General features: G+C 44.4%; 5 protein-coding genes, 1 non-coding gene and 1 pseudogene across 9 annotated transcripts; 3 read left to right on the top strand and 4 right to left on the bottom strand.

The window, feature by feature from the left end:
- Positions 1–15247: 15247 nt before the first annotated feature.
- LOC146619590 (uncharacterized) lies at positions 15248–18260 on the bottom strand. Of its 2 annotated transcripts, none has more exons than XM_085370612.1 (5): positions 18195–18260; positions 16790–17376; positions 16559–16635; positions 15863–16114; positions 15248–15740 (listed from the first exon to the last, which is right to left on the bottom strand). In XM_085370612.1, the coding sequence occupies exons 2-5, from the start codon at positions 17334–17336 to the stop codon at positions 15483–15485; spliced, it is 1134 nt and encodes a 377-aa protein (XP_085226738.1). In that variant the 5' UTR covers positions 17337–17376; positions 18195–18260; the 3' UTR covers positions 15248–15482. The 2 variants fall into 2 exon arrangements, with proteins under 2 accessions (XP_085226738.1, XP_085226739.1); XM_085370613.1 differs by lacking the exon at positions 18195–18260 and adding an exon at positions 17685–17796.
- Positions 17848–20301, top strand: LOC146619589 (dual specificity protein phosphatase 14). Its single transcript, XM_085370614.1, has 3 exons — positions 17848–18165; positions 19522–19838; positions 19914–20301. The coding sequence occupies exons 2-3, from the start codon at positions 19528–19530 to the stop codon at positions 20125–20127; spliced, it is 525 nt and encodes a 174-aa protein (XP_085226740.1). The 5' UTR covers positions 17848–18165; positions 19522–19527; the 3' UTR covers positions 20128–20301.
- A 97-nt stretch (positions 20302–20398) lies between these two features.
- On the bottom strand, positions 20399–27660 carry polr2d (RNA polymerase II subunit D). 2 transcript variants are annotated; one of them, XM_085370795.1, is made up of 4 exons: positions 27415–27660; positions 27061–27241; positions 26891–26986; positions 20399–20704 (listed from the first exon to the last, which is right to left on the bottom strand). In XM_085370795.1, exons 1-4 carry the CDS (start codon positions 27503–27505, stop codon positions 20626–20628), a joined length of 447 nt encoding a protein of 148 aa, XP_085226921.1. In that variant the 5' UTR covers positions 27506–27660; the 3' UTR covers positions 20399–20625. The 2 variants fall into 2 exon arrangements, with proteins under 2 accessions (XP_085226921.1, XP_085226922.1); XM_085370796.1 differs by lacking the exon at positions 20399–20704 and adding an exon at positions 24309–24357.
- Positions 27661–28017: 357 nt separating this feature from the next.
- Positions 28018–28089, bottom strand: trnag-ucc (transfer RNA glycine (anticodon UCC)). Its single transcript has one exon. It is a non-coding gene; the product is annotated as a tRNA-Gly (tRNA).
- A 7307-nt stretch (positions 28090–35396) lies between these two features.
- On the top strand, positions 35397–36217 carry LOC146619586 (histone H1 pseudogene; annotated as a pseudogene).
- A 6555-nt stretch (positions 36218–42772) lies between these two features.
- On the bottom strand, positions 42773–48442 carry LOC146619585 (uncharacterized). Of its 2 annotated transcripts, XM_085371218.1 has the most exons (3): positions 48385–48442; positions 43630–44445; positions 42773–43593 (listed from the first exon to the last, which is right to left on the bottom strand). In XM_085371218.1, exons 2-3 carry the CDS (start codon positions 44090–44092, stop codon positions 43115–43117), a joined length of 942 nt encoding a protein of 313 aa, XP_085227344.1. In that variant the 5' UTR covers positions 44093–44445; positions 48385–48442; the 3' UTR covers positions 42773–43114. The 2 variants fall into 2 exon arrangements, with proteins under 2 accessions (XP_085227344.1, XP_085227342.1); XM_085371216.1 differs by having other exon boundaries at positions 42773–44445.
- A 7230-nt stretch (positions 48443–55672) lies between these two features.
- Positions 55673–56662, top strand: LOC146619584 (olfactory receptor 11A1-like). The gene is made up of 2 exons (XM_085370247.1): positions 55673–56332; positions 56435–56662. The coding sequence occupies exons 1-2, from the start codon at positions 55673–55675 to the stop codon at positions 56660–56662; spliced, it is 888 nt and encodes a 295-aa protein (XP_085226373.1).
- The last annotated feature ends 1548 nt before the right edge of the window (positions 56663–58210 follow it).

Genomic DNA, 58210 nt, shown 5'->3' with positions numbered 1-58210 from the left:
CACCTGCCCAAAAGCCTGTAAAAGCTGCTAGAGGCCCAGCCCCTGACCCAGGCACAGTGTTCCACAACGGAGGCCAAGATGTGATGTGTGTCCAGATAGTAATACAGGGACGGGAAATACGGGCCTTGCTGGATTCTGGTGCACGGCGGAATGTGCTGCCCCTCCACTATTTTAACACCATAGGTAAGGTAAGGTAAGGTAACTTTATTTATACCTAAAGGCAAGGTAAATTTGCTTTACAGAAAAATGACAGCATTTGACATCCCTTTAAAAACACATACCTAGTAAATATATAAAACTCACTGTGACACATACTTTAATATTTCGAATCAAAAACAGTTCTTATTTAATTCAGTGACAGCAACGGGGACAAAGCTATTTTTATAACGCTTTGTCCCCGCAGAGTCAAGACCCCAGGTGCAGGCATCCATTGCTCAGACTCTACAAGGCATTGGTCCAGAGGGATTGGCCGTTCTGGGCGAGGTCATCCTGCCTGTACATGTGGGGAGCGGTGTTAAAAATGTAGACTTTCTTTTGGCCGACATGGCTGAAGGCACTGAAGTTATCCTGGAGCACCCTTTCCTGCAACAATCGTGCGCTTGCTTAGACTACGGCCGCCAAGAGATAACCCTGTTTAATGAAAAGATACCATGTTTTGGTGTGGGCCCTCAACCTCAGGTGCTTGTTGTTAGGGTGGCACGCACTACGGTTTTGGAACCAGGCTGCGAGTATGTGGTCCCCGGGTTTTCCAGCTCCCACTGTGCCGCTCATAGAGACATGATGCTAAGCCCCACAAAGGGCTTTGTGGAGAAGCACCAAGTACTGGTAGCTCACGCAGTTGTGCAACCTAGTAAACCCTCTAGCATCCCAATCAGAGTCTTTAACTCTGGGGCCGCAGCTGTCACCTTAAAGCGGGGTGCCGTGGCAGGGGTTCTTCAGCCCGTGCAGGTCCTGGAGGGGTCGGGGGGTCACCCACCAAGGGTCTTGGCTGCCCTCGAGCTTAATGGTACTCCCCCTGCTTCTGTACCAAGCCATTTGCAGGCCCTTTACGCCGAGAGCAGCCCCGGTTTGACTCACGTTGCCCGCTACGATCTGGCAGGCCTGCTGAGGTCCTACGGTGATGTCTTCTCCACTGGCCCAAATGACCTTGGTCGCACTGGTGTTGTCCAGCATGACATCCTGACCACGCCAGGGCCACCAGTTAAGCACCTGCCGTGCAGGATGGCAGGGGACAAACAAATAGCGGCCGACCAGCAAGTACAGCAGAGCCTGGAGGCTGGGCTAGCTCAACCTAGCAATAGCGGCTGGGCTGCTCCAATTGTGATGGTGAAGAAGAAAGACCAGAGTCCCAGACTATGCGTGGACTATAGACCACTAAATGAGCGAACCCTTAAAGACGCTTATCCCCTGCCACGCATCCAGGACACCCTTGACACGCTTTCTACTGCCAAGTACTTCAGTACACTAGACCTGACTTCAGGGTACTGGCAGGTAGAGATGACCCCCAGAGCCCGAAAAGCAGCTGCATTTTGTACTCGTAAGGGATTGTTCGAGTGGAATGTGATGCCGTTTGGACTGTGCAATGCACCGGCCACATTCCAAAGGCTTATGGACAGAGTCCTGGCTGGGCTGCAGTGGGAGACATGCTTAGTATACCTAGATGACATCATTGTCCTGGGTCAGGATAGCACCCAGATGCTGGAGCGGCTCGAGCAAGTGTTCATCAGATTGCGTGGAGCCAACCTAAAACTGAAGCCATCTAAATGCTGCCTGTTTTGGGAGCAGGTGGCCTATCTGGGCCATATCATCTCTGCTGGAGGTATTTCCACAGATCCCCAGAAAGTCCAGCAGGTGACGGACTGGCCTGCACCGCGGACCGTCACAGAAGTGCGTCAGTTTGTTGGCTTAGCCTCATACTACCGCCGGTTCGTGGAGGACTTTGCCACAGTAGCCAAACCCCTCCACGAACTCACTAAGTATGCCCGTTTTAACTGGACTGCTGAGTGCCAGGGAGCATTCCAGGAATTAAAAAGACGGCTTACAGCAGCCCCTGTCCTGGGTTACCCACTGGACCAGGGTGACTTCTTCCTCGACACTGATGCCAGCAATTGTGGGATCGGAGCGATTCTCTCCCAAGTGCAAGGGGGCGAAGAGCGGGTCTTGGCCTATGGGAGCAGGTGGCTGTCAGCTACCGAACAAAACTATTGTACGACCAGGCGAGAGCTTCTGGCGGTTGTGGCGTTCACTTCCCACTTCAGACAGTACCTGCTGGGTAGGCCGTTCACTGTCCGGACTGACCATAGCAGCCTCCGCTGGCTGACCAGGCTGAGGGAGCCCGAGGGCCAGCTGGCCCGCTGGTTGGAGAAGCTGGCAGAGTATAACTTCCAGGTGCTGCACCGACCTGGGAAAAACCACCAGAATGCGGATGCACTTTCCAGGAGACCCTGCCGCGCTTCATGCCCGTGCACACTCCCAGAGCCCACCATCAACAGCGGCCGGTTCGAGCATAAAGGTGTGCAGTGTAACTTAGAGGACTGTTGTACCAGCATAACCCCCCCAGGGCAGCCCCCAGTGGGGGTAGTGGGGCCTGATGGTACCGATGGGAAAAGCCGGGTAGCAGAACCAGAGTGTGCACCCGTAGCAGCAGTGGACTGTTGTTCCGGTAGTAGCCACGACACCCGCCCAAATATCCACCGGGTGGATGAGTCCCATCACACTAGCTTGTTCAGTGGCTGGACCCCAGAACAGCTCTTGGCTAGCCAGAAGAACGATGTGGATATAGGCCCAGTTTGGGAATGGAAGGAAAAAGGGGGAGGTCGGCCCGTCTGGGCCGATGTAGCGGCATGCAGCCCCGCAACCAAAGCCTACTGGGCGCAGTGGAAAAGACTGTACCTAAAAGATGGAGTGCTGGTGAGGAAATTCCACTGTACAGAAAGTAATGTGTTTTTCCCCCAAATCCTTCTGCTTCACGCCTATCGTTACTCCGTAATGCAGCAGATGCACGATGGCCCAGTGGGCGGCCACTTTGGGGCAGAAAGGACCCTGGCACGCTTGAAGAATAGGTACTACTGGTACAACATGAAAGATGATGTGACCCTGTGGTGCCGCACTTGCACCAGTTGTGCTGAAAGGGCGCGGCCCCTAAAAACCCCCCAGGCAGCGATGGGCACGGTATTTAGTATTTAGTATTTATTTATTGTCATTGTCAAGAACAATGAAATTGCGTTTGGGGCTTCCATACAACCCAAAAAAAGAAGAAAATAATAAATACCCCTTAAAACCCAAGTGTACATATTTAACCCAGTGTGACTCCAATGCAATAAGACAATCCTTAGCAATAATGTTCGTAGAAATTCAGACAAAGACCTGAGAAACATGACAAAATACAACAATGCAACCCATTCAATATTATTGTACTGTGAGATATGATATCAGATATGATAGTTATCTATTTAAGAATGAGGGGGGGGGGGGGGGGGGGGGGCAGGAGGGGGAAGAGAATAAAGATATGATGCACCAATGCAGACCAGTTCATTGCTATTAAGAAGTTGGATATGGTTATTGTCCGTGAGAGGGGGGCAGAGAGTTCAGGAGCCTCACAGCCTGTGGATACAGGCTGTTGGCCAGTCTGGATGTTCTGGCCTGTATAGACCTGTACCTTCTCCCTGAGGGCAGCAGATGGAAAAGGTGGCGCGCAGGGTGATGTTGGTCCCGCAGGATACTGTGCACCCTCCTCAGACAGCGAGTGGGGAAGATATTACTGATCTCTGGCAGACTTGTTCCAATAATTCTGCCAGCTTCTTTCACCACCCGCTGGAGTGCTTGCTGATCGGCCTTGGTGCAGCTGGGGAACCACACTAGAAATCCATACGTCAGAACGCTGCTGATGGCACAGTTGTAGAAGTTCAACATCAGAGATCTGGGAATGTGTGCGCTCCGCAGTCTCCTCAGGTAGTAGAGGCGCTGTTGGGCCTTCCGTGCAACTGAGGTGATATGGTTGCCCCAGGACAGGTCCTCGGTCACAGTTACCCCCAAGAATTTAAAACTGCTCACCCTCTCCACCGCCTCACTGCCAATGAAGAGAGGCAGATGGTTGTTATGACCCCTCTTCCGGAAATCTACAATGATCTGGAGCCCACCAAAACAACTCCCTGATAACGACTGTGTGATGACTATTCTTCCCGTCCCATGAAGGCCACCTGGGTTGGCTGGCAGACTGTTTACTTAGCCTGATAGTGCGAAGGACACTGTCTCCGCTGAACTCTGGACACACACACACACACACTTACACTGACAAGCACTCACTCATCCCCCTCCCTTTCCAACGCCTTCGATGCTTGTGCCCTACCGGGGATGATAGCAGTCAACTGGACCAGCGCAGATGCTGCAGGACCGGATGCGCTGTCTACGCCGGCTCTCTCTTACCCTTTACCCGCCCCTGTTGCTTGTCTCGTGTTTCTATGGTGTGTTGATAGTCATGTGCTTTTGTGCTGAGGTGTTTTTTCTGTTATCAAACTGTTCTCCCACCAGGAGCTCAGTCTGAGTGGAGTTTTTTTTCTCCTCCTCTTACCTCATGTAGTGTATTTTCGTTGTTTTTCCTATCAGCCTACCTTTCTGACATGTCTCCCCAATGTGATGTTTGTGTAAAGTTGGTCAGAAGGTTCCTTTGTGAGTGCGCATGCGCCATTAGCGTGCTGCCTGCTGTAACCCCTAATTTCCCTCGGGATGAATAAAGTATTCTGATTCTGATTCTGATCTCCTTGGTCTTTTTGGTGTTTAAGACCAAGTTATTGTCGTGGCACCATGACTCTAGTTGTTGCACCTCTGTCCTATAGTTTGTCTCATCATTGTTGGATATAAGTCCGAGCACTGTAGTGTCATCTGCAAACTTAACAATGAGATTGGACGCGCAGGAGGAAATACAGTCATGGGTGAAGAGAGTGTATAGCAGAGGGCTCAGAACACACCCCTGAGGGGCACCGGTGTTGACCACAAGGGTGGAAGAGGTGTTCTTACCCACTCTGACACTCTGTCTACGGTTAGTGAGGAAGTCCACAATCCAGTTGCACAGAGAGGAGTTAAGTCCCAGTTGGTGGAGTTTGGGACGGAGTTTGTATGGCCGGATGGTATTAAAAGCCGAGCTGTAGTCTACAAAGAGGAGCCGTGCATAGGTGTTCCTGTGTTCCAAGTGCTTCAGTAATGTGTGCAGCACTGTGGCGATCGCATCCTCGGTTGACCGGTTCTCCCTGTATGCAAACTGGTGCGAGTCCAGGGATGGTGGAAAAGCAGCTCTGATGTGTTTAATGACCAGTCTCTCCAGGCATTTGGCGGGAATGGGGGTTAGTGCCACAGGTCTGAAATCGTTCAGACATGTGACATTTGACTGTTTTGGGATGGGAACGATGGTTGCTGCTTTGAAACAGGATGGTACCAGTGAACAGGACAACGAGGTGTTATATATAGAGGTGAAGACGTCCGCCAGGTCCACAGCACAGTCTTTTAGCACCCGGCCCAGCACTCCATCCGGCCCGGCCGCCTTCCTGGTGTTAATGCTCCGGAACACACGCCTCAGCTCATGAGTGCTCAGGACTGGAGCAGGATCGGTTGAGGGGAGAGGGGACAGGACAGGGTCGGTGTTCTCCCTATCAAAACGGGCATAAAAGAGATTTAGATCCTCAGCCAGAGTAGAACTGTCGGCTGAGTGTGATGGTGTTCTTCTTTTGTAGTCCGTGATAGCCCTGATGCCCTCCCAGACCTGCCTTGGGTTTGTGTTGTTCTCAAACCTGGCCTCGATACGCCTCCTGTGCTGCTGCTTGGCAGTCTTGATGCCTCTTCTCAGGTTGGCCCTGGCAGCACTGTATGCCTCCTGGTCCCCGGATTTGAAAGCGTTGTTCCTTGTTCGAATAAGTTGTTGAACTCCGTGTGTCATCCAGGGTGGATTATTAGGGAACACACGGAATCGTTTCCAAGTTGTTACATTGTCCACACAGAAACAGATGTAGTCCAAGACAGTGGAGGTGTAACTGTCCAATGCGACACGATTGTCAGTGTCCTGCACCTTGAATACATCCCAGTCTGTGCAGTGGAAACAGTCCTGAAGCATCGGAATAGCATCAGGTACGTGTTGGCGCCCCCATGGAGAGGATTGCAGTCGATCTGATGGGACCGTTGAACGAAACAGAAAGGCATAAGCGGTTCATATTGGTGGTACAAGACTACTTCAGCAAGTGGGTGGAGGCTTATCCAGTCCCCGATGGACAAGCACCCACAGTGGCATCAAAGGTTGTTGCGGAGTGGGTATGTAGATATGGAGCCCCACAGTCTCTGCATAGCGACCAGGGCACCAACTTTGAGTCAGATGTGTTCCAGGGGATGTGTGAACTGTTCGGAATCAAAAAGACACGCACCACGCCCTTTCATCCACATTCCGATGGCCAGGTAGAGCGTTTTAATGCTACCCTGCAGAAGGCCTTAGCCACCACCGCGGAGCGCTGCCACTGGGATTGGGATATAATGATCCTCTATGCTGTCATGGCTTATCGGGCAACTAAGCACAGTTCCACAGGATTGACCCCAAACATGATGCTTCTGGGCCGAGAGATAACCGAGCCTATTGACCTGGTCGCGGGTCTGCCGGCCGATGACACCCCCAACTGCACTGTACCACAGTATGTGGTGCAACTCAGGGAAAGGCTGGAGCTTTCCCACCAACTGGCACGGGAGGCTCTCGGGAAATCTGTTGAGCGCACTAAGAAACAGTACGATAAGAATATCTGCCAAGTTCAGTATCCAGTCGGCGCTGCAGTGTGGCATCTGATCAAAGGGACCAAGAGAGTGCGGCACAAGGTTCGCAAGTGTCTGCCTTCCTATGAGGGCCCCTACTTCGCACGTGTTTGGAGACCACAGACTGGGACACATTGAAGGCTGCTTCTAACAGCTTGGACGAGTTTACGGACACTGTCACCTCCTATATCCACTTCTGTGAGGACAGCATTGTGCCATCACGCACCAGGGTGAGTTATAACAATGACAAACCCTGGTTTACTCCTAAACTCAAAAAGCTGTGGCTGGAAAAGAGAAAGGCGTTCAGAAGCGGAGACAGGGACTGCTACAGAGAGGCCAAGTACAGGTTCACTAAAGAAGTGGACATTGCCAAACATCAGCACTCTGAGAAGATGCAGCAGCAGATCTCAGAGAATGACTCGGCCTCTGTGTGGAAAGGTTTTAGGAATATCACAAACTACAAGCCTAAAACCCCCCACTCCACTGACGACTTGCTCTTAGCCAACACCCTTAACGACTTCTACTGCCGTTTTGACGAGCCAACAGGCAGCCTTCACACCTCCAACGGCCCCAACAATAGAGACACTTTGGACACTCATTCCCCCACCTCTCCCCCCTCCATAGAGCCATCACCACCTTCAAACCGTTCACCTACAACACCCCCCTCCTCACCCCACACAAAAGAGGATTTCACACCACCTCCTCCCACCACAACTCTTCATATTCATGAAGCAGATGTGAGGAAGCAGTTTAAGAGTCTGAATGCTCGAAAAGCTCCCGGCCCAGACGGTGTGTCTCCTGCCACCCTCAGACACTGTGCAAACGAGCTGGCCCCAGTGTTTTCTGGCATTTTCAACTCCTCACTGCAGGCATGTCATGTGCCTGCCTGCTTCAAGTCCTCCACCATAATCCCTGTCCCCAAGAAACCTAGGATCACTGGACTAAATGACTACAGACCCGTGGCTCTGACATCTGTGGTCATGAAGTCTTTTGAGCGCCTAGTTCTCTCCCATCTCAGGACCCTCACGGCCCCCCTCCTGGACCCCCTGCAGTTTGCATATAGAGCCAACAGGTCTGCAGACGACGCCATCAACATGGCCCTACACTTCATCCTGCAGCATCTGGACTCCCCAGGAACCTATGCCAGGATCCTGTTTGTGGACTTCAGCTCTGCCTTCAACACCATCCTTCCAGACCATCTCCGAGGCAAGCTTTCCCAGATGAATGTGCCTGATCCCATCTGCCGGTGGATCACTGACTTCCTGACGGACAGGAAGCAGCATGTGAGGCTGGGAAAGAATGTCTCGGACTCCCGGACCATCAGCACCGGCTCCCCTCAGGGCTGTGTTCTTTCTCCTCTGCTCTTCTCCCTGTACACCAACTGCTGCACCTCCACCCACCAGTCTGTCAAGCTAATCAAGTTTGCAGATGACACCACCGTTATTGGGCTCATCTCTGACGGGGATGAGTCTGCCTACAGGAGGGAGGTTGAACGTCTGGTGTCCTGGTGCAGCCACAACAACCTGGTGCTGAATGCCCAGAAGACAGTGGAGATTATTGTGGACTTCAGGAAGCACACAGCCCCACTCCCCCCCCATCATCCTGACTGACACCCCCATCACCTCTGTGGACTCATTCCGCTTCCTGGGTACCACCATCACCCAGGACCTGAAGTGGGAGCCCACCATCACCTCCGTCATCAAGAAAGCCCAGCAGAGGATGTACTTCCTGAGGCAGCTGAAGAAATTCAACCTGCCAACACGGACGATGATGCAGTTCTACACTGCAATCATCGAGTCCATCCTCACCTCCTCCATCACCGTGTGGTACGCTGGAGCCACTATCAGGGACAAACAGAGACTGCAGCGTGTTGTGCGCTCTGCTGAGAAGGTGATTGGCTGCAGACTCCCATCTCTGCAGGACCTGTACACCTCCAGGACACTGCGGCGTGCAGCTCGGATCTCAGCTGACCCTTCTCACCCTGGACACAGTCTGTTTGACCTGCTCCCCTCAGGCAGGAGGCTCCGGTCCATTCGCACCAGAACCTCTCGCCATAAGAACAGTTTCTTCCCCTCTGCTGTCGGACACATGAACAATAACCATATGACTGTTCCCGCCACTAACACATGACCCTACGCTGTGTCACTGCATCATTCCATGTTTGGCACTGATCACCACCTGCACTCATGTATATATCTTTCTACGTAGCACTCATAATTCTTATTCTCATGTATATATCTCATGTATAGCTCATGCACATATCTTTCTACGTAGCACTTTTAATTCTTATCCCTACTTTTATTTTTTCATGTCTATTTAAGTGCTATTTATGACACTATGTTTGCACTGAAGCACCGCAGCAATTTCCTAATGTTGTAAACCTGCTCAACATTTGGCAATAAACCCTTTCTGATTCTGATCTGATTCTCTGATTCTGAACTGTTTATACTAATGAAGTAAAGCTGGATATAGGGGCAAACGTTCAGCTGTAGTGCCTTAATGTCGTGCCGCATCTTGGATAATATGGGCATCACCTCTGAACACTCATGGATCGATGTAAATGCTGTTGTGTGTGTGTTTTTTTGTCTTTCTTTATGAATACTGTATATGTGAAGGACGGGATATGGACATTGACTTGCACCCTCCCCAAAGTGAACTCTGTACATCCTATGTTTTTTTTGGTGCACAAGATATGGACAGTTGTCTACTTCAAGATTGTTCCATTCTAAGGATCGCCATTTATGGACTGGGGGCATGACTGCTGTCCCGCATAGAATGCTGTATGTTTCCTTGTTAATGGGGGGTTCATGTGCTGGAATGATGTTAAGGGTTTAATTATCATCCAGAGTGGGGGTAGTGTTACAGGCGTGGCCCTTTAAGGATGAGCCTGATGGGAAATGTGTGCGGGGGGTAGAGCAAGAAAAGGAAAAGGAAGAGTAACGGTTAGCTACAGAAGAGACGAAGAGAAAATAAATAAAAGGAATATAATAACTCCCTCGACAGCCAGAGTTGTATCGGCGATGCCCGCTGTGAGTAAACTGTTTCAGCCCACTGTACGCGGTGTTCGTGCCTTGGAGGAGAAATAAAGGTTCGGTAAAGCAGTTTCCTACGCCTCCCTCGATCTTCTTGCTAGCGGAGTTGACCTGTATAGTAAGCTGTTGCCGGCTGCGAGTCAGTTACAGAACCTTCAAGTAACTGCCAGAGGTTTCCTTACTACGGTTCGGGGCCGCGGATCTGGCGCGGTAACACTGGTGTGCAGGAGCTGCAGCGCCCCCTGGTGGACGGCAGCATTACAACACAACACAGAAATCGGTTTAAAAACAGTGATGTGGTTTTCTCACATCATTTTAGTCTTGAGTGTTTGAGTGAAAAACATCCTGATGGTGGAAATGTTTTTGTTTACATAAAGAGAAACAAATCATCAAACATGCTGAATCAGAGCCGAGTAAAACTGGGAGAACAGCGAGTGTCCACGCTGCATCACTGCACCCCGGCTGTGGTGAACCGTCAGTGATTCTACCTGGATGGTGATTGTAACCAAAGGACCCGACACGACTCAGAAACTCACATTTTTTCTTTTTCTTTTATATTTATTATAAATATAAATAAATAAATAAATGAAGGTTAGAAGGCTGTCCAGTTTCACAGCCCCTCACTTGTGTCCAAACTGGCCGTCAAAGGATCCTACGCAGCATCCTTCCCCTGAAGGATTGTATTGTGCATACTGGGTTGCGTCTTTCCTGTTTTATTTTGAAGGTCTTGTGCTCCATGTTCATTGCGTTACTTTTGTTTCCTCCCTGGCGTCATGTTCATTTGTGTCAGCTGTGTTTTCCGAGTGTTTCCACTTCCCTCAATACCCTTCTGTGCATTTAAGTCCTCTGTCTCTTGCTGTTCAGTGTCGGGTCGTCTGCTTATCTCCTGTCACTGTAAGTCTCAGGATTGTTTTCATGCTCCTCTTCAAGTTTCTGGTCACAGTTTTTGCATACACCTGTTCAGATTACGTCCCATGTCATAGTTTCATGTTTATTTTTAGTTTGCCACAGTTTAGGCTTTAGTTTAGTTTTTTTCCCTCAACTCACCTTGTCTTGTTTTTGTTTTGGATATCAGCCTCAAAGAGCTGGCTTTGTGACAAACCTTTATTACAAGATGACCAACCAATCACAACAGATGCTGTGCCGAGGGTTTTCAGCAGAGGGCGCTGTCTCATTCAGCCAAGGGGTGCAGCAGTCTCCAGCCACACGTTGGCCTTTCCAACACTGATCGTGAAGCCTCGGACAAACACCAGACATCAGGTTTCTCCCCACCTGCTCCTTAAACATCGCAGTCTCTTCCACAGTTTCATGTCTTGCCTATAAGTGTCCCCTCCACCCCAGCTCACGGTAACGTGACCACATGTGCACAGCAGAGCTGCTGCAGACATATTTGGACCTGTTTTCTCCAAGGAACTGACACCAGTGACCTTAGTCTTCGGGGACACAATGTCTGCACCTCGTCCTGATGCCCAGGTCCAGATGTGGGAGGAGATCCCTCAGGACAGCTGCTGAGTTGCTGCAGGGAAATTTCAGCTCAGTGGACTCACTTTGATGTTGATCTTTGGGGTATCGTTGAACTCTGTGTGAGTCAAACGATGTGGCACCGTTTCCTCCCGATCACGTCACCCAGCTTCGTTTCTCCCAGTGAGATCTGATGTTTGGTTTCTTTACTTTCTCTGATGGGTTTATTTTATACAGGAGTGTTTTTAATGGCTTTATTTCACCTATACTGTTTCTTTTCTGTGACAAATGATGTCATTAAATATGATAATTAATAATCACAGAAATAATAGTATTAATTTGGCGCAGTATGGCTGAGGTTTAGCCTCATGGCTTTTGCAGATGGTTCACTACATTCCAGAACCTTCCGTCATCCTGCCACAACAATGGGTCAAATTCTTTGAAGCACAGAAGAATTTATAGAAGTAAATTAATAAAACATTTTTATGATTAAACATATCCTAGAATCCAACAGTGACAGCTTGACTGCCCTAAACCACCACCCGGACCCCGCCCAGCATGTGTGCGTGTCAGTGGCGGTCCTAGCCCGTTTGGCGCCCTGGCGAACACTCCCCCCCCCCCCACACACACACGCAACATATTAAGGATTGTACGTTAACATTGTTGTCAGAACCACACTGAATTTCACCAGAGAAACACGCACACATATGAAGAGAGAGTATATACAAACAGCTACCAAACACGTCACACAATGAGAACAGGACAAATCAACAACTGACACTGACTCATTAATATTAAAATCTGTAACATAATGTATTGTTTGGAGTTTAGTCTGTTACTGTTGCTGTTTTTACCATTTCTTCTTGTAGCAACTGTAACCCACATCATTTCCTTAGAGATTAATAAAGTATTCTGACTCTGATTGGTTCAGGATGAGCTGCCATTATCCAATCACACATCTTCTTACCTGCATCTTTTGCTCGTTTCTCCTCCTCTTCTTTTCTCTTTTTTCTAAACTGAGCACCTGATGGCTTTGAACGTTTCTTGTCCATCTTACATTGGTTTTAATTTTGCACTCCAGTATGAACACCCATCCCCCAACCTGAGGATCACCACAACATAACCTAACAGACCTACACCTTAGTTCACAGATTCACTTTGTCTAAGGTGCATTTCACACGACCCAGGATTCAAATCATGAATCCATGATGGGCTTGGATTTACAGCATTATAAATGAAATGTGCTCTATTTGGAAGCAGCTGGCCCCGCCCCTTTCGACGGGTTGTGTGTGAGACTTTAAATCATCAAACTGTAAATTTTAAATTGTTATTGATCCTTTACCCCGAGTCCTAAAGTGTAGATTTATTTTCTTACTCTTCTTATATTTGTTTGTTTCCTTGCACCTCTGTAACTGCAGCCTCGTCGTCTCGTCTGTCTCTATGCTGGACTGTCTGTAGCGGAGATGACAAAGTTTACTTTGACTTCAGCACCGCGCAGGCGCACCGAGGGCTCTCGCTCACTTCTCGTGTACAGAATTTCAAAAAAACATCGGTGCAAATTATAAGTCTGCATCATGATGTCTGGTGTTTTCGTGTTTGTTGTTTTGTTTTTATTTTTAAGTTGATTATTAGACGCTGCTCCAGCCAGCCAGAGAATCCCCCGCCGCCCCGCCCTCTCCTCCCTGTGCTGCAAGCAGCAGGCGCACCTTGCAAACGGAGGGCGCCCTTACTCCCAGCAAATGGGCGACAGAAAACCGATCGGTGCCTCTGACATTCCCAGTATTCGCTGGCTGATGTCGGGGCAGCAGGAGTACGAGCAACTTTTTTTTTTTTTTTGCCGATGCCTGTGATGCCGCCCCGGGCAACCGCCCGTGTCGCCCGTATCTAAGACCGCTACTGGTGCGTGTGGACCGAGGGGTTCGTCGTGCTGCTCCAACAGGAGTCCGGGAGGTGCGGCGTAGCAACAACGAGCGTGGAGACAAAGCTGGCTTTCAAAAAAAGATTTTTTATTAACAGGAAACTAAAACCGCCGTCCGCTCACCAGTAAAACACACAGTTCCACAGTGGGCCAGGAGCCGGCACCTGTGGGGTCATTACACTTCAACTCAATGAAAAACAGGCCTGCAGAGGGCGCTGTTGCACAGCTGCTCTATCAGCAGATCTTTTGTGGTTTCATACCATCAGTCATTTTCTTTTTGCTACGAGGTCACAACTTTAACAACCTGCAGGGTGGAGGTCATGTGACTCCAGTTTATCAAAATGAAGAGCGGGTGGAGCTCACTCAGGTTCCACATGATGACTCATCGCGGTCAAACAGGAAGGTTGCCGGGCGAGACATCTTTCTCCCAGCATGCTTTGATGATGACGGCATGAACCAAATATGTGGCGATCACATGATTAAAGACAGCGTCTGTCAGCAGAACGCCACCTGCCGTGACTGCGGGTAAACCCCACACGCTTCGGGCCACAAAGCTCTTCCCGCAGGTAGCGACCTCAGGGCTCGCAAAATTTTAAAATCCCCGGTAGCCCTTCGGGCAGGGACTCTTCAGTTTTTGGTAGCCCAAAATAAATTTAAGTAGCCCGAATAAAAAAAGAGCAATTTTTTGATTGATGCTTTGTTTCCTTTACAATATTATACATTAAAGTATAATATTGTAAAGGAAACAAAACATTAATCAAAAAATAGTTAAAACACAAATTACAACATTGTATAAAAATTACAATCATCAACTCAAATACTTGGTTCTAATTGAACAGAAATTTCTATGAACTTGTAAGAACTGTGTAGGACATGAATCTGTGTCAGATCCTGACTTTGAAATTTCCACTGAAGTCACGGTAAGAGGCGAGTGGAACCAAGATCGAGGCCGTTTGCTTTGTGAAGTTTGCACAGACGGCTACATTGTGCCAGTGGTAGTTCACTCTTTGCAACATAGTAGCTGCTCTAAACTGATTTTCAGGTTTATTTTTAGTTTGCAATTGGTGTTTGTTCTGGGAAAGATATTGCAGACTGAGCAATAATGCGTTTCTAATGGGGGCCTTTCTTAAAATGACTGGTCCCAGTAACAAAGGCGCTTGTCGACTCAGAAATCGAGGGAAAACCAACAACACACCCGGCAGAACATTATGTTATTTACACGGGTGCACATAAGTGGTCCGCATGTGCGCATTCGCTGTCAAAATAAAAGACGCGCAGCAGATAAGAAGTTGCAGCGCGCGTTTGCGTCCATATAAAGGCAGTGTTTTTGTCCTAGAGTGGGATTTTCACGGCACATTCTGCACCACATCTCTGTGCGTTCATCATTTGTTTGAAGCCAGCTCACCTCCTGCAACCACTTGTCCGAGAATACGCGCTTCTTTTGTGGTTCGAACTCCTTCTGACATTTCTTTGGAGGTGGAGGAACATCACAGTAATTGCTTAAAGGAGCTTCTTCGACATCTTTAAGAGTTCTAAACTTTAAGAGTCTGTCCTCCTCCAGAAAATCGTATGTACCCAAACACGCGTTGCAACTTCTTATCTTGTGCGTGTTTTTTATTTTGACAGCGAATGCGCACCTGCGGACCACTTATGTGCAGCCCTGGTTATTTAGCTCGTCATATTGCAGCCACAGAAATTCTTTTGTCCATGAAACCATAAAGCTGCACTTTCTTTTTGCCTTATAGTCTGATTTGTCATAACTTCTCCGTTTTGTGGTAAGCTTTTCTTTGGCTGTCACTTCTTCACCCTGACCTGTCTTATTTGGCTCAGCAGAACTAAAATATATATCCTGCTGCTTTTACACACTCACTCACATAAGCTCAGCGATTCTCTGCGCGATCAACCTCTCACATGTTTAAGCTGCGGGAGATTTCACTTGTCATGTTTGCATAGTAAGCTAACGATTAATAAGACGATGTCAGAGGAATTGGTGCACAAATTATCATCACTCACAGATCAGTGCTGTCGCTCTCTATACACAGTTCGCACGATTGCAAAGTGAAAGCAAAAAAACAAGCGCAAATTCAAACGCGATTTCAATATGTCACATATTGACAGTGGCTCACCGATGCCAATGACATAATTACCCAGCTACATTTCTGAAAGAATGCAAAAGCATTGACATATATTTTTCGTACAATAGCCCGACGGGCAGGGCAGAGATAGATTTTGGTAGCCCGACTGGAAAAAAAGACTGGCAAAAAAAAGATTTTGCGAGCCCTGGACCTCTACAGCTCCGGCGTCCCAGCGGCTGCTGCACGCTGCTGCATCTTCTGCCTGACGTGAGGCAGCACAGCGTCCCTGTAAAACACCTCCAGTTTGGACACTGTCTTCTCCCACAGCTCGGGGTCAAAGGTCACCAGGACCACAGCCGTTTCCTTCAGGGTGAAGACCACGAGGTCGGCCTCCCGCAGCCCCGTCACCGCCAGCTGACACTGGATCTGAGTGTAGTAGCTGTGGGAGGTCTTCAGGCGGTACACTGGAATCTGGAGGAGGAGGACACGAAATCAGAGAGGAAGAGGTGGAGGAATTGGAGGAGGAGGAAGAATCAGAGAGGAGGAGGAAGAGGAGGAAGAGGAAGAGGAGCAGACTGATGTGTGTTTGCTACCCCGCCGCGCTCCCGTGTGGCCTCCTCATGCAGCTGCAGACAGAAGGCGGGGTCCTCCCTGCAGGCGTCCTCCACCCGCCTGTGTCTGTGCTTGTAGGGACACTTCACCTCCAGACAGAGCAGCCACTGGCCGCTTCGTCTGTCCGTCACGATGCCGTCAGGACTGGCAGCCAACCAGGGCCTCCGGGGGTCGACGAACAAGCCACAGTCCCGAACGCAGACCTGCTGGCCCAACGCCGAGGACTTCAGCCTCTGTGGGGTGATGTAATCAGTGACATCATCAGCAAATGTTCAATAAAGTTTAGTGTGTAGAAAACAGCAGTGAAGGACCTCCTCCTCGTCCCCAGTTTGTAACGTTCTTGTGATCATTGCGATTTTCTCACATATTTTGTGCGTTTTCTGATATTTTTCACTGATTCTGGTTTTCTTATTATTTTATACACATCTTTCTTTCACGTCACTGGTTTAAAACCATTATTTTCTCTGTTCACTGTTGACCATTACCATAATAATTAGTAATTAGTCATTTATTTGTATTTTACCTGTCAGGCGTCGCACTTTTTAGTCTTTTCCTCGTGATACTGAGCTTCTTTGACTTGTTAAATTAAACTTTAACTCAGAGCGCTCATAATGCCCATATATCCTGCTGGCCGTGTTTGTGAGATGGCGGAGTGTTACAAAGACGCTGAAACACACCTGGTACCTGCGGATGACCTCAGCCTCCATGTGGACCCCCCAGCTCATGGCTCTGGTCTGGACTCTGGGCCCCTCACCTGTCGAGACAGTCAGGTAACCAGTTACTGGCTGACCTCTCGGGATCCTGCACGTGTTACAATAAAAACTCACACCAGCAGACGTCCTGGTGAAGCTGCTAAAAGATACATTTATATGGAGTCAGGGTACCAGGTGGTAGAAGGTGTGGCCTACCTGTGACAGCAGCCAGGTAGGAGGTGGGCGGAGTTTTGCTCTTGCCGTTAACAAAGCCGGAGCGAGCGATGCTGTGTGCCACCGAGGCCGTGATCCGGTTCTTCCTCCAAGCGAACCAGTCTGGGTTGTTTCTCTGTCCGCGGGTCAAGACTTCCACCTCCTCCACCACACACCGGTCCAGACGGACACCCACATCCAGGGGCACCTGCTCGGGTTTGGGAGGGGCTGCTGGGGAAGGTTTCTGGGGAGGATCTGGATCAGCAGCAACCGCCTCCTTCACAGGTTTCTGTGCCCGTTTCTGTCCTCCTTCAGGAGGAGGTCTCGCAGCCGAGGCAGCTTTTTGGGCGCCGCTGTTTCCTGGATCTGCCCGGGAGTCAGTCCCAGTCTGAAGGGGGCGCGCAGCACCGGGTCTGGTTTTACTGGAGGTTCTGGTTCCAGTGATGCCTTCTGGAGTCTGGATGGAGGGGTGGTATCTGACCTGAGGGAGGACTGGTTTCTGAGCCGTGCCAGTACCTGTGGAAGTCTGCTTGGTGTGGTGGTTCCGCATTCTTGTTGGGTCTTGATCCGAAAGGGGACCAGAAGAGAAACTGCAGGAAAGGAATGAAAAGCAGAAGAGTCTGAATCCAGGAAGCAATAAACGTGATCAGATGAAATAAAATCACGAAACGAAATGAATATCGAATCAAACGGGTAATAACAGATTTTTAACTTGACAGAGTCGACCGAGGCTTTTATTTTGAAGAGTCAGATGTTTCGCCACACATCCGGTTCAAACAGCCGAAACAAACCACGTGATCGCCCGACCCGTCCCCAAGCACATACACTCCTGCCACCAGACTCCGTTCAGATTTGTGTAGAAACACGGAGCTCGGCGCTCCGGTGGACGCAGGCTCACCGGGAGGCGTTTGAGACTCACGGGGAGGAGCCGCTCTGGTTTTCGGCCCGGACCTCACGAAGGCAGCGTTCATCGTTTTTCAGGGAGATCCTTCCAAATAATCAGGCCAACTTTAACGTTTCCTCGTCTGTCTTTCAAGAAACAACTAAAAGCTCGTATTTTTTAGTTTTTATGCGCTGTTATTTTGTTGTGAAGCACTCTGTGGTCCTTGTCTTAATACAATTTTACTTACTTTTATAATGTGTTCTTAGGGTCCTCGTCTTATGGGAAATAGCTTGATCTCTTGAAACAGAAAAACAGGGAAACACAGAAACGGAAGGAGGCCCTAAAGTGAATGAATTTTGAATAGAGTCTGGTTGAAGCCGCTCCGGCTCCTCTGAGAGCACACGGCGAGGTTAGTTCGTGTTTCCAGACCTCGGCCTGTCTGTTCTACGTTCATTAAGCTGTAAACCAGCGGGCTGGCTCCTTATCTAACTGCCAGGTGAGTGAAAGTGTCAGAATGTACCTTACCTGTCTCTGCTGTCGGTCTGAGAGCAGAAACGAAACCGAGTCTATTTAAAGCTTCGCTGACTCATTATCCCGTGACACCAGACACGTCCCGGCATGTTTCAGCTCAGCCTGCTCCCAATAATCTGGGGGATCATCGATGAATCGTATCAATAACAACCGGAAGACTCGGGTTTGGAGTTTGTTAATACAGCCACAGTAGACGCTGAACACTCTTCATCATCACTATCACTGTGTACGAAGGACGAGCTGCCGTCAGCCCACCTGTGTGCAGGTCGCAGTCTCACCTGGAGGCGTGGCTTCGAATCCACTTCTGACAAAACGCTTTGCTCTTGTTTGTTTACAATAGTGAAAAACAGTGATGCATAAAAATACCAACTATGCATTTTAATATGCTGATTCAATTCAACTTTATTTATACAGCGCCAAATCACAACAACAGTCGCCTCAAGAGAGATAAGATAAGACTTTGATCCCACAACGGGGAAATTTTTGCGTCACCTCAGCTCAGGTACAGATATATGAAGGAAATACAAAAATACAATTTAAGTACAATCAATGAAAAAAGTAAGATAATACACTATATACAATGGTAGCATACACAGTATGTGATTATGGATATAGTTGGAAATACGGAAGACATAAACTATATAGCTTGGAAGGTCATGGAAGGTCCATTATGCATGAAGTGGTTACCGTGGATGTTCACAGTGTCCAGTGACTTATGACATCGTGATTGAGGAGTTATAGTCTAACTGCTGTTAGACTTGCTTTACATTGTAAGGTAGACCCTACAACAATAGATCCAGAGAAAAACTCAACAATCATTTGACCCCCATGAGCAGCACTTTGGTGACAGTGGGAAGGAAAAACTCCCTTTTAACAGGAAGAAAGTGCTCTAATAGGGTGATATGGTACTACAAGGTCATTAAGATAAGATGGGGCCTGATTATTTAAGACCTTGTATGTGAGGAGCAGGATTTTGAATTCTGGATTTAACAGGAAGCCAAAACAGGAGAAACCTGCTCTCTTTCTAGTCCCTGTCAGGACTCTTGCTGCAGCATTTTGGATCAGCTGAAGGCTTTTCAGGGAGTTTTTTGAACATCCTGATAATAATGAATTACAGTCGTCCAGCCTGGAAGTAATAATACTGGTACTGTCTCCAGTCTGGTCAGAGCCCGCTAACTGTCTTTGGTTCTGTGTGGTTGGCTGAACCGCTGCTCGCCTCACTGAAGAGAATTTGACAGGAAGTGGCGAGCTCCTGCTCTTTGAGTCCTTGTTCTGTTAGACCTCAGTTTGTGTTGAACCGCTGTGATGTGTCCTCCTGCAGCGGATCATGCGGGTCTCTCGGGTCTCTGCCGGCCTCTTCCTCACTGATCTGGACTCGGCTCTGAACACCAGCGTGTTGACCAGCAGAAATGTCACTCTCATCATCAACGCCAGTGGGCTCGAGGACATTTCCTACCCGCAACTGGATGGTCTGCAGGTGCTCCACATCCCCGTCCAGGACCAGCCTCATGCCCCCCTCAGAGAGTACTTCGACCTGGTAACTGAACGGATCAACCAGAACCAAACGGGGGCGACTCTGGTCCACTGCACCGCCGGCAGAAGCCGGTCCTCTGCGCTGATCATGGCCTACCTCATGAGGTAGCCACAGTGCTTTAGTCTCACTTTGACAGTCAGGTTCTGGTCTCTGATGTGGTTCTGGTCTCTGTGCTTCAGGTCTCAGGGTCTCAGCCTCCGTCGAGCTCACCAACTTGTTCTGGAGCAGCGACCATTTATTCGACCCAACGCTGGTTTCTGGAGGCAGCTGATAGACTTGGAGAGGACCCTGTTTGGTAGGAACACGGTGAGGATGGCGAGGACACCAGGCGGCGTCCTTCCTGAAGCTCTGGAGGACTCGGACGCTGCAGCGGTGCACTGCCTGAATGTCTGATGCTGGCTGGCTCTGCAGCGTTTTCGGTCTGAAGCGCTCTGAGGAACTGCTTCCACGTGCTCTTCCTGTTGTTGGGAGGAGCTTATAAACCTGTGCATATTTCTCCTGTTCTCTGGGCCTCAGAGTGCTGCTCTGCGATTGGTCGTGGTTTAAATGCCGCTGAAATCATCTGTTTTCTGCAGTGTGTGTGTGTGTGTGTGTGTGTGTTATGGTGCCAGACGGTTATTTACTTGTAATTTTATGGTACAAATGAAAAAGTCACATGACTGAGCAACTGGTTCAATCAAACCTTTATTTAAAAAAAACCCCCAAAACAAAAAAAAAAAAAAAAGCATCAGCAACAGTTCAGGTCAGACGCTGCACACAACCCTGCAATCAAGCTGAACTGAGCATGTGCAAGAAACGCGTGAAAACAACAAGTAAGAAAAAGTTTTATCAAGACAGCAGATTGACCACATTAGTCCGGGGGCGGGGCTGTGTGTGTGGGGGGCTGAGGTCTCAGTACTGGAAGCTTCTCTTGGTCTGGATGTCATCGAGGATCTGCTGCAGCTCCTCGTCCTCGAAGCGACCCTCCAAGCTGAAAACACAGAAAACTTTATTGACACAGCAACCGAACAACCACACACACACACACACACACAGGTGTCGTCATGGAAACAGCATCGTCACAGATCACTGACGCCACCTGCTGCTCTGCCGCCTCCTGCTGCCGGTTCTGCTCTGAAGTATCTGCAGAACTGAACCAGGACCAGCTCTGGACAGGAAACTGAATCTCTCTGCAGCTGTGTACCTGACTCCGCGGTATAATTCTCAAACACGTAGCCTAAAGCAGACGACTCGTAAGCTGGAGAGTCACAGATTTAGAGGATCATCATTTAGCCTGGAGAAATAGTTTGCTGCTTTATAAGAAAGCCCTCCGCAAAGCCAGAACATCTTACTATTCATCACTGATTGAAGAAAATAAGAACAACCCCAGGTTTCTCTTCAGCTCTGTAGCCAGGCTGACAAACAGTCAGAGCTCTTTTGAGCCAACCATCCCTTTAACGTTAACTAGTAATGACTTCATGAACTTCTTCACAAATAACATTTTTATCATTAGAGAAAAAATTACCAGTAATCATCCCACAGATGTAATATTATCTACAGCTACTCTTAGTACCATTGATGTTAAGTTAGACTCTTTTTCTCTAATTGATCTTTCTGAGTTAACTTCAATAATTACTTCCTCCAAACCATCAACGTGTCTTTTAGACCCCATTCCTACAAAACTGCTCAAAGAAGTCCTGCCATTAATTAATGCTTCGATCTTAAATATGATCAACCTATCTCTAATGATCGGCTATGTACCACAGGCCTTCAAGCTGGCTGTAGTCGGTCTTGTGTCAGTGAAGTAAAAGACGGATTTAATGCGACAGGACCATTCAAACAGCAGTCGCTTTCTAAAACACCGGATACAGTGGATGCTAAAGTATTCGGCCCCCTTGAACTTTCCCACATTTTGTCACATTACAGCCACAAACATGAATCAGTTTTATTGGACTTCCAGGTGAAAGACCAACACAAAGTGGTGCACACGTGAGAAGTGGAACGAAAATCATACATGACTCCAAACATTTTTTTACTAATAAACAACTGCAAAGTGGGGTGTGCGTAATTATTCAGCCCCCTTTGGTCTGAGTGCAGTCAGTTGCACATAGACGTTGCCTGATGAGTGCTAATGACTAAATAGATGCACCTGTGTGTAATCTAATGTCAGTACAGATACAGCTGCTCTGTGACGGCCTCAGAGGTTGTCTAAGAGAATATTGGGAGCAACAACACCATGAAGTCCAAAGAACACACCAGACAGGTCAGGGATAAAGTTACTGAGACATTTAAAGCAGGCTTAGGCTACACAAAGATTTCCCAAGCCTTGAACATCCCACGGAGCACTGTTCAAGCCATCATTCAGAAATGGAAGGAGTATGGCACAACTGTAAACCTGCCAATACAAGGCCGTCCTCCTAAACTCACAGGCCGAACAAGGAGAGCGGTGATCAGAAATGCAGCCAAGAGGCCCATGGTGACTCTGGACGAGCTGCAGAGATCTACAGCTCAGGTGGGGGAATCTGTCCATAGGACAACTATTAGTCGTGCACTGCACAAAGTTGGCCTTTATGGAAGAGTGGCAAGAAGAAAGCCATTGTTAACAGAAAACCATAAGAAGTCCCGTTTGCAGTTTGCCACAAGCCATGTGGGGGACACAGCAAACATGTGGAAGAAGCTGCTCTGGTCAGATGAGACCAAAATGCAAAACGCTATGTGTGGAAAACTAACACTGCACATCACTCTGAACCATCCCCACTGTCAGATATGGTGGTGGCAGCATCATGCTCTGGGGGGGCTTCTCTTCAGCAGGGACAGGGAAGCTGGTCAGAGTTGATGGGAAGATGGATGGAGCCAAATACAGGGCAATCTTGGAAGAAAACCTCTTGGAGTCTGCAAAAGACTTGAGACTGGGGCGGAGCTTCACCTTCCAGCAGGACAACGACCCTAAACATGAAGCCAGGGCAACAATGGGATGGTTCAAAACCAAACATATCCATGTGTTAGAACGGCCCAGTCAAAGTCCAGATCTAAATCCAATCCAGAATCTGTGGCAAGATCTGGAAACTGCTGTCCATCTGATCTGACTGAGCTGGAGCTGTTTTGCAAAGATTTCAGTCTGTAGATGTGCAAAGCTGGTAGAGACAGACCCTAAAAGACTGGCAGCTGGAGCTGCAGCAAAAGCTGGTTCTACAAAGTATCGACTCAGGGGCTGAATAATTACGCACACCCCACTTTGCAGTTATTTATTTGTATAAAATGTTTGGAATCATGTCTGATTTTCGTTCCACTTCTCACGTGTGCACCACTTTGTGTTGGTCTTTCACCTGGAAGTCCAATAAAACTGATTCATGTTTGTGGCTGTAATGTGACAAAATGTGGGAAAGTTCAAGGGGGCCGAATACTTTAGCATCCACTGTAGGTAAGTATCGGATTCAGTACCACATTCAAAAGTGACCCAGATTGGATTTGAAAATATTGGATTTGCTGTTCACACTGTCATTACCATGATCGGATACGGGTCGCAAAGGGTGAAAAAAAGTCAGATTTGATGTGCTTTCGCCTGCAGTGTGAACGTAGCTTTGTTATTCTGCAATAGACCTAGGATTCCCATGATGCACTGGGTTTTTCCTTTCCAGTCACCTTTCTCACTCACTATGTATTAACAGACCTCTCTGCATTGAATCATATCTGTTATTAACCTCTGTCTCTCTTCCACAGCATGTCTTTATCCTGTCTTCCTTCTCTCACCCCAACCAATCACAGCAGATGGCCCCGCCCCTATAAAGCTCCTTGAGGTGACTGTTGTTGTGATTTGGCGCTATATAAATAAAATTGAAATGAACTTTCAAAATAAAGCTGCAGGGCTGGTCAGGTCTGTTTTTATGAAGTGTTTTACGTGGCCCGTGTGAGTGCAGCGTCACACGCAGTGCTCTGTTGTCCAGATTCTGTACAATAAAGTTCAGATTTGTCTCATGAAGCTGTTCCACTGTGCCAAAAATCATTATTTCAGTCATAAACTGATATAAAAAACTGGGGAGGTGGTCACAGGTTCATCCTGTGGGCTCAGACTAAAGCCAACTGTCTCACCCAGCTGACTCGCACAGCCAATCAGGATGAGCCTGTGCCTCCACCTCCACCTGCTTTTCAGTGATCTTTTATTTTTCATCTGAATCGTTAAGATTAAGACAGACACGGTCATTAAATCAGAAGTGTGAACAGGCAACACTTCCCGCCTGTGGAGGAAACACGACCCGTGTATTTAATGGTGGAACGGCAGGAAACGCATCACTCTCCGTGCCCTCGCCTAACTGGTTGTTGTTCCATGGGCTTAATCAGAACGGTCCCATTTGTCACTACCCGATCCGTACTGGAAACCCGATCGGTACCACGCATGTGTGAAAGGCGTCTACTTCATTTCACGATAGTTACAGGTCAGAGTATCTGTTGAGATGTTAACAATAAGTATCTCTTAAAATTTTTGCAATAATGAAACATTCAATACAATGTAGACAAAAACGAAAAATAAAAAGATAGTTACGGATCAGGACTCCCCGATGCTTACCACGCATGTGCAGATGTTTTCTTCTTCTTCTGTTCGTTTAATGGCAGTTTACTCCCAGTGTACGAGGACACTGCCACCTGCTGACGGAGCGAATGAACCCTATTGTAAACTGAATTAGCGTCATTACAAACGTGTGTTAAATTTGATTTAGTGATAATCGAGTGTGTTTATGCTCGTCTGTGTGGAGAGGATTGTTGGAAAAGTGATGATAATGTCCGCTATCACTGTCAATTGTCAGTAAACACTTCATCTGGCTGATGAATCTTCACGTGACACATTACAAAGTCTGTATTATTAACTCTGTAATTAGGCGCCATTCTTCTTATTTTACGGCGCTGTTGCTCAATCGGGGGACGCTCTCTGTTGAGGAGAAAAGCATGAAGTTGTTTGTATACGGAGGTGTCCATTGTTTAAATGTCCGAAAAAGAGGCAGAGCTGTCGAGAAATGCTAGGAGCTAACTGGGCGCTAACCGTATCATATTAACTGTCACAGTGTTGGCAAAGAGAGAAAGTGACGTAAGATTTGTGCATGCGTGGTACCGATCGGGTTTCCGGTACGGATCAGGTAGCGACACCATCCATGTGATGGTCATGTGACCACGCCCCTCAGCTACAGAGTAAATGGTCTGTGTGCAACGACTTCCTACAGACACACGCAAGGAATTCTTACCAACCCCACTCATGCTGTGATCACCCACCCACAGGTAGGGATGGGTATTGATAAGATTTTCACGATTCCGATTCCATTTTCGATTCGATTCTCTTATCGATTCTTTTTAAAAAAGGAGAACACTAAGGTCGATTAGCTTAGAACTTTGTTTTATATCTTCTCTTTGAACAAGATAGAAATTTAGGAGTAACATGGCCTTACAAACCCAACAGTGAGATCTTAAGAGATCCACAGCCTACGGCTCTTCAATGGGGTGTCACAGGGTCCCCGGGGAAAAAAATTGTAAATGTAAAATAATAAAATAAATATTCTTCTGTAGCAATAACAAAGTATAACATAAATTATTCTGTAGCAATTACACAAGAATATCCAGTAATGTCCCTGCCTACAATTAAACACATTCACTTACCGAAAATCGGGGGCATCTGCTGTGGCAAATGGGTGCAAACCTTTGACCACAAACTGAGTCTCTGCTCGGTGACATTCGTCTATCCTGGCCTGAAAGGAGACGCTACCGGCAGACTGCAGCGAGAGCTGCCAGCATCTGAGCCAGACTCTGTCTGTCTCATCATGGTCACCTAAACGCACAATAATGGCAGATAAGGCAGATCGCTCTAACATAATATGCACTGTTAGTTGATTATTTACGTGCCGCATTAACGGGAGAGGACGTGCAAACGTTACCGCTGCTGCTGGGTTGAGATTCACGAGTCCGGAGCGGAATTAAAAACACGACATTCATTTAAGGTCATCGCGTGTTTTGTGAGCAAATGCTTTTGCATATTCGTAGTGTTTCCTCCCTTAAACATCTACTTTGCAAGTATTGCAAGTTGCCCTGTTGTCATCCGTTCTTGTAAAGTATAACCAAACTTTTTAGCGTTTGAGCCGCTCAGGCGCCATGTTTCCTGCCAGGTAAATGACGCTCCGCAACGTGGTGACGTCATTCAGGGCGACTGGAATCGATAAGGGAATCGTTTGCAAAAATGGCAAACGATTCCAAGGAATTGAAACAGTGGGAACCGGTTCTCAACAAGAACCGGTTTTCGATACCCATCCCTACCCACAGGTGTGGTTTCTGGATTCCAAATGTTGTGGCCATTTTTGTTGAATGTTTATAAAATGCAGTTTGTATTCATTTTAGTTCTTTAAAGTTGTAAGAATATGCTGACCTAGTTTTGTTAAGTAAATTTGTAATTAATTTTTGGAAAAGTTCTTTGGAAAGTGATTGGTTTATTAGCTTATGGAGCCTCCCATTAATCAGGGGATTAAGAGCACCTGGAGGGGTGTGGTAAATGTTTTTGGTTTTTTGTTTGCCAAATGTCTGATGGGAAGACAGGACAGTTAGAAAATGATTTTTTGACCACTTTTGAAGTTGTTAAAGCAAATTAAGTTAACTTTCGTTTAAGTTGTAAGAAGTTATTTGGTTGATTTTTGTTTATAATTTTGCACGAAATAAACGCCATATGATTTTTAAACAATGGAGTCAGAAGTGCGTTCCAAAAGCAAACCTCCCGTTGCCACCCACGGCCTTTTCGGTGTTTGGAACATAAAAGGCCGTGACACCAAATGTTTCCACCTGCCGCATCCAACCGGTCACAGCAGATGGCCCCGCCCCTCCCTGAGCCTGGTTCTGCCAGAGGTTTCTTCCTGTTAAAAGGGAGTTTTTCCTTCCCACTGTCGCCAAAGTGCTGCTCATAGGGGGTCAAATGATTGTTGAGTTTTTCGCTGTATGTATTATTGTAGGGTCGACCTTACAGTATAAAGTGTCTTCAGGGAACTGTTGCTGTGATTTGGTGCTGTATAAATACAACTGAACTGAATTGAACCTGCCTATGTGTTTAACTCAGCTAGTTATGAACTGTGGAGCAGCTCCTGTACCTCAACACTGCAGCTGTCAGAGGCTTTTATTGTGAAGTTCCTGCTGTGACGTGGATCTGACTTACCTGGGGATCAGGGCTTTGGCCTCCTCTGCGGCTTCTGGACACAGGTTGGCCAAACTGGCGAGCTCGAACTTGTGGAGCTTCTTCTGCAGCAGGAGGCTGAAGACAGAAAGATGACAGGGGTCAGAACCGGATCGCCTCAGACCTGGGTAGGAGCCGGGGCGGGGGCGTACCTGCGCACGGCCGTGATGGTCTCGCGGTTCTTGAAGCGGCTGAAACGGGCCGTGTAGTTGAGGGTCTTCATGAAGACCTCGGACAACTCCTGCTCGTCCTCGGCGCTCTCGTTCTGCTGCTTTCTGTGCTCCAGCAACATGTGGACCTCCGAGTTCAGCAGCGTCTCCGCGTTCTCGAACTCTGAGGGGGAGGAGGAGGGGTTAACATCTGTCAATCACTCAGCTCAGAGAGGCTTTGAACCTTCAGCCGAACCCACAGACAGCAGCTCGGTCTGTGTACCCGCGTGCACCCACGGACCGCCCGCGCGTGTCTGTAGTTGTTCGAGAGTGCGTGCGCGCGCTGCAGGTACTCACCTTTAGGAAAGAGCAGCTGAGAAGCGTCCTCTTCAATATCACCAACATGCGGAGGAGCCGCGCCGCCTCCAGCCGCCATGTCGAGGAGCATTCAGGAGCGTGAAGCCGCCCGGAGGGTGAGACACAGCTGCCCGGTCAAGCCTGGCAGCTCGGCAACAAAGCGCAGGTCGGGGGTGAAATCCCGGAGAGAACGGTCGGGGGGTAGAAAGCAGCGCCGCCGCTCCGGACCTCAAGAAAACAGCGAGAACTACTTCCGGGGCGCCCACAGTCACTTCCGCTCTTTGTGACGACATTAAAGAACATTATGAAAAACAGAAGGAGGGTGCAGTTTGTGCCAAAGAGATGACAATATAAAAAAAATTACATAAAATTAGAGAATCAGGTCGACAGTTCATTTTCCTGTCTGGCAGGGATTCTTTCAAAGTAACAGTCTCTGCTAGCAGCGCCCTCCTGCGGACGGGAGCGGCAGCTTCGCACTGAGTGTCAGAGAATAGTTTCAAGCAGTTTAAATAAGATTATTTTGTTACATGAGTGCCGGAAGCCGCTGAACCCCGACAAAAAGAAACAGAACAGACTCTGTCTCAGCGGTCGTAAAAGGGAGACTGCGTTGGCCGGGAATCGAACCCGGGTCAACTGCTTGGAAGGCAGCTATGCTAACCACTATACCACCAACGCCTGAAGGCAGTGGCGCTGTACCACAATAAAACACACGCAGCATCAGTATGACTCAAAATGGCGTAACGTGACGGCTGTGACCTCACAGCAGGGAGGTCCTGGGTATCACAGAAACTCAGGAGAGGCTTCTCCAAGCACACCGGCCACAAAGTCAACAACCTAGTGTAGCTGTGCAGTACAGCGACGAGAGCTCAGACCTGGAGAAACCAAACAGCCACTTCATAATATCAGCTATCAATTTTATTTCTACAGCACAAAGTGCTTCACAAGTAGTTCATGAACAAGAGAAAATAGAAAAATAACACATGATATAAGGCAAACGCAACATATTTAACATAAAAACAAAACAAACACAAAACAAGCCTGATGGTGCTCAAACTGAACTTTGAGTTTCATCAAGCCAGTGTAAAAAACGTGAGTTTCAAGACGAGATTTGAAACACTGTATGGACTCTGAAGTACGAATATCAAGTGACAAGTGATTCCCAGTGTTGGGAAGGGTACATTTAAATGTATTCCACTACAGATTACAGAATACATGCCCCAAAATGTATTTTGTAATGTATTTGTAACTGAATACTTTGGATTACTTAATCTATTATCATGCTTTTTATAACTACATGAATGTCCTATTGCTGTGTGATTCATTACTGTTACTGAAGGTTACTCTCCACACCAACACCAACTAGATGTTTAAATCTTAATATAAATGAGTAACAGTAGGTGGACATTAGGTAAGGCTGCACTTTTTGCAGCGATCTCGTATAGAAAACTATTTCTGTATCAGTAATATGTTTTCTTTCTGTCTGTTAATAATCATGTGGAACTGCACATGATTATTTGCAGCTAGCAGGTTGTTAATGCTATCCATTAAAAACAGCATGTTAATACGTGGAGATCCTGAAAGCTGCTCCAAAAATGATCATTTTTTATTTGAAATATTTGTTCAGTTCTCCTCCAAACCCCAGCAGCTGTCTGTTGTAGGCTTTGATTGTTTACTAAAATAATAATAAAAGTGTTCTAACATCTCACTGATTTTATGTGTACTGTGTTTATTAAAAGAGATGAAGCTTGTGCTTCTGTCATGTAGTGATTATGCTTAACTGTATGATGCTTATTAGACATTATGAAACAGATGATACATGAAAGTGAATTTTGCCAAAGTGCTTAAGATGCTTTTTTAAATAATTTTTTATTTTTTTATTTTTTTCCTGTCCCATTTGGATCTTTAGTCGTCAGAATTGTTGTCTGAAGGCCAAGAAAGATGCCAAGTGGATTTACTTTAACTGGGTGTCAAAGTATTTAATACTTTGGGAGTAAGTAAAAGACTCATGAAATCAATTCAGACGCAGCTGGCTGTTCACCTGCATCTAAAGGTCAAAGGTCACTCTTTGAGGATGCCAGTGTTCACATGTTGGACAGAGAAGACAGACGGTTTGAAAGAGGAGTGAAAGAAGCATCTATGTCCACTGTGAACGACCATCTTTGAACAGAGGGCGGGGCTTACCACACCAACTGTCGGCCATCTGTAATCTGGTCGTCTTAACGCCCACTCACACCTTGGGTCAGTTGATCTCAGTAGGTCACATGATAGGGGGCAGGGTCTTTGAGTGGTGTCACCTGCTGATGACGACACACCCTTTTCACACCTTGGGTCATGTGATGAGCAGTGTTGGTCAAGTTACTTGAAAATAGTAATTAGTTACTAATTACTGATCACTTCTCTAAGAAAGTAATCCCATTACTTTACTTAATTTTCAAAAGTAATTAGTTACTTAGTTACTTTTTAAAAACATGATACACGACCTGAATACGTAATAAAGAACAGACCTTTCAGCCCAATTCTATTTTTCTCCATAATCCATCATATCAAACTGAATCAAATGAAAAAGTCTCTTTTTAAAAAACCCTGAAGGAAATTGGGTTAAGGCTGTGGGCCTTATGCCAGCGCCGTCTTACCCTTACACAAACATCACATGTGGAAGGCATGTCAGAGAAGTATAAATAATAATAATAGTAAATAATCATTCTGTACATCCTATAATTTTTAATCCTACAACTGTTTATAACTTGCATAGTTCACATTTCTGTATAGCTGTATCTCTCAGATTCAGAACAGGACACCGTGGGACACAGACGAACCAGCAACAGGCAGGAGAACTCACAGGGCTTAAATACACACACCAGTAATCAGGGGATGAGAGACAGGAGGGCAACACGGCTGGGAGGAATCAGAGCTGACGGGACAGGGGAAACGTGACCTGAACACACTCACGTCAGACAGAGACCTTCACAATAAAACAGGAAACTGACAGAGAACCAGACAGGACACTGAACTTGACAGGCGGACTCATAAGTAGACACAATAACACCATGGACAGACAGAGGGAACAGAGAAGTGGGAGCAGGCAGGCAAAGAACAGAAACCTAACAAATGGCAAAATCACAACAGAATACACACTCGGAATGAACAAAAGCATAAGGAAACACAAAACACTGAGTCCACAGACTCAGGACCATGACAATAACCTTTCAAATGTCTTTTTTAGAGTTCTATGAAAATTTTAAGCTTGCAAAGAAAAGCGTCTGGACTTCTTTAAGTTTCCTTGAAGATGTTTCTCCTCTCATCCAAGAAGCTTCTGCAGTTCTAAGAGCAGTTGGTGGAGCGTCCCTTTTTCACATGACTGTAGCAGCACATGTACCTGTTGAGGCTTTTCCATTGGGACAAAGTCGTGCTGGTCAAAGTCGTCTTTCGTCTGAGGCCATTCATGGTGATGGCGTTTTGATGGGACCCTTTCTTTAAGTAGATGTCAGGGGGGACTTATTAAGTCAGTAACTGTATAATGACTGATGATGACGAGCCCAAAGATACTTACCTAGACTTTGATGGGTCCTAAATAAAAGACAGAAAAGATGCATGTAAATAAGACATTTAAAAAAGCATCTTGAGAAGCCTGAAAATATAAAGTCAGACCTTCTTTCTAAGTGAGACTCCAAATCCAGTGAATGCCTGTAACTGCCAGGTGTAAGACTTTCAGAACTGAGTGGACCTAAAAATAAAAACCCTTTATGTGTTAATACAGTTGTAAACAATTATTGGTAACACTTTATCACAAGAGGCTGTGATGTTTATCTTACCTTTCATATGTGAACTAAACTCTGCCTGTTAAAAGTATAAAAAGAGAGTTAAGCGACAATGCTTGGTGAAATTTGTAGAATAAAATCAAATGTATATATGAATAAGGAAAGCATGTTTATTTTACAGTATTTCTCATAGGACTTGGTTTGTTAAGAGATGGTGAATAAAACGCAAACAACACCTTCTAATAGGTTCAGCATTTTCAGCTACTTACATTTCTAGTGGTCCCGTGCTCTCTGCTGAAATCAAATGACATTAAATAACATGTCAGAAGAGCCTCCAGCATTTTCTGTGATAATCTTTCCAACCAGCAGATGGTGTCATCGCTACACTGTACAAACTGTGGGGTGTTGTTTTTGCTTTACACCATTATTGCAGGGAAAAGTCACACTGGGTTATCGTCAACTCCAGCAGATCTCTGCTGCCTGCTCAAGGACCACTAGAACCTCTTCAAGGACTTCTTAAACCAGATCAAGGCCATGCATGTTCTCCTGAACCTCTCACAGCCTCCCCATAGAGATCAACAACCTAATCAAGGACCTCCATGACCACCTTTAAGACCTCTGCTACCCCCAAAAGAGTCTCTACCTCCTCCTCAAGGACCTTTCCTATTTTCTCCAGGACTCCCAAACTAAACTAACCATTACAACAGAGAATCCTGTTCTCTGATTGGCTGTCAGCTGTCTATTAAAGACAGAGTCCAGGTAAACCAGTTAAACCTTATATATAAACTACAGCACTACAGGACTGCCTGGAACCTCCTCAATGACCTCTGATGAGTCCTGAAGGACTCACCTCTGGAAACTCTCCAAAGAAAAAACTATGCAGAGAGACAACAGACAATGTAGTTTAGCTTTGTACAATTCGATCTATGAATATGTCACTGATTTCTCCTCACATTTAAACATTTACATTGAATAATACATTATATATGAACATTTTCTGTATGATATAAATCACAGCTCTGTGATGTAAAACATCATCTGACAGTTTCATTTTGTTTTGTAATTTTTAAAAGTTTAAATGATGATATTACTTTTCTCATAAAGAGGTAAAGGAAAACAAAAATGTGATCTGGTCAATGAAAACACATCACCAAGATCTGAAAATATTTAACCACGTCTTCTGAGAAAAATAAGAAACATGATCATGCTTTGAAAACTGACAGAGAAAAAAAAATAAAACAGATCAATTCTCATAAAATGTCTAATAATAAATGAATGAATAAAAATAAAATGTGTTTTCATTGGTTGTCAGTATTTTATGTAAAATATAAAACCAATGTAATCCAGTTTGCCTCAATATATTATACATTTTGCTTTACTTTGAAATGTATGTATATAATATAAGTATATGTATGTATTATGAACTTTATGGTACATTTATGACCATATGTCAGGTCAAATCTTATTTTAATTTTACACTACATTTTATTATTTCTTTTTCTTCAACATTTAATTTTCTTTCTTCAGTTTTTTGATAACTAAAATAGAAATAAAATGGAGCTAAAGATCCCTCTGTTAGATTTGTATTGTTGATTGTCATTTATGCTTAGAAATATTTACTTATATATGCTTAGAGTTTTGTAATTAGTTGTAGATTGGTAGAGGTTTTGATCCTTGATAGTCTGCAAACTTTGTGTGTATTAGACAGCACTTTGGGAGCATGAGAGGTCATACCGTGTCTTATTATTTTATGGTAGGATTAACGTAGCTACGTCTGTTCTAGTCTAAGTGCTCTTTGTTTAGATGAACTGCAGGACTTCCTCACCGTGTTATCTAGGATGAACCATCTAGGGTGAGGGGGAGGCTACCCTCTTCCTGACCAAGGATGTTTGACCCTTTGATCAGCAGTCCCCACACACACACACACACACACACACACACACACACACACACACACACACACACACACACACACACACACACACACACACACAGGCAAGGTACTCTTTGTGTATGTAGACGTCATATGTTAATGAACTTATGCATATTCATGTAACCTCAATAAAAGGACAGTGTACGGGAGAACGGACGAGAGCAACTGGGGTCAAGCGAAGGAACGGCGTTTGTCTGGTTCTCTCCCGTGCACGAGTACCATGAAGAAGTTTGCCTACTTGCGTCTTGCTTGCAGTGTAATTATATTGTCTTAACGTTCCAGCGAATAGGTTTATGCTACAAACCTATCATTAATTGGTCCTTCGAGAGCCGGAGCCCTGGAATCGCATTCACCGAGGGGAGGAGGGACACGCTGAAAGACTGACGTCAGCCAGGAAGTTCCTGTGGATTCGCTGTCTGTCCTTCTCCTCGATGAATGGCGATCGGCGGGATTCAGGCTGATATTACACGCTAAGCAACGCCAAGTAAGTTTAAAGAGGCCGACTCTATAACCGTGTCGTTGTGCAGTCTCCGCCACTGTGTGAGGCGTTGAGAAGAGCCCGACTCTATAACCGTGTGGTTGTGCAGTCTCCGCCACTGTGTGAGGCGTTGAGAAGTTCGCTGCTTTGTGGAGCGATAACTGGGTTTGTGTCCCGAAAAAGAGGTTTTGGTTAAATCGCCCAAGGGTCCCAAGCGTCCGGTGAGTGTCCGGTTTTGAAATCGCCCTGGGTGTGTGTCCCGAGCGTCCCTTCATTGGGTTTTGTCGCGCGAGTGGGTGAGCGTCCCACAACTGGGTCAGGGTCCCGAGCGGTCCGGTGTGAGTCCGGAGTAGGCCTATTTTGTGTTGTTGTCATTGTTGTCGTCGTCGTCGTTTTTGTTGTTGTTGTTGTGTGAGTGTGTGCGGAGCAGAACACGTGGTCTGTGACACCGACTGTTGTTGTTATCATGGGTTTCTAAGCAACCAAGAGTGAGTTGGAGGGAGACAGACGTTTGTGCTGGACTTTGCTCCTGGCAGCTGACACAAAATGTTTATTCTTTAGCTTGCCCTGATCGACAACAGCCTGTGTGCCAGACCATAGACGTAATTGAGGTGGATAGTTGTTAAAAGTAATCTACATTAAGCTTGTGGTTGCTTAAATTCAGTACAATGACATGTGAGGTGAAGTGATATAGGTAAATATTTAAACTAATGAAGTGCATAGAGGCACTTGACCTGTGTGAAAGACTGTCGTCTTGTTATGAGCCATTGTTGAGATATGGAGCACACCTGTGAAAACAACTAATATGCTGAACCCTGTATGAAACATCTAAAAATACATGATGGAGAAGCTGTGTTGAATATGTAAGTGTAAGACTTTGCCACTGTGGGCAGAGCATGCAACTACTGTGTGATGTCGCGTTGCAGTTTTGTTTTTGTTTTCTGAGCTGATGAGCAAACTACACATTATCAGATCGAGAGCTGTCTGAGAACTACTCTAAGAGAGGGAAACAGCACTATGTTAACTGTGATAACTGGAGTGTGCAGCGTTTCCATGAGCAGTTTTCCTGAATCTTGACTCTTGTGTGTGGAGTGTTCATAGCATCAGCATTATGTTTTTGTTTATTTGTTTTGTTGGGTTGGAAATAATTAAATAAACGTGTGATCATGCCTATGGATCACCATGGCACTTATCTCCAGCCATATGATTTATTTATGCAGATGACAAAGTGAGTGTGAATGTGTCTGACATCACAGTGTTTTTGTGCACTGTGCAAGAGTAATTGCCTTTGATTGTGAGTGACAGCGGTGATTTTGCAGGTCACCAGCTATTGTAAATAAAATTAAAAAAAAAAGAGTGAATAAGAGGGAGAATTTATATTGTAGAAAAAAAATAATCATAGGAAAAAGGTTTTGTGTTGATCAACCAAAAAAACAACTATAATTTCATTTTCTGCTTTTAAGAAAGGATTGTTCACAAAAACAGAGAGAGAGAGAGAGAGAGATATGTGTTGATTAAGCAGTGATGATAATAATGAAAATGTTTTAGTTTGTCACTTTCAGGTGAAAAGCAGACCTGAATCAATTTTCCACATGCAGCAGTCGGAAGAAAGTTATATTTTAACATCATTGGAAACATGCAGGCCAAGTTTCTGGCTGACTTATTTACAGCGCCATGTGTCTCTCAACCTCACAAGCAAGCAAGCTCTCACCCCTCCCTGAAGACAAGGAATGCAGCTCCAAAGCAATAACATGATAAAGAGACAGCATCAAGTCCTGAGCAAAAAAGTCCCAACAAGCAGCAGTAATGTGGATAAACAGCAGCAGAAGAAGAAAGCAAACCCATCTTCCTGTCTGATTGGTTGAATTTCACGGAGGGGCGAGCAAGATGGCAGCGTGAAGAGGAGTTTTTGTTTGAGTTCTCAGCACGAGACACTTATTTGACGTCTTTCTGGCCTTCGGGACTTTTTTGGAGATCAGCGCGCTAAACTTGCTGGATCTGAGGCCAGGGTCTGCGGCGGCAGCATGTTGAAATGCTCAAAAAGGACTGAGTGACTCGGGCAAGCCACATGCGGCTAGCGACATGAAAGAAATGGACCCTTCATGATGCGTTCAACGTGCCAGCGCTGTGGTGGGAAAGGCTCCATCATAAACACGCCCTGCGCCGAGGTTCAGGCCAAGAAGAAGAAGACGATGACTTCCAAGCCCAAGAAGGTCGGCCTCAGCGTGGGCGAGCTGATTGTGAAAGCCGTGGCCGCTCTCAAGAAGGCTCTGGCTGCCGGAGGCTACGATGTGGACAAGAACAAGGCCCGTGTCAAGACCGCCATCAAGAGTCTGGTGGCGAAGGGCACTCTGGTGCAGACCAAGGGCACCGGGGCCTCCGGATCCTTCAAGATGAACAGGGTTACTGAGACCAAAGCTAAGACGCCCGCCGCGGCCAAAGCCAAGAAACCGGCAGCAGCTGCTAAGAAGTCGCCCAGGAAGGCAGCAGCAGCAGCACTTCAGCCACTAGCACGAAGTCAACCGCATCAGAGGACAATAGTGAGAGTGGCTGTGACTTCACTGTGCATGTGAAGAAAACGTTTGAGGAGAACTGAACAGTTGGAGTTTGACATTTGCCACCTGTGGAGTAAAATGGCAAGAAGAGACAGTGGGACACAGGACAAAGCTGAAGGAGAACTGCCGGCTGTTGGACTGTTGAAGAGTGAGAGGACAACAGAGTGAGAGGACAACAGAGTGAGAAGACTAGGTGAGAACACATAGGAATTATTTAATGTGGGAAATCAAAATTTGGGTTAGCAAACCTGGGGAAAAGAAAACTGACTGCTTAAGTTGGAAAATTGAGACGGAGTCTGAAACATTGCGAAAATAGAAACATATACAGAATCACACACACACAAGCAGAACATGCATTAACCCTACTAACAATTCCAAACACAAAATGACTCATGAAGACTCATAGCACATTAGTTAAGAAATGATTAAATAATAGCAGAGAAGTGTGTAGGAAAGGCAGCTTTAAGAACATGCTCTGCTGGAGATGCAGCTCCACAGACATGCATTAGACCTGCCTAATAACACAAACACATGTAATGAAAATTAGCTTGTTATCTTTCATCAGTGTTAAAATAGTGTCAATTTAGCAGACACTTGTTATTAAATACTGAATGTATCCAATGCAAAAAATTGACTCTCCAGGTTGCAGGACAACAGTTTAACTTTTGTGGGAAAAAAGATCCTGGTTTGACCAACCAGTGATCAGACAATAAATTTAGTTGTTAAAATGGTAAATTGGGAGAAGCTTCCTGCTTGATTGAGGCAGCACATGTAATTTACTGTATGAGGGAAATTGTCTTTTGTGATACTATTTTGAACATGCTTTTCTGTCGTCCTGTCAACTTAGTGGGTTAATAGCTGATATGCAAATTAGTTGATTGGTTTTAGATTAATGAAAGGTGACTGAATTCTAGTACGAGTGAATGAGATGTGTTGGAGTTGTTGTGTGTTGAGTGGAGACTCTAAAACACTGAGTTTCCTGCTTTGATGTGCGAGTGAATCCTGTATTTAGATACACAACTCTGAATACATCAGAACAAACGTCTTTTGTGAAGTGCATGACAGCATGTCACATGTTTTATGATGAAGGGAAAAAGGAAAAATTGAATAAAATAGATCTGTGGCTTAAATGAGTGAAGAGCACAGACCGGGTGATTAAACTCATAGCTAATATGACATTAGGGTTATGTTGTGTGTTGTGCAGTTGATGGTTGGTTTGGAGTGAATCTAGCTGATGATTCTTCTCCTGTTGTGAAGATGATGAGGAGTTTGTGTCATGACTTAACAAGGCCTTTTTATTTTGATACTTTCACAGTGCACTGAGAGTTTGGTTTGATAATCTCTGTTATTTTTTATTTTTCATTTTTGAACAAGCACTGATTTTTGCTTGTGAATTTCTTTTCTTTGAGCAGATCTGCAAGTCGGGAATTAAAAGCGTTACACGTCGTCAAGAAAATTGTTGCAAGTGAGTTTCTCCACATTTAAAATGGGTTCAGGAGAAAGCCACTTATTTGGGACAATTAGGAAATGAGAGTCCCCCCCAAAAAGGATTCAACGAGGAAATCCAGTCTAAATTATTTTTCTTTTTGAAATAACGTCGTTTTGCTGAGCGTGGAAACGAATGCGATGATAATTTCCACAATTAGCAAAAGAAGGAACCACTGAGTGAATGAGTAAGAATTTTAAAATAACTGACTGACTGACTGAACATGATTGTGTGAAGCTAACCCCCACCTGACAAAGGTGCAGATGAACCCATGTGTTTCCTTTTACAGGAGCAGAAAGATGACAGCAACACTCGAGGTTGCATGATGATTTAACCTTTTAAATGCCATTTTCTGTGTCTGTGCATTTATCAGGTGTGTTATTCATAGGCTTGAGTTGCTCACAGAGATAACTGTGACAAAGTATGCATACGCCTGCGCAAGCGCTAATATTTGCATTTTCTTTTCTTACAGCATGCCAGTTCTTCATGTGAATTGATGATGCGATTTATACCAGGACAACTGGTTGATGTTTTTTCCTACTACAGGATTTCTGGGTTTATGTGTGAGGAACACTGTGTTTACAGGTTATGAGTGGTGATGCTGTTGCATTGTGTTGATGGGAAAATGTGAAGGTTACTTTGATAATGTGAATAACATGTGTGAAATTTCCTGTGTTGAGAACTGGTGTTACTTCTTTCCACAGCTATAGATGGCTAACTTTATGGTCTTTTTATGGCACCTCTGGAACCTGTCGACCTGCGTCTGACCACCAATGGTCACTGTGTTGCTAATGTTTGTTTTTCTATGACTGCGTGTAGAGGATTCGGCAGAAGCGGACAAGTGACATGAGAAGAACAAATAAGAGATACAGTGTTTCTGGGATAGTTTGATATGGGCTCATTAGCTGGCCACTTTTGAGCCCATAGTAATATATAAGTGGAGTGACTTTGCTTAAGAGCAGTCACCGATTATATTAATGTTGCCTGAGTACATGGGATGATCCGTGTCTGAGGCGACTTATGAAAATAATTGTAGTTTACTGATTTGAGAAAACCTGCACATGACACTTGTCTTGCTGATGTTGAATGCTTCTTGTCCTTATGATACAATTGTTTACAGGTATGGAGTTTGATTTTACTTCCAGATTTTGTTTTCCAGGCCATGATGGTGTGTATGCAGGCTCCTGGGAGAGCCAGGTGTTAAGCATACTTAATATGCAAAACACACTAACATTTTTATTGCAGGATTATAGGTCCAGGGTGGTGCTGCTCCAGGGGAGGAGATGCCCTGATGTTGCCTGGGATATGATCTAGCTAATCTTTTTCTTTAAGACAGGAATCCAGGTTTGGTGTGTTGGCGCATGGGTGTGTCCATGCGTCAAGAGGAGGGGTCCAAGGATTAACATTAAACAATGATTTTTATTATTGTTGCAGTGATTTGTGTGATTAGCCGTTTTATTTACAAATATTAAACCTATGCAAGTGGTGCACCCATGTTCAGATGAGGCTTTGATGGCCTATAAGTGAAGTTCACTGAACTAAAGAATGTGGTTTGATGATTGTTGACATACTCTCCAAATAGTTTGTCTTCCTAGCAAGGAAATACAGGTGCAGCAGTAATCTCCTGAGAAATCTTCAGAGGCCCAGTGAGAAGCGCATAGCTGACAGGACCAGGCAGTGGTTGAGGTCAAAGATCAAGCTGATTGGGGCCCATCATGAAATCAGACCTTGGAGCCACAGCAAGGACCATGAAACTGCCTGCAAAATAGAGGAGAGGATCGTCCACAAGATGGGAGAGAGGCTTCAGGAGGATCAGAGATCATCTTCAGCACAGCAGACATCACACAGAGAGCTGTGCTACTAAGCTTCCAGGAAATCAAGAGGAGACTTCCCACAGCAAGATTTTAAATAAAATGAAAGATTCAATATTGACGCTGAGGAAGACAACTAAGGTGTACGACGTGCTCTGCCTTAAACCTTCAGCAGCGTTGGAACATAAACACTCAGGGGATGAGGAGCGTGCCAAGCTCCATCGACAGCGTAGAAGGAGTTCGAGGATGACATCATGATTCTGTGAAAAGCACAGGAACCAGAAGCTATGGTGGTGATAACAGCAGTTTCCTATGAACATCACCTAATGCTGTGCCACTGTACTGTGCATACGATGACACTCTGAAGGCTGCTGGGATCATAACAGCAGTAAGATGACGGAACCCAGCACCCTTTCCACAGAGAGCTTTTCTGCAGAGCGTGGACAATTAAGGAGTCATAAATATCCCCCTCACAAGACGAAGGTCTGAAGTCAGGTGATGGGGGCTGGTAAGAGGCCATAAAACTAGAGTGCTGAGAGGTCTGCAGCTTTGGAAATAGCTGAGAACCATGTTGACAAACAACAAAACCAACTGGTATGTTTGAATGTTTATTCTACATACATTTGGACTCTGGTCCTATGGACAATGATGGAAACAACTGGAAGAGACATTCATGACGCCCTGCAGAACTCAAACCACTCTGCAGAGAGACATGTGATGTGCACACCTGGAGGAAGCACCACCAAGCTGAGATGTTTTTGGAAATGTTATCTTCTTATTTTCACTATTAAATTAACAATTTCTTTGTTTGCTCGTAAGATGCAGTTTGCCATGAGATGAGCTCAATGAATGGGATAACTGCTAATACATTTGTTGAACTGTGTACCTTTTCAGTAATTTAGGGTGATTTGACATATGCTGAGTATAAAAATGTTTGCATTGAAACTGTCAGACATGAGGTATTCATACCTGGGAACTTTTCAGGCATAAAGGTCAAAAAGGGGGGAAATGTTAGATTTGTATTGTTGATTGTCATTTATGCTTAGAAATATTTACTTATATATGCTTAGAGTTTTGTAATTAGTTGTAGATTGGTAGAGGTTTTGATCCTTGATAGTCTGCAAACTTTGTGTGTATTAGACAGCACTTTGGGAGCATGAGAGGTCATACCGTGTCTTATTATTTTATGGTAGGATTAACGTAGCTACGTCTGTTCTAGTCTAAGTGCTCTTTGTTTAGATGAACTGCAGGACTTCCTCACCGTGTTATCTAGGATGAACCATCTAGGGTGAGGGGGAGGCTACCCTCTTCCTGACCAAGGATGTTTGACCCTTTGATCAGCAGTCCCCACACACACACACACACACACACACACACACACACACACACACACACACACACACACACACACACACACACACAGGCAAGGTACTCTTTGTGTATGTAGACGTCATATGTTAATGAACTTATGCATATTCATGTAACCTCAATAAAAGGACAGTGTACGGGAGAACGGACGAGAGCTACTGGGGTCAAGCGAAGGAACGGCGTTTGTCTGGTTCTCTCCCGTGCACGAGTACCATGAAGAAGTTTGCCTACTTGCGTCTTGCTTGCAGTGTAATTATATTGTCTTAACGTTCCAGCGAATAGGTTTATGCTACAAACCTATCACCCTCTGACACTCATTTTTCACTTCATATTGTTATCGTGTGATCTCATTGTGTTGTGTTTGTGTTTATTTGATCTCAATTATCTATTCTATCTAAATTTTTAGGCAATTGTATCTTTTTATCTGCACCATCACTCAAGAAGCTGTTAAATGGTGTTTCACTGTTTTGGAAACAATGACAAAAAGTTCTGTTCTATTCTATAATGTCATTTCTACCAGTAGAAGAAAACAGAAAACTCTAATGTCTCTACTAAACCTCAGTGTCATCTGACATAAATCAAACAACTGGAGGAAGTTACATTTTAGGAAAGACACAATGTTTATTTAAAAGTTTATAACTTTTACAGGATCTTTCTGAAGCTGTTTTATCCTCATTTGTTACTTTATTTTGTGATTTTCCAACTTTTCCAGAGAGGGGCTCTGTAACAGTGTTTTACCTGCAGTAGAAGTCAGATCCAACCATCCTGCTCTTTGTGTTTTCTTCTCTTCTATTCCTGAAGGGGTGAGTCCAAATCACACAAACAGGTGTCTCTCTCTCTCTGTGTGCCTGTGGCCCCGCCCCTCCCTGACCTGCCAGTCCCAGCTTGTCCTCCTTGCAGAACAACAGCGCCCTCTGGCTGCGCAGGTGGTGCATCATTTAGTTCAGGGGCTCAAAAAACTTTTTGATAACAAACCACAGAATTAAACATTGAGCATTATAAATTATTTATGTATATGCAGTTTTTCTATAGTTTTATACTTTGTGCCTTTCTTTTCTCCTTTAATCCTCTTGCTTTTTATTCATTCGTTTCCTTATTTATGTCTGAACTCTGGGGGTCAAAGATAAATGTCATTTTGATATTCTATATGTTCTGAACACATAACAGGTTTGACAATAAAGGTAACTTTAACTCTTTTGACCTTTAATTATTCCTCCTCTGTATAAATTTCAGTGTGTAACTATTCCTGAACTTTGAGAAAATTCAGACAAAATTTACATCAAAATCTGTGGTTCAGTTAGGAATAGTGTTCAGTGTTATTCAATGTGATATAATTGCTCTAACTGAAAAACCAACAGAACAAAAGTGTTTTTAGGAGGTCTGATACTGAATTGCTCAAACGTAATGTGTACAAAAGCTGTGAAATTGTTCACTTCTGTGAATCACGTTTAAGGCCGATGTGAACAGTTCATAACTAAAAGTAAAGATGGTCGACAAATACCTCCATAAATGATCAATATTTGCAACGTTATTCAGAACAAAATGCAGTCTGTTGAAAAGAGTAAACTCTGTGGGTTTGTGTAATTCAGCAGCTAATTCAGAAGGTTTGTTATATCTGGCTCCAGCAGCTGCACATGTCGATTGTGGGTTTGTCACATTTAAAATGCCTTTAAATATAAATGTAATAAAAATAATAAAATGTACAATAGGAAAAGTTACTGAGGTGAAAATCCGTGAGAAAGTCTCAGAGAGGTTTAAGCTGAAGCGACAGACTAATTAAAAATTCCTCAAACCGAGATGGATTTAATGTGAACAGCTGTTGTAAATATTTTGTTTTTTAAAACCAATGACCCACAGAAAGTATGATCATTAGTTTGTCCTCGCAGGCTTTGTGATATTATCCTCACAAAATATTTGTTTTCGCCAAACTGTAAAAATGAAATGAAATGTCTTTAAAAAATGTGTTTATTTGGCATTATCTTTATTATTGTTTGAATAAATGCATCGTACAAAGTACAAATATAGAATTTTAATTTGGTCATTTTACACTGTTTCACTACAGAATTGCTTTTTAAGCCTGAAACACAATGAACTGATAGATATTAAACTATATTTACAACAAAAATGAAATAAAAATGGAAGACTACTGTTATCTTCATGTGATGGTACAAAGCCTCAGAATAACTCAGGCTTATCGTCTGACAGTTGTCTGGTTATTATGTGGAATTCAGTGATTGAGCAACTGATGAAGAAATAAAGTTAATAGAGTTTTCTGTCTCATTCATTAGCTACATATGTTTCAGTGATAATATTAATGACGTTTGTGACAGCTTTTGTTGTTGTTGTTGTTGTTGTTGTTGTTGTTGTTGTTTATTGGTTGGTCAGTCACTTCCAGTGAAACCGTGGCTCGGTTCCGTAAACTCTCCCTGAGGGCCAAACGCATGTACTCAAGTGGAGTGTCAACAGGGGCTTCATTGTGTGCCAGAGTTGTGCTTTTTCCACTAACACGTTGGCTCTTCACCTGGACCTGCAGGTTGTAATACTGCTGATTACTCCTGTTAAACAGACCCTGTAGGTCAATGCGAAGGTTTCTTGATGTAACCAAGTTGGACCTGGCCTGTTGGCCCAGGCCCCGGCCGTCCCATTCATTAATTAAATTGAATGCTTCTTCACGGTAATTATGAGAGTCTGCGATGGTTTGGTGATTTTCTACTGCTTCGAACGTGGTCACTCTCCTCCTGCTGTTGTCCTCCCGAGTACAGATCAGCTGTGGTGGGTTAGTTTGATTGGGTTTCTCGGGTTGCCGTTTGGTGCGGTGTGGCACAGAATACCTGCACTCTCCAGGAGAGATGACTCCACAGTAATCCCAGTTATTGTTGTCTGTTGTGTAGCACCAGCTATATCCCTTGCCATAGTCTCCACAATTGTGATCTGAGCGACAAGGCACACCTCTGTAGGTGACGTCTGGCGCAGGTGAGCAGTAGTCCCAGCTGCCATGAATGTGGCACCAGAAGTAGCGAGAATACTGGCAGTCATCAGTGCAGCGTTTTCGGGATATGGTGTCATGAATCACTGCCTTTGGCTCCACTCGTCCACACTTGTCCCAGCCTCCTTTGTCCAAATAGCACCAGTGGTAATCTCGTCCATGTGTGTCACAGGGATGGTCTTGGCGACAGGCGTTGCCTTTGTAATCAACGTTTTTTCTTGGTGAGCAGTAATCCCACCCCTTTGTGGAATGGCACCAGTAGTAGTTCTCACTGTGCGTTTCATAGCTATCATAACACGGCATACCATATGTTAAGGTGTAATGGTTTAAGTCCTCTATCACATCTCCACAGTATCCCAAACCCGAGGCTGTTTCACACTGGTAGTAGCCATTGTTGTGCTGCTCACAGCAATAAAAGCACGTTTCCCTCGTAGTCCACTCCACTCATTGGTGAACAGTACTGTAGTTCTTCTGTGCCATCTGTCTTGTGTACTGTGCACTGGTATGTCTGCAATAAGCCCTGAGGATGACAGTCGCCGGTGCATTTTATCCCATGGTGGCTGTAGAATGTTTTTCCAGAGGTGGACCATGGAGAGACGCAAAGGACAAGAGTGAGGAAGAGTGAGGGGAGTCTCCTTTGATCCTTCATTTTAGCTCTGTAGAGGACGAGAGAGAGGAGAACAACTCTTTACAATCATACATCAGTAAGAGCAGGAAACACAACACCAAACTGACGTATGTCTGCTCATATTGTTGGGCTTTGTTACAGTGAGACGCTGATGGTAGTTTGGGTTCTATCCTGGCCATCTGTGGCCACTTCACTTTTCTTTTTTCAACCATTTTCGTTCTGTTAATGCAAGTGGAATGAAACTTCCCAAAGGTGTGTATTTCTTTCAGATTTTTTAATTTTCAACATCAGCTCCTTAATAATGTCAATAATATTCACTATACACCAAATTGTTCCTCTTGACTCTATCGTGGCCATTTGTGGCCAATTGAAACCCATCATAACCACCTTTTTTGATTCCTTGTTACTGACAGTACTATATCATGCGATTTAGGTAAAATTGCTTTCATTCTAAACTCAACACATGAAAATTGTAGTTTTTAATGTTTTTTACCAAATTACATCATTTACCCATTTTTGGCCAAACAAGCGATTTCATGTAATATTCAGAGTTTCTAGTAGCAGCCTTTGATGGCTTACCACACTCCAATGGACCAAAATAATGACACAATTTTGACATAGGTTTGATCTTAAGGATCTAATAGTTTGTGTTTGTGCATGACATTGCAGCACAAACATGTATTTGCAAGATAGACTGGAATAAATTCAAACATTACATAGGCTGCAGTGAATTTCTGTGGATGCAGGATAATGAGCTTTGAGCTTCCCAGTCAAACTCAGCTTTGAAGCACATGTTAAAAACACTTTTACTCTTGTATTTTTCATAAAAAGAGACCATACCCAAAATATCAACTCTAGAAACAAAAACAAAAACAACCCAATCACAGGACATTTTGCAGAGTTCAAACCTGCAGCTGCAGCTGGAGCACAAACAACAACAAACACTGCAAACGTGTCCTGGAGTTTCTGCAGGTGCAGACAGAGCTACTGCTGTAAGTCAGCCTAACAGCTTCCAGATCATTTATTCTGGCAATATGGCAAGAAGGTCATCACTGCTTCAAGCACTGTCTGTGTGATCTGGTCAGAGAGCAAGGACAGCAGCAGTCCTCTGTCCTTGAAGAAAAGACATCTGCCCAAGATGAAGAAACTTCCTCTCCAAAGATGATGAGTACTAGCCAGTGCCTGAATCCTCTTCTTTGGGGGAGGATTGGGGTTGGGGGGCATGGAGGTGGAGGCCGAGCAGCTGATGGAAAAGAACATAGGAGCATTTTCTGAGACCGAGGAGAGTGACCGAGTGGATCCCTCATGAAAGGAAAACCATGTGGGTCCCACCACTGAAGAGAGACTGCTCTACATCCAGTACCCACTGGTATCAAACCAGGGCTCAGCCTGTATGCAGCTCCCTGCATTAGCAGCCTGAGATCTACTTTTGACGTTTTTATAACAAAGGAGATCTTTTAGCTGCTGTGCACCCTTACAAAGCTGCACGGGAGGCCAAGGTGTGAGGACTGGAGGATCATAGATGAAGTGGAGATGTGAGCCTAAACCAGAATAAAGCAATACATAGCATGTTGGATGACAACACTGGAAGTTCTCAGGAAGTAAAAAAGGGAAAGGGGTTCAGACTCCAACTGACGGAGGAGCTCCGAGGACAACGTCTTTCCTTCGGGCACCTTGGTAGAGGAACTCCTCAGATGAAAACTGGCACAGGGGAAACAACCCAGAGCTTCCTCCCCAGCTCCTTCAGTTGCAACAGAGGAAGATTTTGTTGTCTGTCTTTGGCTTCAATAAAACTTCCACAGCAATATCCCACATGCCAAAGCAACAGAGGAATGTGCTTCTTTTGACAGCAACACACAAGGAACCAGCAGTCGATGATGGGGAATAAAGGATGCGTGAAAGCAAGAAGCAATCCTGGACTACAATAGGCACAAATACTGCTTGGATAACTTAGAGAGGATGTTGGCACCTCGAGTTGCAGAAGGAAAACTAACTGATGGCTGCTGGCTCTTCTCTCCAATCTCCTGGATGTCTTGGGATACGATGCCTTTGTCCCACTGGAAACAACTTCACTGAAGTGGGGGAGTGCTCTACAACCTACAGATGAAGAGTGATCCTGGGAGAGCTGGGACACATGCTGGTGACCTCAACAACTGCAAGACACCCATGTCCCTCAGCCACTTCTGCCATTGATCTCAAGATACAGTAGTCTGACCCAGAGTGTGACCCACACCCCACCAACGAAATGAGAAGAAGGTGCAAAAGGCGCACCTGCAGGACTGGAACAGCAGCCCCTTGCACCAGGTGCAGAAAGTGTGCCTACAACAACCACTCTACTGTGGTTAGTACATCGTGCTGCTAATGAGGATGCACGCAGAAGCACACACATACTGGAATATAAATTTTCTTGGTCATTTCAGGGGTTATTTGGTCATTAAATTGCCTTTCTGGCCACTAACACACCATGTGTGATATTCTCTTTGGCCATTCATTCCCCCCCAAAGAAAAAATTAATAAATAAATAAATGAAGTAAAAATAAATCATTGTTACAGTTACTGTTACTGACCTGCAATGACAGTAAAAAATATTAGGTTTCACCATTCATATGCTAAAAAATGTGAACTTTATTACTATTTCCCCCCAAAAGCGTAGCAATAACACATAATCTGACTGGTATTCAAAGGGTATAATATCTGAATTTGAATTATATTTTGGTTTTCATGACTAGGACTGGTGCTAATTTAAAAAATCAAGTCAATGAAAGTAGAAAAATGTTTTAATATATATTAATTTTATAGTATTTTGTAAATGTAAACAGGGGGTGGCCATTTTTGGCCACGAACAAGCTGAGAGGGATTTTTTTTTGTTTTTCTGTCACTGCACAAAAAAAACAAAGATACATAAAACTCATTGATACTTTATTGCTATTCATCTAACCTCCATCATGGTTAGAAAATAAATCAGTTTGCATGTATTATTTAGAAAGAAATGGGGATTTTATGCTTTTATCCCCATGTAAATCATTAAAATTATGTGATTTAACTGGTATTTAAAGGGTTAAAATTCTGAATTTGAATGAAATTTTGATTTTCATGAACAGCCCTGGTGCTAATCTAAAAAAATCAAGTCAAAAAAAAAAGTGGAAATTTTTCTTAATATATATGAATTTTATAGCATTTTGTAAAAGTAAACAAGGGGTGGCCATTTTTGGCCACGAACAGACTGAGAGGGAGTTTTTATGTTTTTGCTCTCCCTGCACAAAAATAACAATGCATTATAATCAATGTTGATGTGAATCAATTACATGCCCCAGACTCTACTATTAACAATACAAGAAATTTCAGTAGCAATGTAATTATATAAAATTGCGAGATTTGAGGTTGTCTTCCAGCTGGTGCAGTGGACAAACAAACTGGTGTTTAAAGGGTTAAAAATTTAAAAAGTAATAATTATTTTATATTTATGAAAAGAGCTGAAGTTACTTAAAAGCTTTATGCAGAAAAAATGGCAAAAAAACATAAAGATAATAAAAATTACAGACCTAATCTGTTGGTGGCCACGAACAAGCTGAAAGGGTGGTGATTTTGAACCAACCCAGAGGGTCAAAGAAACAGTGACTACTAGAATCAAACAATCTCCTTCTGACACTGTTCAATGATCTCTAAAATCTGGAAACATCTGTGTTATCATTAGTTTTTTTAATTACACCATGTTACATATTTATGAACTTAAGTAAATCAAATGCATCACTCTAGGAATGGACATGTTTAATGTTGAGTATTAGCTTTATACAACAGTAAAATAACTACAGTATCCTTTACTGTTAAATCTATGCAAGATGATGAATTCTGTTGCTTTGAGTAAATAATTTGGGTTAAATTTGTATCCATGCATCTATTAGCTATTAGTGTTAGTTAATCTCTGAAATCCAATGATCTCAGTTTAGAGGGAAAAACACCAACTTACAGTTGCTGCATCTGCTGCATCTGCTGCATCTGCTGCATCGTCTGCAGTCTGCTGTTTGAGGCTGACGTTCTTTATACACATGGTGTTTGCCTCAAATCTTGGACTGAATCATTTTGGAAGACCTTGTACTCTGTTAATACAGAACAGAGGGCCTTCTTCAAACACAGTGGTCAATGTTTCTGTTTGCTTGACAGTAAATTACTGCTAAGTGTTTCTGGTAAGACCATATAGATCCACTGATCAGCCTCAACTTTAAACCACTGACATGTGAGGTGAATGACACTGATCATTTGGATCCAGTCCAATGTTGTGCTGGGAAACCTTGGCTCCTTCATCCATCTCCATCTTTGGCATGTACCACCCACATAAACACTGTTGGAGACCAAACACACACACATTGTTTCTATGTATGTTCACATTTTACTTGTTTTTAAGGACACCCGAGTCTTTAGGATTTCAGTGGTCATCGACGTCTGCTTGACACAAACAGACCAAACATCCTCAGTCCTCCATCAATGTGAGGAAGATCAGACACACAAATGAAATAAGACAAAAGGTTGCTGACAATGTGCTCAACAAAAACACCTCCTGGAGTCTGCCATGTTGATTTCTCTGCTGATATGCATAATGTGGAAGACAGTTAAATTAGTTTTTGGATTTTGATGCTGTCAACAGCACATTTGGTAGACTGTACTTTAGGACTAAGCTGCACAATTCTACTGTAAATGTGTAAGATTGTCACTAAGGGCTTAACAGAAAATGTATTCATTAAGGATTTGACAATTATCATAAATATTTTGAGTCTGTGTTTGGAAAAAGGCAGACCCAAACATTCAGACCCTGAGCCATAGCGAGCACCACAACAAAACCACCTACCTCAAAACCTGGTACACAGAACTTGATAGCAAGTTTTCAGATTTTACCTGATCTGACTTACTGGAAACTGAAGATGATCCTTCAGTTTAATGCAACATGGAGTTCATTGTTAATGCATTTATTAAAAAACATCAAGACTCAACTCAAACCAAACAAAAAGAAATTCAGGCTGAAAAATCCTTCAGATTCCTTCAATACAAATCAAAGAGCTCAAAAAAGAAGAGAGAGAAAAGAGACAGCATCTGTAGGAGGAATAATACTCAGAATGATATCATACTGGAACAAATAATCAGGCAATCATTTTCACAGCCACCAGGTGGCAACATTTCCTCTTCTCCACTACAGATTTCCTGTTTGTTATTTCGTCTTTAATGTGTCCATCTTTCTTCATCACATAAATGAATCATTAAATATTTTACGTAGAAGACAAAGACAAAGAACGAGATCGCGGATACAAGCGGCGGAAATGAGCTTCCTCCGAAGGGTGGCTGGCCTCTCCCTTAGAGATAGGGTGAGAAGTTCGGCCATCCGGGAGGGGCTCAGAGTAGAGCAGCTGCTGCTCCACATCGAAAGGAGCCAGCTGAGGTGGTTCGGGCATCTGACAAGGATGCCCCCTGGGCGCCTCCTGGGTGAGGTGTTCCAGGCATGTCCCACCGGGAGGAGGCCCCGGGGCAGACCCAGGACACGCTGGAGAGATTATATCTCTCGGCTGGCCTGGGAACGCCTTGGTGTTCCCCCGGACAAGCTGGAGGAGGTGGCTGGGGAGAGGGAGGTCTGGGCCTCTTTGCTCAGGCTGCTGCCCCCGCGACCCGGCCTCGGATAAAGCGGATGAAGATGGATGGATGGAAGACAAAGACCATTTAAAACTGAGACATTAGAATTACAGAAATATAAACCAGAGCTCTCTGTGCTTTAGATGGAGCTAAATACAAAATACATCAACATGAAAGAACAGATCAGCCTGTAAACTGACAGCTAAATACAACCTGGAATACAAAGACCATTTTTAGAAACTGATAGTTATTCTAAGAATGTCCACTAGATGGAGCCAAGTCCTTCGGAGCTGGTTTACCGAGTCTGTTAACTCTCATCGCTCTGTGTTTAACCCATTCAGAACCTGCTGATGAAGTTCATTCATGTGCACATATCATTGAATCATTAATGACTGAAGACTACACACAAGACAAAGTAAAACAATCATGGAACTTGGACTCACCAGCAGCCGTGGACCCAAAAGAAAATCACACAAAAAGAAAATCACTACAGCCCACCCGGTGCTGTACAAAAGAAAGTGTGAAAACGACCCACCACCTGAGGTCCCAGGGCCACTGGCTCGTCCTCCTTTCACTGAAATACAACACAGAAAAATATGTTAAAAGAATAAAAGGACACTGAGTGCCAGGCTCGCTACCAGTGTTGGTCAAGTTACTTGAAAAAAGTAATCAGTAACTAATTACTGATTACTTCCCCAAAAAAGTAATCCCGTTACTTTACTGATTACTTATTTTCAAAAGTAATTAATTACTTACCGTATTTTCACGACCATAAGGCGCACTTAAAAGTCTTAGATTTTCTTCAAAAAGTGCGGCGCGCCCTATAGCGCAGTGCGCCCTATGTGTTGTAAGGAGGACGTAGTAGAGAACACCATGAGAACGTTAAAGGGTGAAGTGTGGGCGTTGATCGTATATACCGGGACAATCGCACATACCTGTATAAAAGAACAGGTATGTGCATTATGCAGGACATCGTTGTTTTAACAACCCTGAAAATGGCAAAGAGACACGCTTACGAAGCACAGTTTAAACTGAAGGCCATCAGCTACGCGGAGGAACATGGAAATCGAGCAGCGGCGAGAGAATTTAAGATTAACGAATCGATGGTTCGCAAATTGAGGAAGCTGGAAAACAAGCTCCGGCAGGTCAAGAAAACGCAGCTGAGTTTCCGCGGACATAAGGCGAGGTGGCCCGAGTTGGAGGAAAGACTCGAGCGGTGGATCATCGAGCAAAGAGCGAGCGGGAGAAGCGTTTCGACGGTCACCATTCGGCTAAAAGCAGTTTCACTAGCTGAAGAGATGAACATTGAACATTTCCAAGGAGGTCCGTCTTGGTGCTTTCGTTTTATGAAACGGTGCCATTTTTCCATCCGGACCGGGACTACGGTAGCGCAGCAACTTCCAGCGGATTATAAGGAAAAGCTGGCCATCTTCCGCTCCTACTGCAGCAAACACATCGGCGACAAAAACATCCAGCCCAGCCACATCACAAACATGGACGAGGTCCCGCTCACTTTTGACATCCCGGTGAGTCACACTGTGGAGAAGAAGGGGACCAGCACGGTAGCGATACGCACAACGGGGTATGAAAAGTCTTCTTTTACTGTTGTGCTTGGCTGCCATGCTAATGGACAGAAACTGCCGCCTATGGTGATTTTAAAGCGAAAGACTTTGCCTAAAGAGAAGTTTCCAGCAGGAATCATCATTAAGGCAAATGAAAAGGGCTGGATGGATGAGGAAATGATGAAAGACTGGCTGAGGGAGGTGTATGTAAGGAGACCAGGTGGTTTTTTCCACGCATCACCATCGCTGTTGATCTGTGACTCTATGCGTGCCCATCTCACAGCCGATGTGAAAAAACTAGTGAAACAAATGAACTGTGAGCTTGCTGTCATTCAGGAGGCCTGACAAAGGAACTCCAACCGCTGGGCATCGGTGTGAACCGCCCGTTCAAAGTAAGGCTGCGAGCGGCCTGGGAGCGATGGATGACCGGTGGAGACCACAGTTTCACTAAGAGTGGAAGGCAGCGCCGGGCGAGTTATGCCACAATTTGCCAATGGATTGTAGATGCTTGGGCTAACATGTCTGCTGGCACTGTTGTTCGAGCTTTCGCAAAAGCCGGCATCGTTTCCGAGGAGCCGCACGGCACGGAAAGTGACTCTGACGGTGAAGACAGTGAACCTGGCATGTTTGATGGAGATTTAGCGCAGCTGTTCAGACACAGAGGATGAGGACTTCGATGGGTTTGATTGATGATAAAAGTGTGAGTACCAAACTCAGTTTTGCTCCTGCTTTATTTTTAAATATGCACACTTGTATGCTTGTGTGTTGTTGATGATGACGATTACCGGCAATAGAAATGTGAGTAAGGTACCGAACTCAGGTTTGCTCCCGCTTTATTTTTAAATACGCATACGGTACTTGTATGCGCCCTATGGTCCAGTGCGCCTTATGTGTGTGTTAAATACAGTAAGGGCACACATAACTGAGACTGCGCCTTTTAGCACAGTGCGCCTTATGGTCGTGAAAATACGGTAGTTACTTAGTTACTTAGTTACTTTTTAAAAACACGATTTACAACCTGAAGAGGTGATAAAGTGATAGATCTTTCAGCCCAATTCTACTTTTTCTACATAATCCATCATACAAAATGTAATCAAATGGAAAAGTCTCTTTTTAAAACTTGTTTTATTAGTTTTAATCTTTTAACTTTATGCATCAAGCAAACATTTAATTATCTGCAACATTCTCTGACTGGAATAAATTAGTTTAACATTTAAACCTATTTTCTGCACATTCCAGCACATAAAATAAAATATTTTTTGTGTTTACACTCAGTCTTTCAAATAGATGCAAGTAAAACACAGCAGAAAATAAATAAAGTCAAAGACTCAGCGGTCCTGTTGCTCTATTTTCACCTGTAAAGCAGGAGTGGGGTAGGCGGAGGTTTACCCTGGTGCAGGTGTGCCGCGGTCAGTGGAAGAATCCGCGAGTTTCTCTGTGAGGTTCCCATTACGTCGTAGCTACTCGGTGCTTGCTTGGAAGTTTAGGGGTTTTTTTGCTGTAAAAAGAAGTTTTCTTCCCACGCACGATGGACACTAATGTTTTTGTCACTTTTTATGGAATCAAACTCAAAGTAAGGTCAGTACTGGAAGACTTATACCCCACGGATCAAACTACAACTCGTGCTGGTGGCAATTGTCCAAGCCTCAATTGCAAGCCGGTCTGGCTCCCCACAGGCTGAGACCTGCAACTGAGGCGATTTAAAGTTCCTAGCAGGACACTCGGGCAGAGGATCGCTCCAGCCCGATCACAGAAGCGTGGGTACGAGCAACAGTCCAGGATAAAAATAGAATAAAACCAGGTGAACCAGGAAAAGGTAAGCACACCTAATAAAAACAGTCTCACGACAAGCTAAAACAGGACAAGACAGCAGGCTCCACCGAGGAGGAGCCCTCACAACAGCGGCTAGGCAGGCGTCTTGATTCTCCAATTAAGGCTGGGCGAATTGCCACGGAGAGGTGAAGGCAGCGATCAAACCCCCAGGACCGGAGGCGCTTTACTCTCACTGGTGGAGATAACTCGAGCACCCCTCTCCACAACGCCGGAATAAATCAGAAAACTGCCGCGCTGTGGCTGTCATATTATCTACTCGCTTGCTGATCAGTCCGTCGCAGTGTGCCAGCATTTACTGCTGCTTTGCGCCAAATGCACGGGAGGAATGATCCAGAAAAACACCGGCTTAGCTTTATACGGGCTGACGCCACCATGCAATCAATATGCAGGTGGGTTCCCAGTTAACCGAGTTGCACAGCCGAGAGCGAGGGAGGGAGAGAGAAAAGGAAAGGCGAGTAGCCCATCCAGCTACATCAGCATAGGCTTCATTAGTAGCAACAGGCTATTGGTTCTAAAGACTTTCACTTTTTCCTTCACATGGTCAGAGAAATGTCCACATTTGTTTGTAAAGAACAAACACATTGAGGTGTTTGTATGTGACCTGTACATGAACGAAAGGCGTTCTGCTGTGCCGCCTTTCAAACAGCAATATCTGATCAATCTGTTTCCAGAGGTGGGTCGAGTATCCAAAAATTGTACTCAAGTAAGAGTAGCATTACTTTAAAATATTATTACTCAAGTAAAAGTGAAAAGTAGTCGTCAAAAAAGTTACTCAAGTAAGAGTAAAAAAGTACTTGGCGAAAAGACTACTCAAGTAGTGAGTAACTGTTTGAAATGTCCGATTTATTTTATAAATAAATGCTATCAGACAAAAAATAAATAAATATACAAACTTTAGTATTTTCAAAAGGAATATGTGTAAAAACATCAACAAAATAAGGCACAACAATTCTAATTTCCAGATTTCAGATTTTCACAACATCAAGCTGTTTTCACCAAAACCTGCAGTAAATAATATAAATATATAAACAGTGCAAACAATTTCCAGTGACAAGATGTGCTGCAAACTTTATATTCATCTTTGCTCCAAATGGCACAGCAGCCTCAGAGAAAACAGAACGAGGCATCTTCAACATATGTTCATACAAGGCAGCTCAGGTTACCATAAGTTGTATGGGTGTGCATCAGAGGTGTGGACTCGAGTCACATGACTTGGACTCGAGTCAGACTCGAGTCATTAATTTTATGACTTTAGACTTGACTTGAAAAAATGTTCTAAGACTTGTGACTTGACTTGGACTTTTACACCAGTGACTTGAGACTCGACTCTGACTTGCCTGACATTACTTGAGACTTGACTTGAGACTTGAGGATAAAGACTTGAGACTTACTTGAGACTTGCAAAACAATGACTTGGTCCCACCTCTGGTGTGCATCTATTTCTGCATATTCTTCACTCAGTGAGGTGATGGTTCAGCTTCAGCAGCAGTTTGCTCTCAGGCAGGGCCGTGCAGAGACGTTTAAAGGGGCGGGTGCTCAAAGTTAAAAAGGGGCACATTGAACCAGGCTGAATAACAACAACACACATTCATCAAGAATCTAATATGGGATTGCATCATACTATATCACTGCTGTGAGGTGGGGCAAGGCAAAGCAAACGTAGCCGATGTTTTACCTGATGGCTACAACGTTGCTGTTGAGGTGTTTCTGCTGCTCCTGCTGCTGATGGTGCTGGAGGGCGGGCTGTGTTGTACTCGAGTAAAAGGAAAAAGTATCGTGCAAAAAAGGTACTTTAAAAGTAATTTTTTTCAAAAACTTACTCAAGTAAATGTAACTGGTTACTACCCACCTCTGTCTGTTTCTAATTGTGCCCTCATACACTTTGACCTTTTAAACTCACACCTGCTGAAGTCATTTGATTATCGGTACCTAACTACTGCTGTGTCTCTCATCTTCGTACTTTCAGAAACAAGGATGGACCCGTGGGTGATGGGTAATGAGGTCATGCTGTTTGTGCACATTTAAACTGATGTGAATGGGTTACACAGTTGCAGCTCAGTGGGGAGCGACTGGTAGTCAGGCTGTGCTGTGCAGTGTCTCAGTTTTTGTATTGTATAGCAGAATGGTATGTTTGGAGAATGTTTCCAAGCTGTTCCTGTTATGTGACGTTAACTGAACTTCAGGTAACCTGCAAGAAAAGAACAAGAAACAAGTTCCTGTGAGGTATTCTGAGCCTCAAGGATGATGATAAACACTACAGAGATTACACATTTCACTCTAAGTCCCTACTTTGACACTGGTGCATACAGATACTTGTATTTCCTCATTATTCTTACGTCTTATGCTGCAATCATTTGTGCGAACCTCCTGCTGATTGTGGTTATCTGTGTGAACAGAAGCTTACATGAACCTATGTACATGTTTCTGTGCAGCCTGTTTGTGAATGAGCTGTATGGTAGCACAGGGCTGTTTCCGTTCCTCCTGCTTCAGATCCTCTCTGATGTTCACACTGTTTCTGTTTCATTTTGTTTCCTGCAGGTTTTCTGTGTGTACACTTATGCTTGTGTGGAGTTTATAAACTTTGTCGTCATGTCTTATGACAGATATTATGCCATCTGCTGGCCTCTTCAATATAAATCATGTATGACACTTAAAACAGTCACCTCGCTGATTTCTCTGACATGGTTATTACCTTTTATTATGATTGTCGTGCTTATATCTTTGAGTGCTCCTCTACAGCTCTGTGGAAACGTCATCAATAAAGTTTTTTGTGGAAACTACGCCATCATTAAACTGGCCTGCTCTGACACCAGAGTCCACAACATCTTTGGACTCATTTACACTTTCATCTCTGTCATTATTCCTCTTGTTTTAATCCTGTACACCTACGTGAGGATCCTCAAAGTCTGTTTTTCTGGCTCCAAGCAGACTCGACAGAAAGCCGTCAGCACCTGCACGCCTCACCTCGCCTCCATCTTGAACTTTTTCTTTGGTTGCTGTTTTCAGATGTTACAAAGCAGATTTGACACCAGTGGTGTGCCAAATGTTTTTGGCATTTTATCATCATTGTACTTTCTGACATGCCAGCCGCTCTTCACACCGCTACTGTACGGGCTGAAAATGACCAAAATACGCATTGCATGTAAACAGCTGTTTTGTGGTTCACTGACACGTTTGTTCAGTTGTAGCAGTGATATCTTCTCCAAAAGCCACCAAAGTCAGAGTTATTGTTAATGCATGTCGATTAAAAGGAAACTTATTTTGGAGCTGAAATCATTCAAAATCTGTTTTTGTCAGTATGCTTGAACAAATAAACTAATATGAGTGACTTAGTTTTCTGTTGTTACGCTTGCAGCACGTAACATTTATTTTGTGTGATGTGTGTTTTTCACTTGAGCAGAGATAAACAGTCGGGTGGTTTGGGATCAGTGTGTCTAACTTCCAGAGGGAATGGATCAACACACAAACAGCAAAGTAAAAGCAAAAGATGATCCATCAACAACTGTACATAAACACTTTGAACAGATAACAAAATAAAAATATATTTTTGCTAATTCTTGCATAAAATTACACATTTAAACTGAAATCACATGAATATAAAGTTCTATTGGTTGATAAATTTCCATCACATGATTCAAAGTGAACTCACTTACTGCCATTTAATAGTGAGAACATTTTCTATAAATATTAAGTCTCACAACACAACTGTTTCCCTCACTGAGATATTTGATCTTGCTGCACTGAAAAAATGGGATTAGGGGTTATGCTTTTCTTTCATGTCAAATATTTATAGAAACTACTTGTTTATCAGACATTAACTGGTTATGTAAAATGTAAAGAGCTCTTCTATGTTAATTGTATTTGACTACCATGTGTTAGATTGACAAGATAATTTTATGCTATAAATATGTGTGTGTGTCTATATATATATATAGACACACACACAGTGTATGTACTGTACTTTTTTTTCCCAATCAAACTAACAACTAAAACATTTTTGAACAATGACGTGTATTTTTCAAAACAGTATACAATTGTAAGTTGTAACAGCAGTCCAGATTATACATGAGTCATGTGAGTGCATCTCTTCCAAAGTGTACCGCACAAACATCTGCAGGATCCTGAATTCAACATTCTAGTGCCTATGACAAAGTTAACACTGAATTTTCTACGAATACTGGCCCAAAGGTAAAAGGTGAGACTTCCTCGGGTAAAATCATTTTTTTTCTTTCTTTTTTTTTTCAAACGTAAGAGCCTTAAGGCACTATGGCAACAGGAATGCAAATACTAAAATGTGACGGAGAAAAGCTTGAAAATAACATTTTCACCCACAAGCACAAAACCAAGAGCCCTAAAATGTGATTCGTTTTGGCTTGCTTCTATAACTAAAACATGGCAATAACTTATACTAACAAACAAAACAAAACAGTGGTTGGACATCACAACACAACCAAAATTACTGTAATCATGTCCAATGAACTTAAAAATTGTCTGACTTCTAAACAGCTGTTACAATTACTTCAGGCTACAAACTATTCCCCAAAAGAGTATGGCTTGAAAAATGAACATTAAATGCTATAGTACAAGGTTATTATCGTTAACGAAAACTAACGAAATAACGACAACTAGAAGTGTAAAAACATTTTCGTTAACGGAAATAAAAATAAAAACAAAAAAAGCAAAACTAACTAAAACTGTAATGAGTGTTCATAAAACTAAAATTAACTGAATTTATAGCAAAATGTGTTTAGTTTCATTGATGTGTGCGTGTCCTGGGTGAAA

This window comes from Diplotaxodon limnothrissa, linkage group LG14 (assembly GCF_057381915.1).
Source record: "Diplotaxodon limnothrissa isolate DT_005_m linkage group LG14, D_limnothrissa_male_GT1.1, whole genome shotgun sequence".
NCBI lineage: Eukaryota > Metazoa > Chordata > Actinopteri > Cichliformes > Cichlidae > Diplotaxodon > Diplotaxodon limnothrissa.
This window is presented reverse-complemented; position numbering and strand designations above follow the sequence as displayed.

What these genes read in the sequence shown, in the direction of transcription:
- LOC146619590 (XM_085370612.1), bottom strand. Translation starts at nt 17,336, where the DNA reads ATGCGGAACCACCACACCAAGCAGACTTCCACAGGTACTGGCACGGCT. An exon ending in AGGTCATCCGCAGGTACCAG is followed by an intron (nt 16,115 to 16,558) that starts GTGTGTTTCAGC and finishes ATCACCCCACAG; the next exon opens with AGGCTGAAGTCCTCGGCGTT. An exon ending in CCACACGGGAGCGCGGCGGG is followed by an intron (nt 15,741 to 15,862) that starts GTAGCAAACACA and finishes CTCCTCCTCCAG; the next exon opens with ATTCCAGTGTACCGCCTGAA.
- LOC146619584 (XM_085370247.1), top strand. Translation starts at nt 55,673, where the DNA reads ATGATAAACACTACAGAGATTACACATTTCACTCTAAGTCCCTACTTT. An exon ending in CCTACGTGAGGATCCTCAAA is followed by an intron (nt 56,333 to 56,434) that starts GTCTGTTTTTCT and finishes TGCTGTTTTCAG; the next exon opens with ATGTTACAAAGCAGATTTGA.
- LOC146619585 (XM_085371216.1), bottom strand. Translation starts at nt 44,092, where the DNA reads ATGCCGTGTTATGATAGCTATGAAACGCACAGTGAGAACTACTACTGG.
- LOC146619589 (XM_085370614.1), top strand. Translation starts at nt 19,528, where the DNA reads ATGCGGGTCTCTCGGGTCTCTGCCGGCCTCTTCCTCACTGATCTGGAC. An exon ending in ATCATGGCCTACCTCATGAG is followed by an intron (nt 19,839 to 19,913) that starts GTAGCCACAGTG and finishes TCTGTGCTTCAG; the next exon opens with GTCTCAGGGTCTCAGCCTCC.
- polr2d (XM_085370795.1), bottom strand. Translation starts at nt 27,505, where the DNA reads ATGCTCCTCGACATGGCGGCTGGAGGCGGCGCGGCTCCTCCGCATGTT. An exon ending in TCAGCTGCTCTTTCCTAAAG is followed by an intron (nt 27,242 to 27,414) that starts GTGAGTACCTGC and finishes CCTCCCCCTCAG; the next exon opens with AGTTCGAGAACGCGGAGACG. An exon ending in ACCATCACGGCCGTGCGCAG is followed by an intron (nt 26,987 to 27,060) that starts GTACGCCCCCGC and finishes TTCTGTCTTCAG; the next exon opens with CCTCCTGCTGCAGAAGAAGC.